This window comes from Asterias amurensis, chromosome 5 (assembly GCF_032118995.1).
Source record: "Asterias amurensis chromosome 5, ASM3211899v1".
NCBI classification, from domain to species: Eukaryota; Metazoa; Echinodermata; class Asteroidea; order Forcipulatida; family Asteriidae; genus Asterias; species Asterias amurensis.
The window spans coordinates 21,247,774-21,311,427 of record NC_092652.1 but is presented as its reverse complement, the minus strand read 5'-3'; the positions used below and the strand labels follow the sequence as shown (position 1 = coordinate 21,311,427).

Here is a 63,654-nt window from a genome sequence, read left to right as displayed (position 1 = left end):
CATGAGAACCACGCCCTCATCCTGCCCTAGGAAAAAAAAAAAAATGGAGGAAACACTATACATAGTCGTAGTGTGAAAAGTTTGACCATGAAGGAGACCTTATGACACAAGCACCCTGAATCCCCAAACGGGACTTGAAAACAGCTTTAAAGTCTCCCAAAGGAATGTCACTTGCCTCCAACCCCCTCAATCCTGAATACCGTGTTATTATATACTGCTTTAATTGCAATTAAACTCTCAAAGAAAAAAATCAAACAAAGTATAGAGCCTATAATAAAAACCACAACCTGAAAAGACCACTGTTTGTCGTCTGTATAGAATCAATGCACAAATATTACCCCTTAACTTGCCAATGATAATATTGAACAAATCTCAGGCCTCGTTAGAGTTTGTTCTCCACACAAACTGAGTGGCGACATCCTGAGGCGGCCATTATGCATTGTTAGAGCCTGGACAATCGAGGCTGTCGAACAAAATACAATATTACGAAAACACCCCCAGCTTTGAAGAAAGAGGGGGACAGACAGAGAACAAAATCGCCCCAAAAGTTGACCCGTTGTTTGGTTGGTCAAACAAAAAGTAACTCCTTTTTTGGCCTGAGTACAAGAGATAAGGTTCGCTGTCCTCTAGTTCGTTTTCTTGCCGTCCGTCCGGGTCAAGAAATTCTGAAGATACGAAACACATAAATTTGTCTTTTCATTTATTGTACTGAATTTGAATCTGAATCTGAATTATAGTCGGCACACAGCCTTCTAAGAGAACCATCACACCAACTTTTTTTTTGAGAAAGAAGACATTTTAGTTTTAGACGTGGGAGGAAAACCCCGGGGAAAATAGTCCAGCATAGAGCAAAGACCTTGCTCTTATGGTCACAGCTAGGTATAGGGACTGAAAACCCCAATCCACAAGCAAGGCTCCGGCCCAGGCTCGAACCGGGGTCCATATAGAGGTGAAAGGCAGTGGCAGAAACCACCGAGCCAAACTAGGCTGTACTTATTGAGCCGATTCAGGGTACGTCACACGGAGGGCCCCAGACCCCCGGATCTGGGTCAAGCTGACACTGATACGATCAAACTGGTTAAAATTATAGGATTGTGAGTTTACCTTTTTTCGAAGATGTAGATATTTACATATGTTTAGCCTTCGAAAAAGACTATGCTAATAAAGGGTTGAAACGTCAGGCCATTAACTTAAAATAAAAAAAAAATAAAAAAAAGGGAGTTCTTTAAAAAAAAATCAGGAAAGGTTCTTGAGGATGGATACAGAATACAAATTGCTTCCGGGTTTACTTCTGCTCCTTGAGTTTTTACAGTGCGAGATAAGCGTACACAAATAACAACTTAGACATATACAACTTATGATGTTATCGCCATTCTTCAGTGAATAAATACCATTATCAATGCTGTACCATGCCCTTTCAGAACGAACAATAACTCTTTCAGGATTTTGGGTCACTCAAACACTGTCGCCACTTGGTGCAGTATTGATTATCGCATTCCAGTTCGATCCCTTCAATTATTCCAACTTCCTGCAATCGAAGAGGTTTAACAAACAAACAAGCTTTACGCGAGAGGAATGTAAGAAGCTTTGCTGCGCAGAGGGATTGGAGGGATATAGTTTTGAGAGGCCAACAAAAGTTGACTTACGAAAACGCCTACACATTTTAGTCATAACGGTACTCTTCCCAAATCTCTTCAATTCGAGTGGATTGCCCCTATTAAGCCTTTGCCCCCGCTTGCACCCCCACATGGTATGACCACACTAATCATACACATATTCCTCTAACAGGGGAAACATAACTGTGCTTAAAGGAACACGTTGTCTTGGATCGGACGAGTTGGTCAAAACAAAAGCGTTTGTAACCGTTTTTTATAAAATGCATATGGTTGGAAAGATGTTATAAAAGCAGAATACAATGATCCACACAAGTTTGCCTCGAAATTGCGTGGTTTTCCTTCTACTGTGCGAACTAACATGGCCGGCCATTTATGGGAGTCAAAATTTTGACTCCCATAAATGGCCGACGTGTTAGTCGACGAGGTAAAAGGAAAACCACGCAATTTCGAGGCATGTTTGTGTGGATCATTGTATTCTACTTTTACAACATCTTTCTACCCATATGCATTTTATAAAAAAACGGTTACAAACGCTTTTCAAAGACCAACTCGACCGATCCAAGGCAACGTGTTCCTTTAAGAACACCACAGCTGAATTGGTATTTGCTCACAAAACAGTTGCTGGCAGTGTCAGCACTTATCACTTATGGCAGTAATCGACCATTATACACAAAAACTGAAAAACCTTTAAAAGTTTGAGATCGATCACACATTTTAAGGTTACGAGAAATTTTTTTTTTTAAACGATCACACATTTTGCGTGACATCGATTTTTCCAAACGGAAAATAATTGTGTTTCCTTTTCTTTCTCATCAAATGACATTTCAGACATAAATATGTCAGGGATGTTTTCCTGTCATTATCGTAAGACCGTGCAAGTTTTATGCAAATCTGTGATCTTAAACGAGTTTTTTTTCTTGCAAATTCAGTATTGTTCCTTTAATGAATTTTCAATACGAGAAGAGTTTCTGGTGAATGAACGGCCGGTCGCCGAACTTCCCTGAAAATCCAGCTCCCGGCCCGGCCACGAGACGAAGACCGAGGCCCGATTACGGGCCTGTCTGCTTGCCGGCCTGCAGCTCGCTGCGATATGCATTAGCTCGAGACATTTTAATTTCATGTCCCGTCGCCTATCCGTTGGAAACTTTTAATCAGCCAAAACACATCAAAATATTATTATGAAGATGATGTTATGATTGGTTCCACCTGTAAGATTGAAACTGCGGGTTCAACAATCATCGAAGTAAACAGCACTATTGAACTTATACAACATGTATTTTATTATTTATATTGTATACTAGGCCCTATGCTCATCGTTTGATTTGGGTGATCTCTGGATTCAAACCTTTTACTCGGGCACTTTTATCGGTTTCAATCAACTGAGTCACTACAGACGAAATAAGTGTACTGGCCGCTTTCCTACCATTTTGAATTGTTATGTATCATTAGGCCGTACGGAAGCGTATTGCCGCCACATGAATAATTGTTTTCTTCTCCCTTATTGTGTACGTACACAATAACTTATTATGTACGTACACGATAACTCCAAACTTATCATGTACGTACACGAATAAGTCTAAAAACTTATCGTGTACATACACACAAAAACAAAGTGTACGTTCACGATAATCTATTATGTACGTACATGATACATACAAACTTATGTATTTACAAGATAACTTACCGTGTACATACACGTTAAATTTGGATTTATTTTGTACGTACACGATAAGTTTTTTCCGTATTATGTACGTACACGACAAATTTGGATTTATCGTGTACGTACACGATAAGTTGGTTTTTACCATGTATGTACATGATAAGTTATCGTGTACGTACATGATAACAGAGGGGAAAAATATGTATGTGCCGTCGGTTTAACCAAACTCTAACTTAGGATTAATTATATATAATATGACTTAGAACAAATTGAGTTCCTTTATAAATCATAGACGTTTGGGACGCATTGAATGGACCCATCCCAAACTCGAGATCATGATCCTGGCATTCGAGAAATCAGCTGATGGGTGTACGTTTTTGCGTCTGTAACCAATAACTGTTTCGGTCAATGGTCAACCAATGGCAAGTTCAACTTGCGAAAACGCACCCATGTAACTTGCGACAAAACGGCGCCAGAGAAGTGTTGTATCAATGAGGGAAATTTTTTGTCTGGTTATCCATTATAAGCTCTCATGACCATGATGAAAAGTCTATCTCTAAAGACGTCCTTCGCAGTGTCCTTATCATTTTGAAAACTCTTAATCGATCTTCCAATACTCTCCCACGGACTTTCCATGAATGACATGATAATGATGATATAACCGTGTCATAATAATCCCGTCACTCAAAACACTCAAAACGCATGTGACCTGGTACCCAGACTGTTCCCAAATGTTTCACAACGTTCTTTTAGTTCAGATATTTAATTAAGTTGTTACGTCTCCACACTAGTGCATGTGTAAAGCACGTGGGGGGCTCACGCGCCTGCTGCCCATCAAAACACATACGCGCATGTGTTATGCAGTGGCTTGCGTGCCCTAGCCCTGCGGACCGACATACACACAGTACACTGACTGTAGTGTCTCAAAACCGAGAGTGAGTCTTTCCGTGTCGGAATAAAGCTGTCCTTCTTGGATTGTGAAGATGATGATGTTCATTTGCCTCCAGTAAAAATCAAATTGAGCACAATCGTAAGTAGCAATTAATACTTATCATTAACACTAACAGTTATTGGGTCAGGAAAGATTATGTTCGAAAGTTTTTGACAGCTCCGACGACTCATGCAAATTAGGTGCACGGACTTCCCGTACGTAGAAACTATTGTATTGTTGTTGTTGTTGTTCGGTCTGTTGATTTGGCTCACAATGTGTGGTTTTGTGTACCCAGGGGGCCATCGTATTAATTTGTACATGTAGCATTGGCACTGCATTCCATTAAATTCCACCACCGAGTCTGACAGTGTTCGTGAAAATATAGGCTTGGTCATAATGACTTTTGAGTTTCTTACACGCCGCGTACGTGTAATAACGCAGGACAAACTTTTAGTTGTCAGTGCAGGTAAACTTTATTCAGCATGTTTGTTTACATCCGTTGCGTCAGCAGTCTACACTAGCTTGCCTAATTCCTAGATTTCTAGATTTTGTTTGTAAAACTTTGCTTAACAAAATGTTCCCAGAAACTAAACTGGAGTGTATTTCTCAGTTGGAATTTAAATGTCGGTCAGTTGGCTAGCAACACTATATCAAGCATGCATGCCCGCCGTCAAGGGCATCCGGGCTAGTATAAAAAAAAATCGGTAAATCTTTGCAACTTGTGCTTCCATTGGAAAACCGTTAAGTCCCATGGGAACCCTTGATGGGACACCAAGACAAGACCGGGGCAAACAAGGCCATGGCTGGTGTATTTCAAGACCTGATGTCGGCAAGACAGCAAACTGCCCCCCACACCAGACTCAGGAAATCCCACTGGACAAATTTGTTTTCTTGATCACTCTTCCTATAGACGGCTTCACATTCATTGTCTACGTATCAAGAGCCGAAAGGAAACAGGAGCTATAAATTGTTACTCTAAAATCCATATTAATTGTTTATTTATTGTATTAATGTTTTTGTAGCAAAGACGAACTGTTAAAACAGAAAGAAAAAATTCCTAACCGATTTGTGTTTTTTTTTCTTGTTTTTTCCCCTATTTTCTATCCTCTATCCGCATGACGTTATTAGTGCCATATCCAAAAATTGTGTTACGACCCTTTTGTTCGCACTTATTTAGATAATAAATAAATAAATAAATAAATAAATAAATAAATAAATAAATAAATAAATAAATAAATAAATAAATAAATAAATAAAAAAATAAATAAATAAATAAATAAATAAATAAATAAATAAATAAATAAATAAATAAATAAATAAATAAATAAATAAATAAATAAACAAATAAACAAATAAACAAATAAAGAAATAAATAAATGCTACAGATTCTTCTGTGCCTCATGGTTTGTATTTAGTTATATCTTCCTTTGTTGCAGTTATTTATTTTCGCAGTTTCTTTATAATAATAATTTGTACAGTGGTTGTCCTTTTGAAAGCTCCCTATTATTATACTACGCGTCAATAAGATCGTACATTTTCCTCTTTTTTTCTTCTGGCGGTTCTCTGACGGCAAACAGCCGACCGAACGCAGACAGTAACCCACACGAATGCTGCTACAACCAGCCCATGGCCCAGAACCCCGACCACCGGGGAAATTGATCACTAATGTCAGAGAAAAGGAAGAGCAAAAATCTCAAGAATATCCGGATAAAAGGCAATACGTGCACAAAGTTCAAACCCCAAAGAGGTGACGTCTTTGGTACAATAATGCGTGGGGTTCAGGTCACTTGCCCTTTTATCGATTCAAAATGTCAAGAATGTCTTTGGACAGAACAGACACAAAAAAGACAAGACGGTGTCCGTAATTGACGGCTACGGCTTGGGCTTCAGCTAGGGTTCCGCGTCATCATGCGTTGAGGTAATAGGACGTCCCGCAACACCCTTAGCAACAGCCGTAGCCACAAACGCGAATTCTGACATGGCTTAAGTCACGTAATTGATGAGCAGAATTAACACTTCACGGACGTGCATACTGTACTACATTAAACATATATATAAAACAGTATAACCGGTCGTGAATCAAACCAACAGTCTGAAGAACGAAGGGAACAAATCACATGAAGAAAAAGAAAAAAAAACTTCACCCCGGGCAATGGTTTTGCACAAAGCACAAAGTAGGTTGGTTTTGTATGCGTTTCTATGTTTTTCTTGAACATCAAGCAAGGCCAACGAACTCCAGCACCACCAACGAATAAAAAACCCTGCCCGGATTTGCGAGCCAGCGGTGTATAAATTAGCTGGCCGGGAACAGGGACTGATCATTTTCCTCAGGTGCAAATTTGTGGGACTACGGTAGAAATCATTTCCTCGCAGCCAGACCGAGAGTAACTCAGCATCCACACGAATAAGGTGGGCAGATATATTACAATTTTGTTTTGGTGAGTCCCTATTTACGTTTCCCCTGCGCAAATTTTGTTTCTTCTTCTGTCATTAGAATTGCCTTCCTAAAAAAAAATCCAGATTTTGTTTTTAAGGGTTCCCTTTTTTGAAGGGATTCAGAAAAACAAAAATCCACATTGGTAAGCACAAAGACGACAGTGGCAATTTTGGTGTACAAAAAATAAAATTGCTTCCCGTCTACATGTGGAAATTTTAACGGCCAGCTAGAAGGACCTGTTACAGCAGTTACCTGAGACCCTTTTTAATAAAGATCTTCCTTAAAAAGTGTTGATGGTAACTACATTTTTTATTTTTTATTATTTACAATTTTTCCTTGCAGATTTGCTTGAAGAACTCAAGATGGACACCAACCATATCTCGACCCAACGCAGCCCGGTGCCGTCTTCGCGACAGCCCGTCCGCGTGATATTGTGGGCCGTCCCTCGCTCACTATCAACGGCATTCCTGAGAAGCATTGATAACATGTCATGTCCAGTGGAGATCTTCCACGAGCCGTACTCCGCGGCGTATTACTTCGGCCCGGAGAGGCGTGCCCCGTCCGGACCGGCCATCCCACAGGAAAACCAGTACACGTACGACTGGGTTCGGAAACAGCTGGAGGCGGACTACAGCGGGTGCGAGACGATCTTCTGCAAGGACATGGCGTTCGCCGTGGACGGCCGCTACGATGCCATTCCAGACGGGTTCAGGCACACCTTCATCATCCGCAAGCCTACCAAAGCCATCATGTCCTTCCATAAAGTGGTCAACGGCTACCCGGGATACACCGATGAAGTATCAGTCAAAAACGGCCTTCCGAAAGGGTATGCCTTCAAGGAATCGTACGATCTGTACAACCACATCTGCCGGACTTACAGAGAGAAACCGATCATTATTGATGCCGATGATCTGTGCCGATCACCCGAGGCCATCCTGAAGAAGTACTGCGAGACTTTGGGATTACCGTTCTCCGAGGCCATGCTGTCATGGAAATCGAATGACAGCATCAGTTCCAGGTGGCACTGCGCACCGTCGCTGAGCATGCTCAACTCGTACATGGGGACCTATGACCGTGCCCTGAGGAGCACCCACTTCATCTCCAAGTGCGAGACCAACTGTGAAACTGTCTCAAATACCGAACTGCCCAATGATGTGATTGAGTGCTGTGAACACAGTGAACCTTACTACCAGAGCTTGTACGAACTCAGACTGAAACCTTGAAAAAAAACTTGAATATTTTCCATTTTCAATTCTGTGGAGAAACAACTTTTCGAATATTTTCGTGGTCAGTCAACTCGTAAAACACCCTACCACAGGTAACTAAATTGCAAAGATATAATCGTTGATTCAAAGTTGTGGTCTGTGAAACATTTTGAGGCTCGAGAGTGCCGCAACCTAGTGGCCTAAAGTGCACCGGACTCAAACTCTGGTGGACGAGTCATCATAGTGTGGGTTCGACTGCGGAAGAACGTGTGTTATTGGAACTTTTTGTTCAAGGACACACGTTACCAGGGATTATACAAACGATTATTTGATACTCAATAAAATTACTAAAATGTTTGGTCCTTGACACAGAAAATAATTACAAAACGATGATCGTCATTCAATCAGAAAAGAAAGACAAACTTTGATGACGAGTAAAGTAGTAAGCAAATGAGTTTGCACACTTGCCCATTGTACACATTGTGCGGACACCATCGGTCTACATCGAGACGGTCAGCAACATTGGGGAAAAATGATTTGTAAATAATGTAACTTTTGTAAGAAAGTCGTTATACGTATATATTAGAATTCTTAACATTTCATATGGAATAAAAATTTCTTTGTCGGTTCAGGAAAATGAATTTGATGATCATCTGATGAGATCGTAGTATAATTTATCCAATCAAATAATGGTTGTGTATATTACTGTAATAATCTTATCGATGTTCGAGTGTCCATTTAATTTCTAAATAAACGTTAGTGTAAATGTTAGTGTACATTACAATGTTGTTGCTTTTATGTCTAAAAAGAAAAGGGTGGACAGTTCAGCATAGAGTAACCGCGGCATGGCTTTACCAGACATTTTTAGTTATAAACATAATGATTCGCATCAATTTAAGAACGCATTGACCAAACGTTGCTTTAATTTTCATTTAAAGTCCAACACTTGAAATTTTTAAACCTTCAGATTCATCTTAAGATAAGTTGTTAATTTTAGTACCAAATAGATGGTTTTTTTTATTGTCGTGAAATCACATTTTAAAGACAGTGGACACTATTCGTAATTGTCAAAGACTAGCCTTCACAGTTGGTGTATCTCAACATATGCATAAAATAACAAACCTGTGAAAATTTGAGCTCAATCGGTCATCAAACATGCGAGATAATAATGAAAGAAAAAATACCCTTGTCACGCGAAGTTGTGTGCGTTTAGATAGTTGATTTCGAGACCTCAAGTTCTAAACTTGAGGTCTCGAAATCATAATATTCGTGGAAAATTACTTCTTTCTCGAAAACTATGGCACTTCAGAGGGAGCCGTTTCTCACAATGTATTATACCATCAACATCTCCCCATTACTGTTATGCTAATAATTATTTTGAGTAATTACCAATAGTGTCCACTGCCTTTAAGACTGGTTTATACGGGCACGACAAACTGATCCTTAAGACAAAGTATGATATAGTATTTCGTGTTTCGAGCCGTTCGGCTGTTTTTTTAATCCTATATAAATGTAGATAATATTTTATATCAATAAAACTAATCTGTGAAAATCTCATTTCAAAAGGTGGCAGTCCTAGTGGTTTTGAAATATTCTGGAGTGGATGTCCACGCAAGAAGACTAGAATCCGTTATTGCAATAAAACAATCTGACATAGTTTCACGCATGGAAACTTGTTTTCTTTTTCTAGTCAGATTGAATTGTTCTTTGAGTGGATAAAATCCACTGATTATAGGAAATAGTTGTAATAATAGAATTGAAATGTCTACAAGCCTTCTAGATCCAATTTCACTATAGACCTTTATCATGGTGCAGCCATCTTGAATTTTCCCCTTTGATATCAATGTAACCCAAACCGAGGCTGCATGGAAGAACAAAATAGTCTGGTTCCTTTTTGCAAAACGATTGCTAGCATTGATGATTGTTATCCGATATACAAGGAACATGACCAAGATGGAGGCAGCATGATAAAGGTATATTGGCCCTGCTAACTGCGAAATTTGGAGTTCACCGAGCTCAACATGCAAAGCTCATAACTGGATGTGACGTAAGCGCACAACCCCACGTTAAGCAGAGCCATGAAATTGGACCCATGTTGTGTGGAAAACCCTTATGAAGGACGCATGGTTTCAAATAGCATTTTCAGAACGGAAACAATTTCAAGAATGTTTGGTTTCCCCCCAAAAATGTAATTGCGTCACGTCAGCCATGACTCCAGGAAGGAAGGAAAAGGAGGGACGCTCGTTTTTGTTTTTAATAAAATGTAACAATAAGTGTTCCTGGTACAATCAATCACTGTAATTGGACCCGTCAAGTTGGGGATATGACCGGCAAAAGAGAAAGTTTTCGTTGGGTTTTTTATTTCGTTGAAACAGCTGCACCGTCTCAGAATTTGAATGAGTTAGAACTACTATGCAAACTGCTTACCAACTAAAATGACCAATGGTATAACTTCCAAAAATAATTGGTGGCATGATGCTTCAACCCTGACAGAGTCTTTCCTGAAGGTTTAAAGGAGCCTTCCAGAAAGACTCTGCTAGGGTCGAAACATCAGGGCCCAATTTCATAGAGCTGCTTAATTGCTTAAGCGAACAAATCTTTGCTTTGTAAAATCAGATTACCGGCTAAGACTCCACTCAATTGTTATGCTAAGTAAACAACAGCTAAATGTAAGTCACAAGCAATGTACATGGCATGAGATTTTTGCCAGTAACATGTGTAAAATAAGCGAGCTATTTTCGTGCTTAAGCAAAGTTTTTGCTTAAGCAGCTCTATGAAATTGGGCCCAGGCCACCAACTGTGCATAATATAAAATACACTTGCTTTTGTTAAATTGGCGAAATTCTGGCCATGCAACTTTAAAGAAGGGCTCTAAGATCAAATTTATTTTTGTGATCCACTCATTGTCCAAATTTATGATAATGGATGAAAACTATAGTGACTTTTTATTTTTCCTCTCGTTAAAGGTAGTGTACACTATTGGTAATAACTCAAAATAATTATTAGCATAAAACCTTTCTTGGTGACCTGTAATGGGGAGAGGTTGATGGTATAAAACATAGTGAGAAACGGCTCCCTCTGAAGTGCCATAGTTTTCGAGAAAGAAGTAATTTTCCACGAATTTGATTTCGAGACCTCAGATTTAGAATTAATTTAAGGTCTCGAAATCAACCATCTAAACGCACACAACTTCGTGTGACAAGGGTGTTTTTTCTTTCATTATTATCTCGCAAGTTCGATGACCGATTGAGCTCAAATTTTCTCAGGTTTGTTTTTGTATGCATATGTTGAGATACACCAACTGTGAAGGCTAGTCTTTGACAATATGCCAATAGTGTGCATTGTCTTTAAGATTGTGTAAAATGTCACTGTGATTGGTTTAGTCTGGAAGATAAAACAATGGTAGCTTTTAAAACTAATTAGTTAATCAAAAAGGAACGTGGGCTTTTTGAGAGCAACAACTAAAAATCGTTTGTATTAGCTTATACAATACTGCTTTAGAGAGACGTGTGACTGCCAATCATTAATTTGGTGACGTGACTGGCTTGACGAAATAAATAGTATTTTTAAATTGATATAAATGATAAAATGTGTACTAAATATCTGACTGGTTTTTGTTTATTTGTTTCTTATTATTTTGTTTGTGTGTACAATAAAACAACAAAATCGTGTTCATTTCTTAAAGCTTACGATAATGGTCCAATTTCATAAAGCTGTTAAACAGAAAATACTGCTCAGCAAATTTCTTTCCTAAGCATGGCAACCAGTTTCTGTTTAGCAATTTTTCTGTGCTAAGCAAGTTTTATGTTAACAGGCTTTATAAATTTGGCCCAGTGTCTAATTCAATAGAACCATCATATTATTTTGTTCTCGATCTCATAAACGGAGGGGGGGGGGGCACACTGGCTTTAAGCTAACTCGGATACAAACAGACTTGACATAGCAATAAGCGGTATGAGCAATATTAATCGTTGGTTCATCAAATTACAATTTTCAGTATATGAATGATGAACCAACTCCTACCGTAACCTTATAAGTTAGAATGAAAGTTGATCCAAGTTCCCGTTTAGAAGTCTGCACTTACGGCGGTTTATAGGCCTAATGTACTTTTTTTTTCAACCGCACATGTACAGGAAATCCTCTCACCTCCGCGTATAAAACAGGCTAGGCTCTATAGTACCAACTGCTGTGGTTACTTGTCGTTCAATACGATTTCTCTCGACCACTTTCTCTCATTTTATTAACCGTCCACTATAATTAAAAGATCAACTTCCATAGGCTCTTTATGCCGGCCTCCGGTAGGAACACATTACAAATAGGCTTCATTTTTATAATAACGATCGAGCTAAACAAAATCGGAACCAGTAGTGCAGGGTCGCCAAAATGACGATGATCCCCAAAAAGTACAACTTTTACGAATACGCCACTATTTTTCCCACACCTCACAAATTGAGACACTTTGATGACACTTTTGACAGCCGGCGTCATAGGGAAATCTGTCCCCATGGGAATAACGATGATTCAAAAGAGGGCGCTATCAAAAGAAGTTTGCACACAGTTCTTCGCTGGGGGACAGAAACTCTGGGGACAGAACTTTTGATTTTCCGAAGTGACGTGTATAAGACATCAAGAGACTTATTTCGCTTTTGTCACCAATAGGTGGCGCACTTTACACACTTTCATAACTCATCAAAATGGCGACCAACAGTGGAGGACCGGTTTCTGAAAAACCACCCGAAGTTATGAAGCGAGTTGACCTGAAACAAGACACTCTAAGCGCCAAAGATCGGGCATACATGGAGAAGATGTCAAAGGCTCATATGGAAAGCTTCCAGAAGGTTTCAAGGGCTAGTTATCTGAGGAGGAATATATTCGTTGCCCTGTGTCTCGGAGCTGGTACGCTCGGCGTGTGTATCTTTTTTTGAGATGTTAATTTTTGTTAAAAATGTTATGTAATTAATTATGAAGGCACCTGGGCTAGTAAGTAGTAGCCTGGAAGTGGAATTTTATGAAGGGAAAAGTTTCCGTATGGCGCCACCACTTTTTCATTCGATATGAAATATTCTATCTAATTTACCCCAATGAGATATTCCTGTTTGTAAAAATTAGTGAAAAAGTGGTGGCGCCATACAGAAAGTTATCCGATTTTTCACTGGAAGTCGATCGAGGATGTGCCTGTTTATTTGGAAAATGAAATGGCCTTGCCCCCCTCTCAACCTGCCTGCTCAATAATCGATCAAGTCAAAGATGAAACTTCCAGCACTGTGAAGGGAAACTGACTGGGTAAATTTGAAATAATTTGGGGTTTAACAAGAAACATTAACTAATAATAATCTTTCATTCTTAAACAAAAATAATAATAATAATATCATTATCAACAGTCGCCATTCTAAAAACTTTTGCACTTAAGTTGTCAGTACAGTCAAGTCTCATATTAGTCATATTATTGTGGGTCTCTCAAATTTTAATTTTTGTCGTACCAGATAAGTACTTCAAAGTTCAATTTTGTACAAATATCCAGATATAATATATAATTTAGCGGGTAGACTGCTGCTTGAACAATTCCAAACTGGAATCGTTCTCCATTGGCAGAGTTTACAATAGTTGCGATAACGTAACCCTCCTCCTGACGGCGGAGAGGAGGGTTACATCATGCAACTAAGTTTACAACTGACTCAGGTCAGAGGTGGAAAAAAAGTAAGTCTACATCATTTTCCTCATTACAAAACAAATACTAAATAGAACATGCAGAACTAGGACTTGGAAGATTGAAAAAATTATAATGAATCAGATGAAAAATAAAGCATAACATGCATAAATGAAGCACAACTTTTGAACCCCAAGTAACAGAAAAATCGAAAGCTCCTTAACTAACTACCCTCAGATGGTTACTCTATCTATGCCGTCTCCCAAGAAGCTTTTCTTGAAGACTTTGACGACCCCAACAAGCCGAAAGAGTTGTGATAGATAACAACGAGCCAGGTCCAGGGTCATCATTGAAAAAAGCGAAATGCCAACGCAACTGCTGACCTTATGCCATGGATTTACTATTAAGAACTTCTGCATTGTGACGCACATCAAGCCCAACGCTGCCCTCTTGTGATGGGATAACTTTCCACGTCTTGAAAAATGTACCGGAAAGAAAAATTGTGTGACTTTGTATAAATCCATCCACCTGATGAGTACATGGACTCTAATTAATGATTTCTTAAGTTTATATTTTAGGGCCTCAAGCTAAAATTAATGTGCTGGCGAGTGGTGATTTAACTGCTAAAATGTTGGCCTCTGCAGTTAAGGGTTGTATAGATGAAGTAGATTGTCACCAACAGTTCGTTGGGAACGGTTGCTGTTTGGTGTGCACAGGGTTTGGAGTTTTAATCCACTTCTCTCAAAAATTATGAAGAATCGTTGATATTGTCACAGTGTGTCAAATGGTTCACTCCCACCTAATGATACCGGTACACTTCCAGGGCCCAATTTCATAGAGCTGCTTTTAAGGCACCAAATTTTGCTTAAGCAAAAAAATCCTTGCTTAGTAAAATCAGATTACCGGCCAAGACTCCACTCATTGTTATGCTAAGTAAACAACGGCTAAATACCAGTCACAAGTAGCAATGTATATGGCATGAAATTTGGGCAAGAATTTGTGTAAAATAAGCGAGTTTTTTTCGTGCTTAAAGGAACACGTTGCCTTGGATTGGACGAGTTGGTCAAAACAAAAGCGTTTGTAACCGTTTTTTATATAATGCATATGGTTGGAAAGATGTTTTAAAAGTAGCATACAATGATCCACACAAGTTTGCCTCGAAATTGCGTGGTTTTCCTTCTACTGTGCGAACTATCACCGTCGGCCATTTATGGGAGTCAAAATTTTGACCCCCATAAATGGCCGACGTGTTAGTCGACGAGATTAAAGGAAAACCACGCAATTTTGAGGCATGTTTGTGTGGATCATTGTATTCTACTTTTACAACATCTTTCTACCCATATGCATTTTATAAAAAACGGTTACAAACGTTTTTCAAAGACCAACTCGACCGATCCAAGGCAACGTGTTCCTTTAAGCAAATTTTAAGCAGCTGTGTGAAATTGGCCCATGGCCTTGAATTTAATTCTTGAAGCGTCACAGCAATTTTTTATTTGTAAGAGGCACTTCTACAGGGTGTCTCCAAAAAAACTATACACTTACTTTTGAAATGGCTACCGAAAAAAAAATATATGAATCTGGGGGGGAAAGGGTTCACTTTTGTAACGGGTGTGAACAAATTACAAATCCACTCCAAGATATCGGCTATTTATTCTTCAGTGAGCAGTGCTCATCCAAGCATGAACTATTTTCTGACTTTTTGGTTTCAATTTCATATGAAAGTAGTTGAATCCATAATCCATACATCTAAACCTTTCCCTCCTTAATCATATTATTTTCTATTCAGCATCCATTGCAAAAGTGTATATTTTCTTTTGCAGCAATCGCTGTGATGGATTATTTCGAGGCCTGCTATTCATGCTTCAATGCTGAGTGGATTTTAAGTTTTCTAGTAATGTATGACCAGGACCATACAGCATTGGCTTTAGTATTATATACATGTAGTTATTTTGGTTCACTATTTACCCAGTTAAGTACAATTGTCCACTGATAATGGAAGCATTAAAATGCTCAATTCTGACTGTCCCCCAAATAAATTAATTCAATTTTTGTTTATATACAAGTGTTTACTTTTTCTTAAAGCCAGTGGACACTATTGGTAACTGTCAAAGACATATGCATAAAATAACAAACCTGTGAAAATTTTAGCTCGATTGGTCGTCGGAGTTGCGAGATAACTATGAAAGAAAAAAACACCCTTGTCACACGAAGTTGGGTGCTTTCAGATGCTTGATTTCGAGACCTCAAATTCTTAACTTGAGGTCTCAAAATCAAATTCGTGGAAAATTACTTCTTTCTCGAAAACTACGTCACTTCAGAGGGAGCCGTACCCCATTACCAAGTGAGGTTTTATGCTGATTATTTTGAGTAATTACCAATAGTGTCCACTGCCTTCAATTATAATGGGACACAGAAGGCATTTTAAAACGTCTTGTAGTTTGTGAGCCTTTTTGATGAGGGATTTTTGACATAAACATAGTATTTCAAAAATATTCACATTAATGCAGAGTTAATAGACAGAGACTAAAAGTGCAGTTTTATTAGAACTTTGCTGGAATTAAAATGTCTAAATTTTGCTTACACTTGGATTTCGTGGTCTGTATAATGTGTTTATGTTCTTTTGGTTTAAGTTATTTTATTAGCATGGATATCAAAGCCAATATTTACTCATTATCATTGGCTACGCTAAAAAACATATGGACAGGGCAGCAGGGCAAAACCTCTCAGCGCTTTACATAATTGTTTGCATTCAAATTTGTTCAAATCCTTAGGAGTAATTCAACACCTAAAACGGAAGACAAAGATGGCATCAGGCCTCATGGCTTCGCGACACAAGTGTGCATTTGGACTCCTCTTCCCAACACTTCATGGCTACAGACTTGTCTAAGCCACTAAGGGTTGTATAGCAATAAATTTCTGTAAATTGGGCAACAGTACCCACTTAACGCAACATCCTCTGAATACACATGTTAAATCTAAATGGTTTGCCGATTCTGCATCAGATCAAGGAGCAAGTCCTACATCACTAAGGATGGTAATTCCTCAGGAAATTAAAAGACCCAGGGAGATCATTGAACAATGCTGAATCTGTAAAAAAAAAAAAAAAAAATTCACAGGCTTCATTTAACTATCAACTTGATTAAACAAGGCAAAAACTAGTGAGACCATTGTCTGAAGTCTCTCATACTGCCCGCAACAAATAAATCATACTTTTGTGTATATTTTTACTCTAATTTGTAGACTTAAAGGTATTTCAGGTACAAATAAAACAAACAATGAACAGAAACCCAGGAATTATATTCTCTTGTTTATTTGTTATCAAAACAGTATCCAAAGTGAACTTATATATACATGTAACAAGTACGAGTGTATAAGATTTAGATTTCTCATTAAAACATGCCTCCTGTTCACCCTATTACTTCAGTTATGAAAATCTCCTTGATCACTGTAACCCGATTTCATGTAGCTGCTTATAAGCCCGACAATAAGCCAAGCACAAAACACTATTGCTTACTCGAAAAACTGTTTGCAACTGGTCTCCTACTTAATTTTTCACAGCAGGAAATCATTAAGCATTACAATCATTCAGAACATCTATCAACACTAAGAAGCTCCATGAAATTTAGCTGTTGTGTTTTCGGTTATTATTTACAAGTATGAAAAGTATCAATTATGCCAATTTCCGACATTATTTAAACTGCCTTACCCTTTAAGTATTTCAGCCATTAAACTTTTTACAAAGGCTGTTGTGAATCCCACAAATATTTGTTTCTATAACTTTTCTTAAAAGTTGCAGCTATGCCCCAACCTTTGCAACAAAACATGTACAACGATGACAATAAACTTTGCAAGTGTCTTTTACGAATGAGCTTCCCTACAAGGGAACTCGGCAAACTCCCACAAAGGGATATAAACACCGAGCTGGCATTAGCCAATCTCTCTCATGCAAACATTGGTTTAACTTCTTTTATTTCATATTACACAAATCAAGAAATTGTGTTTCAGTAACTAGACGACAATATTTGTTCTAGTCATTGTGAAATCAGTGTTTAGCTGGGTGATTCGAACCCACAACCTTGAGATTGCAAGTCCTGCAGTCTAACCACTTGGCAGAAGTGACAATGCTCAAGGACACAGTGCCACACCCGAGCTCAAACCCCTCACTATGTACCAAGACCATTGGTGTTGCGCGGTCACACAACAACCAAAGTTCCGATCTTTCCGTGGCAAAAACTGTTCACGCTTGTAATGAACGAACGTAGAGGGCATCTTTATTTATGATTTCCGGTGGGATCCGGAAGTCAGAAGTACAATGGTCATGGAACCAAGACTACACACTATGATGACTTGAGCACCAGAACTTAAGTTCACGCTTTTAATGAACGAACGTAGAGGGCGCTCTGTTTTTATGATTTCCGGTGGGATCCGGAAGTCAGAAGTACAATGGTCATGGAACCAAGACTACACACTATGATGACTTGAGCACCAGAACTTAAGTTCTGTGCGCCAGACCACTCAGGCCATGATACACTGGGGGAGACCATGTACATGTACATCTACAGTGTACATTTGTTGTCATTATTTAACACTAGTGGAAAAATATATTCAATTGTCCCCTAAATATCTTCATCTTATCTTGGATAATATTTTCTCGTTTTTAGTTTGAGACAAACTCAAACAGCTCCTCTCACACAATACAATTAAACTGTATTTTGAAATTCAATTTAATCTGACAATTCTGTATATTAAAAAAAAAAGCTTTTCAGTATATCAAACGGGGCAAAGTTTGATTGATAAATCGCTTAAGCTTAAAACCCCACTCTTCGAGTGAATACACTGTATTTTGGAAACTGTGTTGTGATCCATAAACACAAAGGACAACAAATAGTTAGTGGCCTGATGTTTCGACCCTCTGAGATTCTTTCTTTTGGTTGGTAAGCAGTTTGGAACAGCTTATTATATTTTTCCATGAACCAACACCAACAGACTTTTTTTTATATATCTTGAATTCATCTCAAGTTTTTGAAGACGCTTTTACAAGACTCTCTTCTCAGAGCCTCAGTCCTCCATCGTGAAGTTGGGGTGTACGACAAGGAGGGGGTCCTTCTCATCAACGACGCCCTCCGATTCAGAGTCTGCTTTGCGCTCCTTCAGCCCGGTCACAGAGAGCTCTATCAAGACGTGATCCTAAAAACATTCAGAACAAAAATCATTGGTGGTTTAGTATACACATTCAAACGGGGAACGCATAACAAAAGAGTACTATAGGCTCCCCAGTTGGGTGGAGGTCCCCAGTAGGTACAAAACCAACGAGAGCCATTGCAAGAAAGTTAGTACAATCAAGTACAATATTAAGCAGATATTTTTAAATTTAAGTATAACATTTATTCATGGTTTATTGAAAGAAAGAAAATAAATCAGTGAATCTTACAGAAATTTACATTACAAATATCACAATAAGTTAGATTTCTGCAACAAAATACACTCAAAATTAATATTTAAAAGCGTGCACATTCAGCTAGACTTGTTAACAATTTTAACAGTCCATCACAGTAATTTGGAGTGGTGTTTGCACCCTTGGCTATTATATTGCTAAATAAAAGAACCAACCTTCTTGATCAATCTATTAATGATCTTCTCCACCTTGGTCTTGCATTCTATGAGCTCGGCTTCTGTCTCAATCTGAGACTCCATCTCCTTCAGGTACCAGTTAACCAACTCGCTCCGACGGATACCTTCAAATCCTTCCTCTGTCAAGAGTAATAAAAAATACAGAAAGGTTATTGCAACCATTATCTTGGTGATGCACATAATTTTTCATTTATATTTAACAGGAAGGCAACTGCAACTTCACCAAAAAAAGAGGAAATTACAAAATTACAATGATTTTGGTTAGTATTTTTCAATTTTCAATGGTAAAACTGAGATTAAAAACGAGGAAAACAGCTGATCCAAGGAAAAGTTGCATGCCTGATTTAAGTTAAGGAGGAATGCACAACTAAACAGGTGGTAACTCGAGGGTAGCCTCACGGTTTATCCAATTATGCAATGCGCTGCTATACAATGCATTGTAAAGAATGCTACAAAATTTAAAGTTTATGGGTGAGGAGAGAACAGATGAGTTAGTAATTTAAAATCAAAAGTCTGGAGTGAGTTGATGTTGTGAATGTGATTTGGTAGGGAGTTCCAGCATCGAGGACCAGCAACTGAGAAGGACAGGTCCCTCGCCCTTTTGTGAGTGCAAGGAATTATCAGATTTTGGCTGCAGCAGAGGCCACCCCGCCCAGGTTTATTGAGATCTAGAGACTCTGTACTGTGGAAGTTTGTTTGAGAGTGATTTGTGCATGTTCACTGATGCGCTGTCTAACAGGTAATCAGTGTAACTGAGAAAATGATACGTGCTGCATAGGTTCTAGCAATTTATTACTGACCTTCTTTTTCTTCTTGCTTCCTGACATACATGGCCAGAAACTTGGATGTTGTGTGGTACTCGTTGAGGGACATCTGCATGCCCTTCTTCTTGGCTTGCTCTGGGTCTTCGACGGGCGTGGCCGGGATGTCGGTCTCCATGGGGGTGGTGTCTTTGTCCTCCGGCTCCAATTCTAAGAACAGAAACAATGCGTGCTTTAGTCAATGAATTTGTGTCTTGATAGGCCCTCCAAAATAAGCAAAAGGAATTTAGCAAACCCATACAAATTGCAATAATTACCCCATAGTTATAAGAAGATTATTTGCAGATTTTAAAGAGCCAAATCCTCCACTGTGGTTTCTAAAAACGGCCTAAGCAAAACAGCTTCATGACATTAAGCCTTCATGACACAGAGCCGCTAAGCAGACAAATTTTGCTTAGCAAGTTTATCTTCTCGTACCTTCTTGTCCATCTTCTTCCTCATCCTCGAAGTTGATGGTGGGTTGCTCCACCCTTATGATGGACTTATTGAGGAGACGGAATGCTTCCTTGACGTGTTTTGGTTGGACCTGAAGAAATAAGAAAATACGCAACTCAATACTTGCACTTTCTGCCGAAATTATTAAAACTTGGGATTTGTTGAAAATATTGCAAAAAAACTTAAAGCAGCTCTATGAAATTGGGCCTAGGTGAGCGTACGTACCTCGTCCTGGCAGTGCAGTCTGGCCATGGCCTCGGACAGTCGGATCATGCTCTCTAGTTGTCTGACTGTGATCCTCCATGATGACATTGTACCACCGGACGTATCTCGCTGGCGAAGACGCTTGTACTCGTCAACCATGAACTCTTGGGACTCCTTCGTGATCTGCATACCCAAAACAAAGATCCATTAACACCATAAGCTTTTAAGAATTTTTCGATTAGGGTTTTCTTTAAAAGGCAAGTTCATGCTTTGGTGACAACCTGGGATTTTTTTTTTAAAAGTCTATCCAAAAGCCTCCTTGTTATAAAGACCTTAATGGCAGTAAGCATCCTGCAAAATCGTTTCATCTGAAATGCCTATACTTGCTTTAAAGAAATAATAAAAGTACGTCAACATTTTGAACCTCCAAAACTTAAATCAAGGTGAATTTTTTGAGATTCAAATTTCCTTGGTATCCGTTTGCAACTGCTGTGGCCAGAGATGCAGTTGGTATCCATGCATCACCTTGTTAAACATGGATGGGTTCGACGTTCGTAATGAAATTTCCTTGACAGCTTTTTGTTGTGTCCTCAACAAATAGACACTTCAGTTGAAACTTTACAGGTGACATACTGCATCTTCTTTGCTACAACTTCTACAGGTTATTTACTAAACAATCTTAGTGATTTCTTGAAGGCAAACAAAATCAGAAATCAGATAACAATAGTAAGAACACCAGACCCGACGATTCTTACCTTTGGTTTGAACTGTCTGGCAAACATCAGGTATCTCTGCATATCCTCCACCGAGTACACCCTCTCCACAGACTCATTATTCCTGGAATGGAGGTCCACAATACGACGAGCGATGGCGTAGTCGGTCACCTGTCCAAATAACAACAACATTTAGAAACGTGCCGTCTATCTAGCAAATCCGAGGCAGACAAAGCGGATGATTAAAATTAAGCAATTTGTAAAATTATGCATTTCATGCAGATTTTTTTTTGCATCAGAAATGTTGTTGTAGAAACTGGAGTAGTGTTCATTTTGCACAGTACTTCTATTAAGGGTGGAGTCCGAGCCAAGGTTAAGAAAAAGTCCAAGGATAACCTCACTAATACTAGGGGACGATATCCGATCAGGGAATAGGTTCAAAACAACATACAAATCAGGGGGTAGTTGGGGAGGTAGTGCTTTCTGCTCTACCAGCCAGGCGATAATCCTGTTTCGGCCCACTTGGAAAAAAAGTCTTTTGTAGTTCACACCTTGAAGTGGCCTTCACGCCTTGTGTGTCTGTCAACTTGCATAAAAAAGCCATGTTGTTATTCTTCTATTCAAATCCAAATTACCTAAACTGAGGGTGGAGGGGAAAAAAAAATTTGGCCCCCTTTCTTGTACAATGAAAATCAGTATTCTAGTTTGGTACAGCGTACACAGGGAACAAGACCCAAATATTCCATCAACTCTTCACTGACCTCATTACATTCGTCCACCAGGATGAAAAACAGATCAAATCTCGACATGATTGGAGCGGTTAGGTTGATGTTCTGCTTCAACGGTTTTGTTCGATCGTAACGGCCACCGATTGGATTGGCTGCAGCCAGGATTGATGTTCGCGCATTCAGTGTTGCCTATAGAGAAAAGAATAGAATGAAACAATGCATTTGTTTTGCTATCAAGTTTATGCTGTGACAGCCAAGTATTTGTTTTGAACATGGGTATTGAAGGAATGATCAAACGGGGTTAAAACTTTACACTTGACCACCAGCCCAAGGGAAGTGATTTCAGTATTGGGCCAGTCAACTCAAATCAGGTCTGGCCTCTTTTTTCTCAATTCAACATCTCAAAAGAATGATGTCCAAATGTTGAGTTTGTGTTTTACAAATATCTTTAAAACCTTAGTATAACCCATAAAACAGAAGAGTTAAATCCTCTCTTAGTGTTTTGTTCAAATAAAACAGTTTAGATCGTAAAACTATGCTCTCATTTTGATTCCTGTCTGTTGAATAAAATCCCGGTCGAGTAAAGATTCTGTAAAATCCTGCGATCTTCTGGATTTTCCCCCTTGATAACCTACCCTGATGCCAGCCTTGGTGATGGAGATCGTCTGCTGTTCCATGGCTTCATGGATAGCCACTTGATCCTTAAGGTCCATCTTGTCAAACTCATCAATGCAACACACACCCTACAAAACAAACCCAGGATACAGATTATTGTCTTATTGTGGAGCGCCCATTTTGCTTTCAGTAAATTCTCATCAATGTTACCATACTGAGGGCAGTATGGAGAAGACAGTTTTTTTGGGGGGAAAGATATGATAACTTTGAATTATCAATGTTTAAATACTACTGCTATTAAAAACAATGATATAACTTAAAGGCAGTGGACACTATTGGTAATGAAAGAGAGAAAAAAAGTAATTTTCCACAAATTTGATTTCGAGACCTCAAGTTCTAAACTTGAGGTCTCGAAATCAAGCATCGGAAAGCACACAACTTCGTGTGACAAGGGTGTTTTTTTTCTTTCATAGTTATCTCGCAACTCCGACAACCGATTGAGCTCAAATTTTCACAGTTTGTTATTTTATGCATATGTTCAGATACCCCAAGTGAGAAGACTGGTCTTTGACAATTACCAATAGTGTCCACTGCCTTTAGACAATCTGATAAATCTATGTAAACTTCTAGGCATACTTTTTTTTCAAGGCATACTGAAAATAAAATATTGTTTGTTGGTAAATAGGTTGTAAACAGCTAATTCTATCTTCTCTCTTACGCTTTTCTTCTGTACTTTTAGGTGTTTTCAAGTGTTTATTATAGTTTTAGGCCTATTTCTTCCTGTGTAACTTTCACTTGAATGTTAACGTAATGATCTGTTAAATAGGCCGGGCGTGGAGAATGCAAAACATAAATTAAATAATTGTTTGTATGAAATAATACACAATTTTAATGGAAAAGAAATGCAATCATCACTGTTAAAATTAAAATCAGAGACTGCAATTAATAATAATGCAACTAAAAGCACACAACTTTATAATATATACACAACAATTATAAGAAACATGAAAGCATCAATGCATGTTAATCAATACAACAAAATAATATGAAACAAATAAGCTCAACACATTTCAAGGCTCCGCTTACCACAGAATTCTGCGCTTAAGATACCCTGTAAAGCGTGTGATTCTTTGAGCCTAAAGCGCAGAATTCCGTGGTAGGCAGAGCCGTGAACTTGGGCCAAGGTGAAACTCAACATATTAAATACACAGCAATTATAAGAAACATGAAAGCATCAATGCATGTTAATCAATACAACAAAATAATATGACACAAATAAGCACACCACAGTTTCATGGCTCGGCTTTCAAGAAAAGTAAAAGAAGCACAACAAATAGCTCAAAATATTTCAACAACACATTAAAAATCCAAATCAGAATCAAAAATCAAAATGATAACAACAATTATACTCAGTTCTCAAATAGTCAAATTTGTTTCTGGGGATCTCGTGGCATGTACACCTTGCCATTACATAGTGAATAAAATAACACTACATGATACACACAACTTTATGCACACATGCGCTGAATGCAGACAGTCAGAATTGCAAAGTGACATTACATAACCTCGGACCAATCATAACACAGAATTGTACCCAATGAAATCAATGGGCTTGTAAGACCAGGGCCCAATTTCAAAGCACTGCTAAAGCAGACAATATTGCTTAATAAATGTTTGCTTAGCAGAAAATGAGCAGGATACCAGTCACAAATTGTATATGAGACAATGAATGGTGGCTGGTAACCTTATTCTAGTAAACACAATTTTGTTGTGCTTAGCTACTTTTTGTGCTTAAGCAGCTTTATGAATTTGGGCCCAGTGCCTGTGGATATCCTTGCAGATAAAGACAGGGGACCAGTCTATATGTAGCCAATCACGCCAGAATCAGACTTACATTATCTGCCAGCATGAGGGCGCCGGCTTCAATGACAAACTCATGCGATTCTTCGTCTTTGACAACAGCTGCAGTGAGACCGGCTGCCGTACTGGCCTTGCCGCTGGTGTAAACAGCACGTGGACTGAATTCTTCTACAGCTCTAAGAAAGAAAAAAAAAGGAACAAAAATAAGCATATATTGAAAATTAATTCAGACAATCAACAATTTGAAATGCAAGTATTGTTTGAAGCTTTGCATGGTTTGAATAAATAGGAAAAAACTATATACAAGTAGTCAACTTGCGGGTACAACCATGTGTAAATCTTTTTTGTGGGAGCTTGACGTTTCAAACAGTATACTCTAGACAAGCAGAGTAAACCGTTTGAAACGTCGAGACCACACCGTGCCTTTCGGAGCCAACACTCCCACAAAAGAAATTTACACATGGTTGTACCCGCAAGTTGACTATTGATTTATAGTTTCTTCCTAAATTTGAAATGTACATCTTCAAACAGTGTACTCCATAAACTCATATTGAACTCTCACATCTGAGATTCTGGAAAATTTGGGAACATTAAGAAAATATCTTCTTAGTTACTACAAAGTACTATATTTCTGAACTTCTTCAAGTTAACACTCCATCAAGAAATCTTTGATCAAGTTCCATGCTTCTTCTCATTGAACCCAAGTCTCGACACTCATGGGGAGACAGGTCTTTTTCTTCAGCTGCGCCACGCATCTGGAACTCTCTACCACTTAATCTTAGATCTTGTCTTTGTACCACAACATTCAAATCTCTTCTCAAAACTTATCTTATGTCAAAGGTTTTCAAGGACTAATTTTGTTGTGTCTGTTTTTCTTTGTTTTGCTTTATTTTTCTTTGTTGGTTGTTAGTTTTTACTGCGCCTTGAACACCCAGCAGGGTGAGTACGTGCACATTGCAAGTCTTATTATTATTACAAAGTACTTAGTTGAAAGATGACCTAAAGGAACAACAGGTGAACATTTTGAATATGACATACTTTTTGAAGTTTTGGAAAACGTCAAGGTACTTTTTGGAATCCTACTCACTTCAGAAACTGACTCTTGGCAGTACTGGGGTCTCCAACAATGCAAAGATTGATGTCTCCACGCAGACTGGTGCCTTCCATGGTAGTCTTGGGAACTCCACCAAACAACATCAACAAAATACCTCGCTTGATCTCGTCACTACCTGAAAAATAAAAAAAGTCAGAAAAAAAGTAAATCTTATAAAAACGCAATATGCGGAGTTGGAACACACAATACACAGGGTGTGATATAGGCTGTGCGATATACAACTTAAAATCACACTCCTTGTTGCTATGGATCCACCAATCAGAATAGAATATGATAACAATACTTATCACCGTACCATGTATTGTCGGAAAGAGACTGGTGATGACGTTATGATACAGGTTCTTGTCTTGGCTCATCTCGTAGACTTTCTGCCATTCCTGGTCGGTCATCTGTTTCTTGATGGCCTCGGCTGTCATCTCATCACCACGCATGTCCTTACCGCCAAACTAGAAAAGACGAGTAGCCAAAGCATGAAATAAAAAATGTGCACATAAACGGATACAAATATTTGACTCCACAAAATGGTGGACCGTGTTAGTTCACAAAGTGAAAGGAAAACCACACCAGCGAACGCTTATCACACTCATTTAGTCAATTGAGTAGAACAATAAATGACCCCCATTTCAGTTTTATGCAATTGTATGCAGACAATAGGAGGACTCTGCAACACACTTTGACCTCAATATCTTTTGTGAAAAACAACTTTTAACAAATATATGGTGCTAAAAAGAAGAACTACAAAAATAGGAAATCAGCTGAGAAGTACCATATAGAAATCAGTTTCATGAAAATGGTCTCAATTCCAACGAGGTAGCATGAACAAAAAATCAATATTTGAACTCACTCTTGGGTTTGATGGAGTGACGTTACAGGCTAGGAAGGCAAGTCTGTAGGACAGGTCCCTTACGCCCAGCGCCTTGAGCCCTCTCACACCCTCATGGTCGTAGCCTTCACCTCCTTTACTCCGGGTGGAAGTTTCCTGTTGGGCACCTTGAATGAAGGGGGTAAAAAAGAAAAAAACGTTTTGTTACTTCTTTCTCAAACTTTCCTGTATACAAAAACAGAGTAATTTTTTATGAATAATAACATTATTTTTGTTACACAGCTATTCAGGACATAAAGTGACAAGATCAAAAACAACATACAAAATGTTTTATCATTTTAAACATTTTGGTATGAAACAACCAATAAGATTGGCAACTTTGTAAAACAAAACTTCAAATACTTCAGGAAATCAAAATCTGCTGTTATTTTTAGAAAGCCAAAAAAAGTCATACAATGCAAAAGAAATAGCAGGGAACCAATTACAAGTAATTAACATTGGTCTAGCTAGTAACCATTCCTGCTAAGTTGAAAATTCCAGTGCTAAATAATTTTTTGGGGTTAACATTTTACCCTAGCCTTTTCTACGTCATACCTGGTACTGAAAGTTGAGCTACATCGGGCACCACTATGAGGGTACCAGTGAAGTCACATTTGTCTCCAGCCTGTGGAAGCTCAACCGCCTCGGCACGCAAAACCACCTCCACACTGCGGGATTAGAGAGAAGACACCTTTAGAGCAATGCTTGGTGACTGCAAAGCTAACGCTAGGGTAAATTTTAAAAAAGCACTATGCTTCAAATTTTCCCTGCATGTTGGTAATAACTTAACGGAGTATCTTTAGCCATGTTATAATTATGTCTCAATTCTGTAGACTGTATAATGCTTGTATTACATTTGATGCTTTTGTTGTTGTTGCCAATATTGGAATAAATGTCTAAACACTAACCTCCAGTGTACAGCATGAACTCTTAAGGATCTAGCTAAGCTTGGGCGATATCACGATATTATCGAATATCACGATATTAATTTGGAAACTATTTCGATATCGGATGGATTTGATTTTAATCGAAATATCGATATATCGCGATATATCGCGATAATCGCGATATAACGCAATATTGATTAAATATCGCGATGTATTTGCTAGCTGAGACATCTTGCACCCCATAGAATTGGAGTAAAACCAGAAGAATAGGTCATTAGAACACCTCTCTTATGCTATGACTGTCTCTTCTACAACTTTCACTTGGAGTTTGAAGACTGATGATGTCAAATTTAAATAATCGCGATTATATCGAATATCGCGATATATTGTCAGCGATATATCGTGAATAAAATAAATCGATATCGCCCAAGCTTAGATCTAGCAATGACTTATAACCACTCTCAATACCTTGGACTGCTCGAACAATTCACAAGACCAAATAATTGTGCCGAAGTATGGTGGTAGGAGTCCTATATTAGTAATGGGCATTAGAATTTGGAACATTCCAATTGAACCCATTTTGTTGTTCAGTAGAACAGCCCATATACTCACTTGCCTACTTGTCCAATCAAATTAGAATATTCCTAACATTCTGGGGGTCTTTTGGATGCATCCTGTTTTAAATTTGGACACCCTGTTTTTTCTGTTACAATGTATTGTAAATGAGCAATTTGGAAACCCATTTTTTAATTTCATGCAAATTTGTACACCCTTCTACCAAGTCCTCACTAAACCTCGTTCTGAGACACTCCCTTTAAAGGAACACGTTGCCTTGGATCGGACGAGTTCGTCTATAAAAAGTGTTTGTAATAGTTTTTTATACAATGCATATGGGTGGAAAGATGTTTTTAAAAGTAGAATACAATGATCCACACAAATATGCTTCAAAATTGTGTGGTTTTCCCTTTGCTTTGCGAACTAACACGGTCGGCCATTTATGGCAGTCAAAAATTTTATGGGAGTTGACTCCCATAAATGGCCGACCGTGTTGTCAACGAGGTAAAAAGAAAACCACGCAATTTCGAGGCGAATATTGTGTGGATTATTGTATTCTACTTCTAAAACATCTTTCCAACCATGCTCTTTATAACACACGGTTAAAAATGCTTTTCAAAGACCAACTCGACCGGTCCAAGGCAACGTGTTCCTTTAAACCCTCGTTAACCCCTTCCAAAAAACTTCAGTCTTAGGTACCTTCTTGGGATGCTTCCCCTGGGGAGCTCTGCCTGAGTCTCCTGGATGCGAACCTTCTGGAAATCCACAAAGCGTGACTTGTTCGTGTCCAGCATGAAACGGTTGCGATTGTTGCAGACAGGATTGCGGCAAATGGTTGGCTGTAACACAAAGGGGTAATGACAGCAGGGTTAAGTGCCTCAACATCAGACATTTTATTTGGTTCTTAGAAATATTTTATCAATAACAAGGCCTGACAGGGGCCCAGTTTCATAACAAAAAATACTGCTAAGCAAATTTCTATGCTACGCAAAATGCTACTGGGTACCAGTCACTTGATAAAAACTATATGGACTTTTGGATGGCAGCCAGTTTCTGCTAAGCAATATTTGTCTGTGCTTGGTAAGTTTTCGTGCTTACAGGCTTTATGAAATTGGGCCCTGCATTTACGCTTGTGTAGGCTCTAGTAGACTTTTCAGACCTCACAACGATTTAACGATTTATATGGTTGTTTGACAAAAATAATGAATCATTTAAGAACTGGGCCCAGTTTCATGGCACTGCTTACCAGAGAATTTTATATAGTTTATAGCACACTGAAAAATACGCGATTCTTTTGGCAGCAAGCATAAATTCTGTGATAAGCAGAACCATTACATTGCGCTCAGGAGATTTAATTCCAGAAGTCGACATCTTCAATTGAACCAACCTGTGTATACTTGAACTGTTGCTCCACATCTTTAATGACTGTCTGACAGTCTAAGCAAACAAACGTCCCGCTGACCAGCTCCGGATGGACGGGATGTGTTCGCACGACCTGACCGCTGATGCGCACTATGGTGCCAATCTTAGCTGTACTCAACTCGCGCACTCTGAGAATTAAAAAGGAGAATAAAACATCAGGATTTTGCTAGGTTTTTTCAGTAACAATAATAACAAGATGAGGGTTTTTTTTTTTGGGGGGGAGGACTCTAGATAGCATCAAACTGACCAGGTAAATCCATTGTTATTGCAAATGTGAGCATGCTAAAAACTATGTTAACAAAGCAATTATTGTAAAGTGTCGAGACCCTTTGATCAGAGACACTAGAGGTCGAGCCCAATGCTCTTGACCGCTCAGCCATGACATGCCTCAAGTTTTAAGAAATACAATTTGATGGCCAAAGTATTTTTGGTTGATTAAGCTGTATCATGGAATACTTATTAATTCACTTCATAAGCAGGTATGATGTTTGGTCCTCAGCAGGAACATTACAGGCCCGAGACTTCACGGAGGCAACGAAGGCAATTGCCTCCAGGCACCTGGTCATTGCCTCGGTGCCCTTGAAATGCTATAGTAAATTGCCCTGTACCAAGGAGAATCAGCCTCGGTGCCCTTGCCCTTTCAAAAACGAAGCATACAGACCTGCTTTTCATTGGGTACAAGGGCTGTCCTACATGTACACATGGTGTGGGCTCTTGATAGACTCCCAGGTCTAATAAAAACTGTTTTTCTGAATTTTTCCCAAGGGCAAACAAATTTGAATTCAGACTACAGTAGGACGAATATCATGCCTGCATAAATCATCTCTGATCAAATCATTTGCTTTCTTACTTGTGTCTCGTTGGAACGTCTTCAAAGGCAACGTAGAACTCTTTGGAAGGTGGAATCTGGCTACGATCTCTGGCAAAATTTCTGACGGCTGTGCAGAGGAAAGGGTAGACTCTGACATGGGACAAAAGAAACAAATTGTATAATTATTGATTTTTCTTTTGACAAGTTACTTTTGTTGGTTTATCTTTATACAGACGGTTTGTTGTTGTTTACATTTTGAGTTGAGCAATTTATTAGCTCCAATTACTTTTAAATATCATCTTTAATTGGTTGGTGACCACAAACTTTGATTCATAAAAATCTAACAAGAGCAATGTAGCTCTTATCATCTTCTTTCTCCTGAAAATGATCGGCGCATACTCATAAAAATGTTGATACCGGTTCTTTTCAGAATCAACACTACTCAATAGAGATGTACACATGGTGCTACAGCAAACCTCGCCTGATATACCATGCTAAGTTTCAAATCCTACACTAAGACTTCTAAAAAATCAACCCATTTCAATTGTTGATAATGTGACAATAGAAAAACCTGTCAGTTAGTTACCTGTAGTATTCTTCTTGGATTGTTGTAGCCAGTTGTTGATTGTATTGCTGAATATACTCAAAGCTGACAGTCAGCGTATTCCTCTCTGGTCTGATCAACTCTTCAACTCCTTGTTGATATTTCAACTCGCCATCAACTGTGAATCTGAATGACAAGGGGGAAAAACAGCAATTCAACATTACTTTTTATATAAGTACAGCTTAACCCTACTAATTTTGGTACGTATCTTAAACAAGTTGATACACCGAATGCCTTTGACAGGGGGGACTCGGTCTGGGGCGACTTTAGTGAGGGGCGACTTTGAAGTGAGGGGCAACTTTGTAAGTGAGGGGTAACTTTGCTAGGGGGCGACTTTGTAGTGGGCGACTTTGCTGGGGGGGGGGGGAGTTGCTTGGTTTCCGACATACACCATTTGAAACCATTGTGGTTTTGGTGTAAAAATTCCATTGGCGTGAATTTGGTTTTACCGAGTTGTCACTCAAGTATTACTATTTCATTTATTCAAAAAGACAATCCGACGATACCGAGCAAGAGCTGAAGGATAATTTTCCGTATGGTGCCACCACTTTTTAACTCCTTTTTACAAAAAGGTATAACTCATTGAGGTAAATTAGATACCATATTATTTCACATCGACTGAAAAGTGGTGACGCAATACAGAAAACTTTTGCGTACTGAAATAGAACTTAATTATTAGAAGTCAAAATGCCTGAATGCTGCGATGAAGACGCAATGTTTGCCATACTCCTATTGTAGAAGTAAATCAGTGCAACATTTATCCACAAAGCAACACATTATAACAAATAATACTGTAACATTACTGTAATTACTAATTCATAAATAGGTCAGAATGTATTTTGTATTATTGTATTTTTTGTGTTTTTGTAGTGAAGCAAAAAGCAAAAGGTATCTTGAAATGGACAGAAAACAAACAAAAAGAACACACAAGGGACAGTTTGACACTGAGTATTACTGAATCAATAAATGTTACCTTTACAAAAATAGTAATCTAATAGTAATACTTTATAAACAAACGACATGCAAAAGTGACAAGTGAGACCTGACACCAGTGTGACAAAGAAGCTAACATTTAACTTGCGCAAAGGCAAGGGCAAGAAAGTTTTTACTAAAACTTAGAAACTTACTCCTCCAAAAAGTCCTGGAACAACTTCTGGCACTTTTCTGCGACGGCATCCTTAACTTGTGTCACACCAGTTCTCTGATCTGCAACATCCATTTCGGCAAATTCTGTCGAATTCTGATCACAAAATCAAAATTTTTCTTGCCGTTTTTGTTTCGCACAGTTAGAAACGGTGACCTCGACAACTGGTGCACTGACTTTCGCGCCACATGGCCATGTGATGTTTATCACAAGTGGGTATTTAAACCGCTTACCCTCTGTAAAAATGTTTGTAAACTCAGTTTGCTGATCATTAATAAGTACAACTGATTTAAAAAAAACTTAGAAACAATTAAAAAAAAAAAATTCTATTTATGATAGTAATATAATTAATAATTTGCAAGCAACACAAATTTTGAAGTGTGTTTTTAAAGTATTATTGAACAGTAAGCTCAATCAAAGTAATGGCAAAGCGCGGTAAATTCATTTCCCGTTGTTGACGTTGATGGCGCCCTATATAAACAGCGGTGAATTATTCCATTGTTGACGTTGGTGGCGCCCTATGTAAACAGCTGTAAATTTGGCCATGTGCGGTTTGTTGACGATTGATTTTCAACATGGACACTGGATTTGAGGTGGATCTTGTGACAGCTTTGAAGGAAGTTATTAATAACAGCAGATGGAAGAACCTAGGTCCCACTGGACATTTTAAGACAAAGACGTGCACCAGGTTTGAAAAAGAGTTTTATTTTGCTTTGGGAACTTTAAATTAAATATTCCTTTTCTGGGCCTATAAATAATTAATATTTAGCCCCACTTGTGTGGCCAAAGCTAGACTTGATGACAAGTCGTTAGGCGCTGCCTATTTGTCTGCCTTTCATGCAACAGTCACAGTGCGATGTTACACATGCAACAGTCGTAGGTAGCGCGAGGCAGCTCTAACAATTGCGACTGACTCACACACACATACTGGGATCGAGGGTGTGTGTATCGTCCCCGCAGCTACGCCGCGCTGTAACTACACACCGCGCTTAACAATTACCGTCTTGACTTCAAGACTAGGCCAAAGCTAGCTCAACCTGGGCTAAGCTCAGCTAGCCTTGGCCACACAAGTGGGGCTGGACCTATATCTGTATATAAAAATATAATATAATATATTTTAACAATTACTATTCTATCGAGGCATATGTGACTATGTCATCAATGTCATGTGAACAATCAGGAGCTAAGTGGTGGGATGAAGCCTTAAGGGGTGGGTGGAGCCTGGAAGGATGTGATTGGCAGTGGCAGTATGAGTATGTAACCATTTAATTAACTTGGGCGCTAACTCCTTTTAAACATTTTTTTAACATCTTGCAGCCACAGATGTTTTTCAAAAAGTAGAACAGTTACTGGGTCTAACAGCTCAACAAGGTGGCCTACCCATCCCCTCAGTTACTGAACCTCGAATAAACCCAGACAACTGGGATGCTGTACTCCTTTAACAAAAATTTACATCTGCGGTTCGCAGCGCCCCAGTTACTTAGTCTAGCTAGGTCTAGCCAACTATAACAATGTATAACTATTGTGCAAAGCCTCACACTATTATTTCACCAATTTGCATATTTTTCAGGTTGTATTCTGTAGGAGGTGATGAGGATGTTGTCATAGTTCATCGTGTTGACACATTTTATGCTCTTGGTGCGGACTGCCCTCATGAAGGTAGCCTATGGCATCTTTGACTGCTATCGATAAAGTGGATGGAAGTCTATTATCCTCAAAACTTTAGTTTTCTTTCTCCGATATTATCTTCTTTCTATTTTGATAACAACTTTTCAATTTTCCAATCATTAGGTGAGGTTTGAGGAAGTACAATGTACCGACACTACTCAAACGAGATTAACACATTGTGTACATCTCGTTTGAGTAGTGTTGGTTCTGAAAAGAACAGGTGATCTAATAAGAAACCTGTGAACATTTTAGTTGCGATAACGTAATCCTCCTCCCGACGGCCGCCAGGCCGGAGGGTTACGAGATTCTTTTGATCGGCAAATGACAATCTGGTCCAACACGTATAATTTCGACAGCTAGTCACCAGATTTGCCCCATTTTTACCACTTTCAAAAATCATGACACAAATTCTGAGGGCACGAACTTAATCCTCAATGTCTACTGAACACTCAAAACACCATTGAAAAAATATTAATTGGTCATCGAAGTTGCAAGAAAATAGTGAAAGGAAAAAACACCCTTGTTACACATATTTGTGTGCTTTCAGATGCCTGAGAAAAGTTTCAGCCCTGAAATTATCTCTTTCTCAAAAACTTTGATACTTCAGAGGGAGCCGTTTCTCACAATATTTTATACTATCAACAGCTCTCCACTGCTCATCAGCAAGTAATTTTTTCATGCCAATATATGTTTTTAGTATTTACCAAATATGCCTTTAAATCAATTGTTCATTTTTGATCCACTTTGCAGGAGGCCCACTGGATCTCGGCGACATTGAGGATATAGATGGACACGAGTGTCTGGTCTGTCCCTGGCATGAATATGACTTCAGGTTAGATAATGGAGACTCTACATCCGGGCTCAAGGTAATTCTTAAAACTTCCTCCAACCCCGGCAGAGAAGGCAAAAGCTACTCTTAAAGGTGCACTGTTTTCCCTGGGGAATAAGTTGATGTATTTCATCCTCAGTTTGAAAGTTTGCCTGGGGACAAAAATGTTTGTTCAATGATAGAGGGCACAAATGCCCAATAAAGATTCAAAACATGCATGTAGTTAATGATTAAAACTTTTACATTGTTTCATTTTCTGTTACTTTTCAGCAACAAACATTTGAAGTCAGGGTAGTCGATGACCATCTGTACATAGACAAAGAGACAGAGCTGTCTCTTACAAGAGACTCCGATTCAGAACTTGGCAGTCAGAGTCAGTCGACATCTGGTAATGGTTTAAGATATTGTGGAATAGCATCGGGGTTTTGATCCAAGGCTAAGTTGAAATTGGCAGCTGTTGCTATGGTTGTGGCTGCGGCTTTGTCTGAGACTATGCTGCAGCTGTTACTAAGGGTGCTGCTATGGACCTCCTATGCTTCAACACATGTTCATCTGGCGATCAATCTGCAGCCGCAGCCAATGCTGACACAGCCTTTTAGTTCTGCCAGGCAGACAGTGGTGCTTTATACAATCAGTTTTCAAAAACCAGCTTTAAAGCCATTGGACCCTTTCGGTACAGAACAAAAAAAAAAAGTTCACAGATTTACACATAATTTACAGGGTTTACAGAAGGTAATGGTGAAAGACTTCTCTTGAAATATTAGTCCATGAAATGCTTTGCTTTTTGAGAAAACGGTAAAACAATATAAATTTTCGTTAACGAGAATTACGGATTTGTTATAAACACATGTCATGACACGGCGAAACGCGCGAAAACAGGAGTGGGTTTTCCCGTTATTTTCTCCCGACTCCGATGTCCGATTGAGCCTAAATTTCCACAGGATTGTTTTTTTATATATAAGTTGTGATACACGAAGTGTGGGACTTGGACAATACTGTTTACCGAAAGTGTATAATGGCTTTAAAGGGAGGGTACACGTTTGGTAATTGTCAAAGACCAGTCTTCTCACTTGGTATATCCCAACTTAAGCATAAAATAACAAGCCTGTGGAAATTTGGGCTCAATTGGTCATCAAAGTTGTGAGAAAATGATGAAAGAAAAAACACCCTTGTTTGATGAGTTTGTGTGCTTTCAGATAAGAATAAAAGACTTCTAGCTAGAAGTCTTTTATTATTTTAGTGAGAAATTACCTTTCTCAAAAACTATGTTACTTCAGAGGGCGTCGTTTCACACAATCAACAGCTCTCCAATGCTCGTTAACAAGTCAGTTTTTAAGTTAATACTTGTTTTGAGTAATTACCAAACGTGTACCTTCCCTTATAATGAGTAACACAAAAAAGTGCTGTAAAGTTTTTGATTCAATCAGGGGAACATGGTAGCAGAGGAATCAACTGAAACTTTTTATTTCAAATAAAGCAAGAAACAATCATCCTAAGCAACAATATCCACTTGTTTTTACAGCTAAAGGGGCGGATGCAATTCAGTCAGGTCCTGCATCAGATGAGGAAAATGAAGACACGCTCTGTCATTGGGCAGTCAGGGTACTACGAACAGCAGATCCAGCTGAAAAGGTTTGAGGAACGCAATGATGTTTTAATGCTACATAGGAAGTGTTGAACTTTAGAACAAAAGAAGTCTACATCATGAAGGGACTTAAAGACACTGGACACTATTGGTAATTGTCAAAGACCAGACTTCTCACTTGGTGTATCCCAACATATGCATAAAATAACAAACCTGTGAAAATTTGAGCTCAATCGGTCGTCGGAAGTTGCAAGATAATAACAAACAAAAAAACACCCTCGTCATATGAAGTTGTGTTCTTGCAGATGCTTGATTTTGAGACCTCAAATTTTAAATCTGAGGTCTCAAAATCAAATTTGTGGAAAATTACTTCTTTCTCGAAAGCTACTCCACTTTAGAGGGAGCGGTTTCTCACATTGTTTTATACTACCAACCTCTCCCCATTACACGTTACTAAGTAAGGTTTTGTGCTAATAATTATTTTGAGTAATTAGTGTTGAAGAATAGGATTTTCCTTAACTGTACAGAACAAAGGAATGTAACGCTACATACAAAGTTTGGACCTAGGAACAAAAGAGGTCCACATAATGTTAGGACTTGAAACACTATGTGGACTTACACATGCCCACACAGTGTTATGTACAGTGTTGAAGAAAATGACTTTTATTTAGAACAAAGGAATTTCCACACATTGAGCGCAACACAGAGCTGTGTATGTGTATGTTGGGGGGCGGGGAGGGTTGGATTGTGTATTGTATTATATTGTAATACACTTGCAGCCGATTTCCCGAAACACTAGGAATAATCCTATCTCGAGTTAGGACGAGTAACTCATCCTAACTTGTAACTCATCCTAACTTAGGATGTGCCCAAATGTCTATGGATACAGAGCTGAACTTGTCCCAAGTCCTAAGATCCAAAGTTAGGAAGAGTTTGGTGAAATGGACGGCTGGTCCCCCCAAACCAGCTCCTCAAAACGACCGATTTTCCAGATCCACCAACCTTTATAACCAGAATTAGACAAATGCTTTTTTTTTCAAAATATTTTCAATTTGAAGGTCAGACTAACCCATGAGGTGCAGGAGAGATGGAGAAGGGGAGATCTTAGAGAGATTGGGAGATGCAGTCCACCAGACGAGCCCAAGAGGGAGGAAACACTCAGTGTGGTAGCTCCAGGGAAAATCAAGAGGGGCAAAGGAGGCACTCTGGTATTTCAAATAATAAACAACAAGTTTCATCCCCTTAAAGTGATCCCCTGGTTGCCGCTTCCCAGGTTATATCGTAATTTGGGAGTGACCCCTGGCTACACAGCAGTTTACAGCTGTATGGCTTCTGACTGGCACCCCCGCACAAAGATGTATTGACAAAATAGGGAGACTGCCAACATATGGCTATATAGCTCAGTTGGTGGAGCGCCAGCACGTTAATCCAGGTCAATGGTTCGAGTCTTACTCTAGTAAAACAAATTTTGTTTATCCCAAAATTAATTAAAAAACTATTACTTTCACAGTGAGGTCGTCTTCGTGATCAGTGAGAAAAAGTAGGAGGAAGAAAAAAGAGCAAAATGCTGTTTTGACCAAATTTTGTAAAAAAAGACGTTCAAAGGTGCTGGCTCAAAGGGAAAGTCATCTTTGTTTTTTGGGAGTTTTTTTGGGGCGGGGGGGAGAGAAGTTGATTGAAGGGAGAGTATACATTTGGTAATCGCTCATAAAATTAATATAAATATTGGTTGGAAGGCTACGGCAGCTTTTAATTTTTACCGAAAACTTGGTGTACTCATTCAAAAGTGTGACAAATTGTTTCATGGAATTTCTTCATGCAGGGAAACCGTATAGCATCACTGCACTCTCTGGCCAATATAGAGCAGTGGGCAGTCGACTTGTCGTGGGACATTATCGCTAGATTTGCTGGGACCGCTTTGGGAGATGGAAGTCAACTACCCAGAGACTCGAGTTCAAACAAAAATCTCAAGAAATATCAGACTTTTGCAAATGTACCCAGTCAACACTGACAAAAAGTCTTTAGAAGTCCCTTCTTTATCGTTTGAAACCATAAAATCAACGAAAAAATAATCACCCCAAATCTGAAAATTTGATCCATGCTGGCGTCACATATTTTGTTTTTTTTTGTTCAGCATTTCAAGATCTTGAATGACAGACTGCATGAGTTGGGCAGCCATTTTGGAGCACTTCCTGTTCACAATGGTAAGTCAAATCTGATAACAGCACTTTCTGTCATTAAATCTTTGGGCGGTCTTCTTTGTTGATGGTTACAATTTTTCTACATGTATCTCGAGAATTTGAGAGAATTTCTTGTTGCTTTGTGTTTGTAAAGCACTATTGATTTTACCAATGGGGTTCTTCCTCCATGCTGTAATGCGGTGGTGTGAATCACTGTAAAGGCCTACTTGGTACTTCCCCCCCCCAAGAGAATTGCGCGACGAGAAATCGCCATTGATTCATAAATTTCTTTACAGGTCTGTGGCAGTCTGCAACGGAGACGAAAGATAACCTTTTAGCCAGACTGGCAGTAGTCCACATGGTACATGAGGCAAGGTAAAACATTAAGCAAGACACTTGACTTTTATTGTTACGGATGGGATCAGTGGGGTGTCGTGGCTGAGCGGTTAAGAGCGCCGGATTCAAGCTCTTTTATTTGATCAGCAGAGTGTGGGTTTGAATCCCGGTCATGACACTTGTGTCCTTTAGATCAAGACACTTAACCATAAGCTTCTCTCCACCCAGGGGTAAATGGGTACCTGTGAGGGGAGAGATGGTTCTTGTGATTGATTTTGCTGAGTAGCGCATTTGTTGCACAAGGCTGTATACTCCCCAGGGAACTGAGGTGGTTTAAGGGATGATTTAAGGCCCAGAGACCAGGGGGTAGTAATGTGAAGCGCTTTGGGACGCCCTCAGGGTGTGAAAAGCGCTATATAAAAACTAACTCTTATTATTATTGATTTTGGGTTGAACAAAGAAAAATTTACTAGAGCGGGATTTGAACCAACGACCTCCGGTTTAACATGCCGGCGCTCTACCAACTGAGCTATCTAGCCCTATGTTGACGGTCTCCCTATTTAATCAATATCTTTGTTCAGGGGGTGCCTTTTAGAAGCCATTCAACCGCAAACTGCCGTGTAGCCAGGGATCACACCCAGGTAACGATACAACCTGGGAAGCGGCAAACAGGGGATCACCTTAAGGGGATGCGACTTTTTATATCAGATATCAAATAGTCAACCACAAGGGAAACTGACTGGGTACATTTTATAAATTATTATTATCACACCTAATTTACGAAACAATCTAGGAAGCAGCAGCCAGGGGATCACATATTTTTAATGTTAACATATGGGTGTGACTTATATATGAATTTCTTTTTTTAATACTTTGATTTCTCCTCAGAGGGCTTGATGTCCACCCAAAGACTCAACAGCGTTTTGCCAAGCAGCAAGACGCTGCATCCGTCTCCATCTTGGAGGTGATCTACACAGATGAGATCACCCAAGTAGCCGCAGGTTTGAAGTGGTTTACCTATGTTTGCCGCCGTGCCATCCCACCTCTGGAATGCATCTCAGAGTTCCACAAGCTCGTCAGAAAACATTTCAGGTACAAGACATTGTGCTGTATTAATCTTGTATATTATTTTAAACAAAATTATTAATTATTGTGGCTTCCTTAAAGAATACTGCTTAAATCTGTCACACAGTGACGGTCATTTTGCTTGAACGTTTTGATCTTGGTTTTAATAAGTGGGCCATTTATTTCATTTCTTAAACCATCTCAGCTACCTGGGCAGTATACAGCCTGTGCTGCCACGTATGTACATTGTAGCAAACCAAGCTAATAGACTGATCCAGTAGGCTCCGCCCACAACGCACGTGTGAGCTCTCCGATGCCTTTCTGCACAACTCTGCCGCGCGCCAAGATACCCCCATGCATGTCGGACCTTATTTGTCGGACCTTCGTTGCGTTGTGATTGGTCAATACGCAATGGGGCGGAGCTTGATGGATCGGTCTATTCAGTCCCATGAACCCTATCTGCCCTCACAATTACCAATTCACCCTGGGTGAAAAAAAGTTATTATAGTGACGTTTCTTGCTCAATGACACAAGTTTGACGACTGGGATCCAAACTCATGTGCATTAGGGATATACAATGGGCTTTTGTACACTTAAAAAATGCAAGTATCAAAATCTGTAAACACTGGCTCTGACTGAATTTGATTTATTATGCGGGAAAAAAAAGAACAATTATTTTGAGACTTGGAACCGAGTTCTGCCATTATCTCATTTTTTTTAATATAAATACACTACAGGGGTTTATTGAAAGCGCCCATCAACGAAGAGGGGAGGACTATTGCAGGAATGAGCAAGGAGGTAAGGCAGCTATTATTATTTTGTCAAAGAAAAAAGAAAAAAATCAAACTTTATTTTTTAGTGGATTTTGTTCAATATTGGGCGAGCAAAGAAAAAAACAACTTTAGCAGGATATGAACCTGCGACCATAGGCTCAAGTTCATAGAGCTGTTTAAGCAGATTTTGCATAAAAATTCTGTGCTAAGCAAAAGTTAGCAGGATACCAGTCAAAGGTTGCGCATGTGGTATGGTAGTTTGGCTGGTAACCTTATTCTTGTAAGCATAATTTTGTTTGCTAAGCTACTTTCTGTGCCTAAGCACCTCTCTAAAGTTGGGCCCCTGTTACATGCTCTCTTACTGAGCTATCTATACCTAGCCTTATGGTGGTAACCTCCCTATTTGTCTATATCTTTTTGTTTGCTTAAAGTTGACTCTAGCTTCACACTTTATTTACAGTGGTATGTCCCGTTGATGCAACCAGCCAATCGGAGTGCAGATAATAAGGACTCTTCCATTGCAACAGGGGTAACAAGTTGAAACCAGATCAGTCATCACTGCAGTACATTCTCGCAAAGAAAAATAAATTTATAATTTTATTGGTAAATGACATTATTTTTATAAATTTAATTGGCGAGGGGAACTCATACAGCGTTTCAATTTAATTAATTGTTAATGCTAAAAATATTAAGAATTAAAAATATTCAATTCATACAAAAGAATTGCAAATTGCTATGTAATGTAATGATATAAGAGATGTTAAATTTGCATCGGGGATAAAGATTACTAATTTTGTTTTTTTTATCCATACACTGATGTGTGTTACCACTGTATACTCGGTACTTTCCCCGAGTCCTGTGAAAAAAATATCACAGGCATGTTACTCGGGTGGGATTCGAACCCACGACCCTTGCAATTCTAGAGCAGTGTCTTACCAACTAGACTACCGAGGTTGCCCGGTAGCTAGAGGCAGTTCGAATCCTATGTTTAGGCAGCGGGTACCGCAACGATATAAGAGATGTTAAATTTGCATCGGGGATAAAGAATACTAATTTTTTTGTTTTTACCCATACACCGATGTGTGGAATGGTTTGTAAACTCAGTATCTTTCTACAAGAAAAAACTCCAAATGTGCGTCATATTCTTCAACACTTTAAAAAACAGTGTGGTTGTGTGCAAAGGGTATAGAGTGGTTGATGCACAAGATAAGGAACTGGAGCTCTATCTATTGCTTGACTGTGAAGTACGCATTGGCGCCATTTCAGCAAGCAAATGTTTTGTCACTGACAGCAATGGTCATTGGCTGCGCTGATCTACTGTTACATCAACAAAGTTGCTTGCTGAAATGGCGTCCAGTGTACATTTCCCTTTTCAGCAGGAGTTCCTCATCTTGCACATTCAGCACTCTATAATCTTTGGACATCCGTACACATGTACAATGGGTGTGTTCGTTTAGCTTCCGTGGGTCTACCCCGCAGTGCTCACTGGGGTGAGCCCCTGACAAGAGCTAAACGACCGACCACTCACCGCTCTCGTAGTGACGTCATTTACCCGAGGCCAGCACCCAAGTGACCCACTCCACAAGCAGGGCACTGGGGGCTGACCTGGGTGTGAGCTATTCGAACGCACCAGGCTGACCAGGGATGACCAAGGGAAGCTAAACGAACGCACACATAGAGTGTTTAAAGTCCCTACAAAATGTAGTTTTCCCAAATGACGTATGGGACATTTCCATATTACATGTATACAATAAGCCATTGTGAGATATGGTAGACTCGAACAAGTATTACAACATTATAGGTTTGGGTTAGTTAATTTGTCTGTTTATACCCAAACCAAACTTGTACATTAGACATGATAGAGTTATATATATCTCAAACTGGTTTTAGGGGGATTAACATTGTGAGATAACAATAAAGAAATATTTATGTGTACCAGAAGTTTAGCACATGAGGACTACAGACAGTATCCCCATTAGTTTATGTATACCTGTACATAAAATGCATTTCACATAAGTTTTAAAATAAAAATATTTATGTCATCAACTGATATTTTGTAGTTCATCTGTGTTTAATTAAATTATTTTCCAACAAATTCTTTCATAGTCATTACTGCGGGTCAGTGCTTGGACTTTTTCTTCTTCGATTTTTTGGATGTTTTTATATCTGTACATTCATGATCGAGACTGCCGTTCTGCAAAACCTCTTCCTTCCTTCTCTTCTTGCTTTTCTTTCCTAAATCATCGCCACCATTTTTGGTATCAAGATCGCAATCATTGTCACCAGTCCTCATGTCTCCCTCGGGTACAGTACAACAAATCAGTTCACTAGATTCATTATTCTCATTTTCACAGACATCAACCGATTCCATCTTTCTCTTTTTTTCCTTTTTCTTTTTGCGCTTTCTGTCCTGATCATCTCCATTTTCTTCTAAAGTCAACTCGACAACGTCATTCACAAAAGGTCCGTTTGAATCATCTCCACAGCTAGCACCATCCTGTCTGTTCTTCAATTTCAGTTCCTTTCTTGCTTTTCTCGCCTGTTTTCTCTCATCTGCTTCATTGATAGTAATGACCATAGTATCATCCAAGTCTACTGTGTCCTCATGACAGCCATTGGCAGATTTAGCCTCTTTTCTTTTGCGTTTCCTGTCTTTCTTTCGCTGTTTTTCCTCCCGTTGTCTCTCACTTTCATCATCCTCGCAACATCCACTGGCGTCCTGCTCAGTTGTATGTTTCTCTTCTTCAGTTGCACTTCCCGATTCTTGAAGTACATTTTCCCCATCTTGTTCATCTCCAGCGTCATCACATCGCCCATTCTCAATGGCGGCTTTCATCCTCCGTTTCTTCTCTTTCTTTTGTCGTTTCCTCTCCTGCTTCTCTTCGTCTCCTGCATCTCTCACCTTCTCCCGATCATTATCATCATCCTCTGTTGTTTGACTTTGATCTTTATCAAGGCTAGGGGGAGAGGGTTTAGTGGACTGAGCCTGGTCTTTCTGACGATTTAGGTAACCCTCCAGCTCCTCTTGTTCCTGAATTCGCTTCAGTTTCCCGGAGAGTTTCAAGCCGTGCCTAGCGCCCCTATAAACATCAAGGAACAAAAATTTACACTTCAAAAACTGACAAAACGTGCCAGACATAAAAAATGTACGATGTGATTAAGCTAAAAAAGCTAAAATGTCAGTATGGAGAAACAAGCGAAGTCAGGCCAACAGGGATGATATTTTCCACAAACAAATTTTGTTAATTTAAATGCCAAACTATATTTTATTTTATTTTGGCAACTTCCCTCCTGATAAATAACATCTAAAATGGGTCAAAATTAGCATTCATAAATACCTCGGACAGTTTTGCTATTCCTATTGGTGGAGAGCGCGTCACGTGGGTGTGTATAAACCTTTGTTTTCGACCGGTAAAAAGTGTTGAAACATGGGCGTGACACGCGAGCTTGCACCTGTTCTTATAAGACAGTTTCTTCATTCCTATTGGTCGAGAGCAACGGCCCGGACAGTTGTGCCACATCACGCGATACTACTTTCACAACTTTGAACCAAAGTGGTATCAACATGGGGGGTTTAACAGTATTAAAGCATAGATTGTACTCTTTACAAATGTATAAAAATGACCTGGGTTGACAAATGACTCATTTTGCTTGATCACATCTTGATAGATTCAAAAGAATAAGGTGTTACTAACTTATGAGCTGTTCGTCCACCACAAGCCTTGAAGAACTTCTCATCAATATTCATCTCCTCCTTGTTACTCTCTTCCTCCTCAGATGAAGAACTGTCTTGGTCGTCACGTTTCAAGCCCTCCGCTGTTAAAGTGGCACTCCGGACAAAGTTGCCATACAGCAGAGGCTTCTTGCCTACATTCTTGGGCTGTTTTTTGTTACTTATTGGTCCGTGGCTTTTCTCTTTACTTGTCATTTTCACACCTTCCTATTGACATGAAGAAAAAAAAACACATTAAGGACTGGTCTTCATCAAAACGGAGAAAATCCCTTAGCTGTAATGTATTTAGAATGAAAAAGATGGAGGTGTCTTTTCAATTCAATATACATTTATTTCCACAAAACATTTCCACAATATTATAGTAATACATACAGGTATATATAAATGATAGAAAAAAATAATAATAAATTGGCGGAAAGCGCAAGGAGGCAAGGCCCAAAATAAGCCAGGTAGCTTGTAGCGGCTTGCCTTTACAAAACAAAATAGATAAGCTAAAGGTAAATGCTTAGGACAAAACACAGACGAAACAGACAGACAGACCGTCTGACAAACAGACAGACAGACGGACAGCCATACATACATACGAACGAACTCCTGGATAAAATGACAATGACAAAGTAAGCAAAAACTACAACTTTTGGCACAATTTATACAACACGCATGACAAACCTGGTTATTTTCCACCACTATGTTGTTTGCAGCCTTGTTGAAAACATGGTCCCACCAGTGGTACGTAAACTGCTGACCAAGATCATGCCCCACCTACACATACAGATAATACATTTATTTCAACATTGTTATGACTAAGTACATGTACATCGACAGTGTTGTGGCTAGACCAATTTTAGTGGTGGGCTCAAAATCCAATTTAGTCCATCAAGGGCGAACGATTCAACAAAACTACATGTATTCATGTCAAGATATGGGAACATCATTGCTGATGTGCAATCTGGGGGAAATCTGTACTGGGCAGCACAGTGTATCTTGCTCAGAGTGCTGGGTGAAATTTGTTAGTCCCGGGCAGTTCCGCCAAGCACCGCCCACTGTGGCTACAACACTGTACATCGACATAGTGTAAAGTGAAGGTATAATGGCGAACCAAAGTAGAAATAATACTAACATTACAAGGAATATCAATTTTGGTTTTTACCCATACACCGATGTGCGTTAGCACTGTATACTCGGTACTTTCCCCGAGTCCTGTAAAAAAAATATCACAGGCATGATACTCGGGTGGGATTCGAACCCACGACCCTTGTGATATTTTTTCACAGGACTCGGGAAAGTACTGAGTATACAGTGCTAACACACATCGGTGTATGGGTAAAAACCAAAATTGATATTCTTTATCCCCGATGCAAATTTAACATCTATTACAAGGAAGTTAGATAAATAATCACAAAACATGACAACATTTAGGCCTATCACAAACAAGCACACCAACAAACTAACTAACTCTGACTAACATCATCTAGAAAATTATGTCAAAACCTTTCTTTCATTACTAAGAATTATGTAACTGAGCTTTACATGTTTTTATAAAAAGGGGGCAAAGTAACCACGCTTTTTCTGGAATCACTGACACTACTCTAATAAGCAACACCTTGGACAAGACTTGTTCTAAATACTGAAGCTCTGTTGAAAGGGACATAAAGGCTTTTCTACCAGGAACTTCAAGTTAAGGTAAATTAAAGAAAGGGTTAACAAAAGAAGATAAAGATGCATAATGTTTGCATCTTGAAATAAAAGTTTACCTAAATTAAGGTAAACAAAAACACATTGAATTTTAGAAGTTCAAAAAGTGGAGCTGAATGATCAAAATAACCAGCATTAGAAATAATCTAATCAGCCCACTGTTGTAAAGTAAATAGTCTATTTCACTGTGAGAACCACACCATATGAGAATGCACAAGTTTTACAGTATACTTTAAAAGCAGAGAAGTAATTTTACAAGACTCAACTGTCCCAAAGTTTGGTGTTTTTTTTGCTTAAAGCCATTGGACACTTTTGGTAAACAGTATTGTCCAAAAGCCCACACTTCCTGTATCACAACTTATATATAAAATAACAAACAAAAATTTAGGCTCAATCGGTCATCGGAGTCGAGAGAAAATAACGGGAAAACCCACCCTTGTTTCCGCACGTTTTGCCGAGTCATGACATGTGTTTAAAACAAATCTGTAATTCTCGATATCGAGAATTGATAATTGTTTTAATGTTTTAATGTTTTCTCAAAAAGTAAAGCATTTCATGGAATAATATTTACCTTCTGTAAACCCTGTAAGTTATTTGTAAATCTGTGAACTTGTTTTTCTTCTTTTCTGTTCCGAAAGTGTATAATGGCTTTAACAGACATAGTCATCAAACAGACTAAAAAATGTGTGTACATTTCCTTCCTATGGCATTAGTAGTTTTATAAAAATGCTTATGTGAAAGTTATTGGGTTGGCTGAAGGAGGGAGAGGTTTGAGAAGGAGAAGGGGGAACTTACTCCAGCAGTGTCATGCTTTATCTTCACTTTGATGGCCTCACTGATGCCAGACTCTGTCCTGCCGAGTCCTTGCCCTGCAAATGAGAGAGGTACAAATCGATTGTAAGTTTATCTGAATGGCTGTGGTCTACAGCTGACAAATACATTTTTTTTTCAAATACTTTGACATAAGGTATACAGAATGGATCCAGTCAAAAAGTTGAGAGCTGTCAATATGGAATTATCCCAATCGTGCCAATCAAATCAGGAGGTCATCGACCGGCTGGGTTGAGGGGGAGCGAGAACATAAAGCAACCATCCATGGCACCCTTGCGCCGCCAATAGCCTGGCCAGTCGATGACGTCGTTATTTGACAGGCATGACTGGTATCATTCCAAAATGGCTGCGCTCAGTACACATCGAGAAAAGTAATTCTGGGGAAGTAAACACATTTAATGTAGCTGGTTTAAACTACAGCCATGACAACCCGCTCGTAGAGAAACGGCCTTCAACTTTTGATCACAACTATGCTTAGAAAAAATCGGGGCCAAACTTATGGCTAAGTAAGGATTCAGACCTTGAATTGAACACACACACAAGTGGGGCTACAGCTCCGGGGTGTTTTATGGCATGCAGTCAAAAAATTTAATACAGTGAGATTAGTACGTAGTAGTACAGACTGGTAAAAACCTGAATTTTAAACAAAATTTTGCCAAAATTGTTCCACTTCTTTTCTTCATGAAATTTGGTGGTGAGGCCCTAAATGTACGATGAGAATCTCTAAGCCAACAGTAACAATATGGGACAACCTCATCGGCAGCCTTCTTGGCGTTTACTGGTTGAAGCAATACATTTACATAAAACACGAGTTGACACAGAGCATAGCAGCATAGCCATAACGCATGAACGTCTCCTCAACGACACACACCCAACAGCACACACAGTCATGGTACAGTCATTTGACCAGTTCGGGATCATTGACCAGTTCGGGATCACTTCAACTTTGCAATAACCAAATAGTTATATCACTTCTCATTATTACCAATTTCTGTTGATAAATGTGAAGATTAACACCCATTAAACCAACAAACCCAAAATAAGGTGCCAAACATCATCAGCAAATAAATTATGGCTGTTTTCCTGAAGGTTGTCTGCGAAATTTATCATTTTTTTGTTTAAAAATGTTGGTTGAAAAACACTGTTAAAACTTCTTACCTTTAGAATTGGAGTGCCGGGGCAAAAAATATTTATGTAAAATGATAAAAATGTGTAAAAAAACATTCCTGTAAATACTGTGCAGACATCTTGTTTTGAGGAGACGAAGTTACCAAAATCTTCTTTAGGGGGGCAACTTACCCTTGACCAGTTCGGGATCACTCAACATCTCATTGCGTCAAATGGTGCCGCACTAACTTACTAAGTATGGTAAAATCATACTACTGCAGTAGAAAGTTTATTCAGATGATTTTGAGAAACATTACTTCAACAAATTCTTTTAGATTTTTTTTTTTTTGAGAAATTTAAACTTGGAGGGGTCGATAATGCTTTTTAGGTTCGCTTCACTTTTTCATTTGCCTTTGCTGTTGTTTTGTGGTTTTGTCGCTGGGTTTTTGCGCTGCTATTGAAGACACTTGCATGACATTCACTAAACAAATGAAGTCCAAGTCCATGCCAACACACCTCTGAAGTTTTGTGTCCTTGAGAGACAGTTTTATGAATGGGAGTATGGGTTTGCAATAAAGGGCACTCTACTGATTCAGAATAGATTCAACTGATCCTGAACTGGTCAAACAGGTGACAATACTTTTCTTAAAGCCTCTTCAAAAGAACTAATCTTTTTGTGTCAGTGAATACTTGGTGAGCTTTATGTCATGTTTAGGTAAACTGATAAACTTTTTTGTTTAAAATATCAAAGAGATTGCAACAAAAAACAATGTGAATTCAAAAAGTGATCCAGAACTGGTCAAACGACTGTATTGTGCAATCAATGGCACAAACATTTTTATGACAAGGACGGACCCGTCAACTCAGTCCAATTCAAAGACGGCAAACATTCTCCACAATTAGATAAATATACAAATGTACTTTGTAAGATATTTCAAACTACACATGATTTATGAAACAACTGATAAACAGCGATACAAACCTGCTTGCCATCCATGTTTTTCGAGCTGAGTCTGAGCAAACGACGAGCACCTATGGCCGGCCATTATTGATGAAATTCACCACGTGGATAGGGCGCCCTCACGTGGTGACTTCTCGATATTACTTAAAGGGACTTTCTGTGCATCAATTAATCTGAGCGATGTATTTGTGTTTTTGTATTTTTAGGGAAGATTATGTTATGCTCTACAAACTGGCAATCATATATAACTGTTAACCTATACTATAGAGTGGGGACCAGTTTGATTTAAAACAACAAATTTGTTCTTGGCTTGTACTTGGATCCCATATGTTGGTACAAAGGGTAATACTCTTGTATTATACTGCATAGCAGTATCTGTGTACAGCACAGAGGAAGAGTCCTATATATAGGGCAGTCCTAGTCCTATATAGGGCAGTCATTTCATCAATATTGGCCAGTGTTTTATTACATACAAAACCCCACCCAACATTAATAGCTTCCAAACACAACCCCAGGATGATGAATATGGTGAACGTTCTCGTGCTACAGCTAAGCTATAAGTACTTGCTTAACAAAATCAGGTTGCCAGCCAAAATAACACAACAGATGAGTATCAATAGTAACTGCTAATTTCTGCTTAGTGAGCAACTTTTGTTAAGCAAAATTTTCTTCCCCCAACCTAGAGTTCAATTTGATCAACGTTGACTGCAGCAGTTTTTCTGCCAGCTAATATTTTGTAACTTAATTACATTTTTCAAGACCCGATCCAATTTATCTCATCATCTAACCTTCAACTTTACGAAAACAAACAAACAAACAAACAAACAAACAAACAAACAAACAAACAAACAAACAAACAAACAAACAAACAAACAAACACCACCACAAAAACAAGAAAAAACACATAGCACAAGTGTTTATGTTCCCAAGAAAAGCTGTATAAAATTAATGTTTATTTTTATACAAGAACATGATGAAACAAGATAGAAATAAGGCAAAAATTATTGAAATGAAATGTTTTTCATAAAAATGTGTCGCAATGATTAGAAAGGACAATTCTTAAAATATAATATTTTGCACATTTGTCACAGGAGAATTAAAAATTTTCACAAAGATTTTTCACGAGTATTTTGAAACTGTCAAAATGATTTGTGGAATTTCTAAAATGATTTCTATAAATAACTACATGTATTATTTAATTAACACCCTTTTGGGGGTGACTTGCCAAAAAAAACCACAAAAACAAAATTAATATCAGAAACCATTTTGAAATAAAAACTATATCTTTAAATTACATTATTTACATGGGTAGAATAAAATTAAAATAAAAAAAGGAAATAATAAACAATACAAATTTTAAAACAAACAAATCTTGCCGATATCTTTTTCTCAATGATTATATTGGACGGTCATTAATTAGTCTCTTTCTGAATCAAGTCCAATTTCAAAGAGCAGCTAAAAAACAATTAACCACAGGGAACAAACAATTTACAAACAATTGCAACATTACATAGTATTTTGACTGGTACCCTGAGCAAGAATTTATGATCAGCAGCTCTTTGAAATTGGTATAAGATTAAAGCCATTGGACACTTTTGGTAAACAGTATTGTCAAAAGGCCCACACTTCATGTATCACAACTGATAAAAATAAAAAAACAACCTGTGAAAATTTAGGCTCAATCGGGTCATCAGAGTCGGGAGAAAATAACGGGAAAACCCACCCTTGTTTCTGCACGTTTCGCCGTGTCATGACATGTGTTTAAAATAAATCCGTAATTCTCGACAACGAGAATTGATAATTGTTTTAATGTTTTCTCGAAAAGTAAAGCATTTCATGGAATAATATTTCAAGAGAAGTCTTTCACCATTACCTTCTGTAAACCCTGTAAGTTATTTGTAAATCTGTGAACTTTTATTTTTTTTCTGTGCCGAAAGTGTCCAATGGCTTTAAAACGATAAATTTTAGAAAGTTGAGGGGAACAAAAAATTTAACAGGTTTTGCAAAAGAACCAAGGTCTTCGCTTTGTAGGGTGGAGTAAAAGTGAACTGTCTGCAGTTAACAGACACACAACCACATGATGTGTTGCAACTCAATGCCTCCATCACACAAAACCCTATAAGTGGTAGCAAAGGATCAAATAAAAGATGTCTAAATTCGTTCCCCTTTAGAAACAAAAATCCAAGTTGTTTTACTGATGAATACTTAATTGAATAATTTACCCTGACAACTCAAACCTTTATCAAAAAAATTAATTAAAAACAGAACAGATTTAAGGTTGTTTTTGAGTTGAAGAATTTTAGCACCATCAAATTTGGTACTTGTCAACATAAAACACAATAAATAACCTATAACAATGTTATACAAAGAAACTGCACATTATTGGATTTGAGTTCCTGGTTGAATCACTTAAATTCTGAAGTAAGCATGGGATTCCCTGCTTATGGTAAGCAGAGCCATTAAGTTGGGCACTGATCATGAGCAGACACTGTAGTGGCATGTGAGGTAGTAGACTTGTGGACAAGTCGTAAATGGTCCCACGCGGTGAGATAGTCGAGTTGTGGCGGTGCTCACTGCTCTCGCGCGAACTGCTGGTTTCCCCGACTTCTACTCCCAGTTAAATGGGACCGTAGTCGTGAGAGCAGTAGCCTCGGGGGCCAGAATACCGCATGAAATGCGAGGAGAGTCGGAACGCTATCAACGCACATACATTTAACGACTTGTCCACAAGTCTAGTGAGGTAGGGGTTCTATAGACACCTTAGGTTGCCAGCATCTTTGTCATGTTTAGACACATTTTGACACATTGTAGACTGTTCCTTTCTCCCTTTTGGTGACTGCATTACTTCCGAGAAAGGTGCTAGCCGATTCAAAGAAAGTCCCGAAATCAGAATAAAATGGTGAGGAACCCAATGCCTGTTTTTAACCAAAAAGTTGTTCGGATAGCTTGGAGCTGTTGTTACCCAGAGGGACCATGTCAAAAGACACAGTTGTTAGAAGGGCTGTAAAAGCTCTAGAAGTGTTTTTACTTCATGACTGTGAATGTTCCAAAAATATCGTTTTATTTCCATCATTTATCTGTTCGAAAACTATTGAGCTTCCCCTTGCAATGTTCACCCTAGCACATTGTGAAAACTTAAATACAAACAAAAAAATAACAAAATAATGACAAACAAGCTGATCTCAAATACAACATGTTATATTTTTTTTTTTCAAAAACAAGAAAGTTTTATAAATAGGTATAAACAATATTAAATGAGCAATTTGTACATTTTTACAGTAATTATATCATTAATATGCACAAGAAAAAAACAAACAAAAACACAGCAGTTTGTAAAACAAACATAATGCTTAACATAAACTAGGTCAAACCAAAAGCCAGTTTCACAGAACTCTGACATTTCGTTTTGCCTTTTGGTAACCCCTTGAGTTATCCCAAAGACTCAGCACATGTCCTCGAGAAGCAAATCAGAGCAGTTTTATTTTTAAAACAACAGACATTTTTTCCACCACGCAGACATAAAATGTCTGAATTTAGATAAATGTCTGAGAAGTCACATCCCTGGTAGACACATATTTCTCACATATAAAACCATTTCATGATTACTCTTTGCGCTGAGGACCTCCTTATTGGTTCATTAAGCAACAATTTATTCTTAGCACCTCCATATGGAATCGGATGGTGGTTATGGTTTGTAAAACGCAAAACTGTCGCAACGTTGGGATTGGTTGCTTGAATCGAACTGAAGAAGTTTAGACAAAAGAACAAATGGAAAGCAGAGAATTGTAAATTTTGTCCTTTTATTTTTTTTTTAAATGCCATGATTGCTACAAAAACAAATTCTGAAAATTTCTGGAATCTGGGAAAGTTGTCCCTCACTGGATCAAAGTTGCCAGCTTGTTACATTTTATGCAAACGCTTTGTTTTGTAGTTGGTCAGCATTTTTTGAAAATGTTGACACTTAGTGCAAGTTAAAAGAAACTTTGGCTCTTGAGGATGTTAACTTTTAGAGAGTAGCCTCCCCGAGTTTTAAGTCTTTGCAACTATTTTGAGCGAGTGACTTTCAAATGTCTAAATAAAGTTATAGCGCTTAAGTTGATGTTCGGAAAGAGAAAAATACCATATGATGTAACAATCTGTGCACCTCATTAACAAGAATTAGACCATCTCTTGATTGAATCTTCTCATTTGAAAAAGGTTGACAATTTCAAATAATTTATGAGTGTCTTTCGTAAGATCTTGACAACACGGCCAAGAACAAACGTACACTTTGCAGAAATAACGAAAATTACTGACAACAGCAAGAATCACCTGGCAAAAAAAGAAAGAGTATCATTCTCAAATTTGTTAAATATTTAAAAATGTTAATACCACATTTTGTAGATGGTTGAGATGAGATACATGCAGTATGTACAGTCACAAGCAGATGTCTAACACTGAGAATGTCATCATTCTTTGGGCACTGAGGTGCGTTTTGGCAAACGTAACAAATAACTGTTTTTTATTATTATTACTGGTTTATTGTAAAAACATCTGCTTGTCGCAGTCCAGAGACTGAATTAAAATACAGATTTACTTTTTTTGTCATTGGTCCGTGATTAACTAATGGCCAATTCAATCGGAACAGTTATTGGTTACGACCGCAAAAACCGCACCCTCAGTACATAGACAAATCTGAACACTGTCAAGTTTTTCAGAATTTCTGAGATGGCATGTGCCAAAATGAACAATCTTAAGAACTCTTTTCTTGACTGAAATCATCAGATGTGAACTCTGCATGGTTGTTGGAAAATAACGTTACACAAAATGTTACCCAAAAACTTTATATCCATATTTAAGAAAAGTTCTTTGAGTTGGTTATACGTTTTTAAATAGATTACTGAAACTCTTAAAGCTTTTTTATGAGCACAAAAATGTTTTGAAATCACTCAAAAACAATTTGGCCCGTGTTCTGATCCAAACTTTATATCTACAAAGATTTACTTTTAGATTTGATTGTGTATTGCTAATGGTCGTCTCCACTCGAAAAAGCACACAGTCATGCATATTGGTTAAATTCTACTTCACCAATCATACATTAAATATCTGTGACGGCAGATCATTCCTTCACGTAGCTTGTTGAAAACTGCTGCATTTTTCAGTCGATTTCCCCCCCTTTCAAAAGTCCGATAACATCTGTATAAACCTGTACAGGGCCCTTTTATTTACATGCATAACAAGTTTCCATTTCCGACATACATACATAGCAAGCATTCCTCTGCAGTACCACATTGAACAGCTCCGACTCTGACAAGGCAAGAGTTTCTCCAGACTTTTTTCTTTCTTTTTTACAACTATCGTCAAAAGTTTTACTTCTGTTTTACTTCAGAGGAGTTCTGAATTTCCATCACCAACTTTAAAGTTCATTATCTTGTAAGCCATTCTCCAATCTCCAGAGATTTTCATCTTTGTCAGGTTTTCACTTCTAGTAATCCTGCTTTGAGAGAGTTTCACTTTAGTAATCCTGATTTGCGAGAGTTCCACTTCAGGCAATCCTGCTCTGCCAGATTTTCACTTCTAGTAATTCTTCTTTGCGAGATTTTCAGTTCAGGTAATCCAGTTCTGCAAGATTTTTACTTCTAGTTATCCAGTTCTGCGAGAATATCACTTTTAGTAATTCTTCTTTACAAGATTTTCACTTCAAGTAATCCAGTTCTGCGGGATTTTTACTTCTAGTAATTCTGCTTTGCGAGATTTTCAGTTCAGGTAATCCAGTTCTGCGAGAGTTTCACTTCTAGTATTCTTGCTTTGCGAGATTTTCATCTTAACCAGATTTTCACTTCTAGTATTCCTGCTTTGCAAGATTTTCACTTCGAGTAATCCAGCTGTGCAAGATTTACATATTTGAGAGTCCTTCCTCCATAATCAAGTTTGTTTTAAAAAGAAAATCACAGTTTTTTCTTGCATCACTGAAGACAATGTTTATCTTTGTCTTGAAAGGAGCACCATTCTTTGAAGAGAGGAGGCACACATTTTTTTACAACGACATCAATCCATGGTCATGGGTTCACATCTAGTCGAAGGCAGGAAGAACATCTTAGGTATTTGGCAGTGATAAGGGATCCGAGAGGTCACGGATAGGGAGGGGGAGAAAGGGAGGTGGAGGAAGGGAGGTTGGGGGAGGGGGGGGGTATCTATAAGGAGGTTTCATTGTGTGGGGGTCTGCTGGCCTGGTTCTCTTCCTCCAGTAATGCTATTCTTTGCTTCAGCATTCGGACCTGAGCAGAAAGAGAATGATAAACCAATAGATAATTATTCTTGCATTGCAGTTAATATTCTCTAAGGACGGGGTTCCAGGAACCCTCAGCGTGGAACCCTTCTTCCCCCCAATAAATATTTCAGTTCATCTGCACTTATGCTTCAAGGGTTGTCTGCACTGATGCAAGGAAATCCACTTCACTGTGACGGCCTTTCAGTGGATTTAATAGTCACATTTGTCAACAGGATAGATAGACAAATACATGTGGAAATCTCACCTGTGTGTCATGTCTCTCCACCATGGCCATCATCTGAGCTTCAAGTTTCTTAAGTCTGTTCTGATGTTTCTTTTTGGCTTTGTCGTAGGCAGTTACAAGGGCACTGAAACAACAACATGATAAAACATTACAATGCCATTTACAGATAATGTGGAGAATTGACATTGTTATTATCGTGCAACTCACAAGATCGACACAGAACAACTTCCACCAGGGGCAAGCTGCAACCTACTTCTGGAGCTGAAACAGTTTTACCCCCTTCACAGCCTGTAAGGATGTAGGCATGGGTATCATCCACTAGGAGCCTGCCGTCGATTTCACAAAACTCTTCCTAACTTAGGATTAATCTTATGACTTAGGACATGTCCCAACCCTGCACTGTAGCATGCAGACCTTAAGATTAATCCTAAGTTAGGACGAGTAACTCGTCCTAACTCGAGATAAGACTAGTCCTAACTCTTTGTGAAATCGATGGCTGGCTGGTAGAGCAGAATGTACTACCTTCCCACCTCTTTTGCCCAATCGAGATACAACATTTCTACACTGACACCAACATTTGTCCCTCAATAATTATTACCTATTGGCTCTCTTCAGGTCGGTGATGAACTCCGCTGACTGCTGGTGTCTCATCTCGGAGCTCTTCTGTAGCTTCTCAATGGTGGCCATCAGCTCGTGGATCTTAGATCTCAGCTTCTTCTCTCGTCTCAGCATCTCGGCCGTGTCTAGTGAGATGCTGGGATCGTCCAGCTGGCTCAGCTCAGCTAGCGTGATCATCGGCGTAGAGTTGGCCGATTGCTGTAGAGAAAGTGGTACATATCGTGAATAAGCATCAAAAATTGCATTGAAAGCTACTCTTCTGAAAATTTTACTTGGGATACATTTGGTACTTGCGCAACTACCTATCATTCTGAAAAATATTGTTATGCCCCATGGCCAAAGCAGTCACTTCTCAAGTGAGCCCTGCTGATTTCCACATTGCGCATATGTCTGTAAAGCTATAATTCTTGTGGGAAACAAATCACAAGTTTCTCTTCCATACAAAGACAAGAGGAATAAGCAAACCATTTTATAGAAACATTACAAAAAGTGTCAAAATTTGAACAACTTTTTCTGAAAATGAAGTTTCACAGGGATGGGATTGTAGGAAAATGAACAATTTAAAAAAATGTAACTACAACTTCCTCTTGGTATGGAAATGAAGCTTCCTAAATGTACAGAATGGAACATTTAAGAGGTTTACAGAATCTCTACCTCATTTCAAATAGATATCTGAAGGTCTCTGGCCATAACAAGAGCCAAGTCTTTTCATCTCTGTGAGGACAAGTTTACCTCTTTCAAGAAAATCTTAAGGCAGTGGAAAAAAATCCTGAAATCAGGAAAATCCTAACAAGTCGTATGTCTGGTTTCAAGATGGAAAACTATACGTCCGAATGAGTGTACTAAAGTAGGGGACAAAATAACAGTTTCAATAGAAATCATTGGTAATTTTAAAACCAAAACTAAGAGTAGTTTATGATATTGTTGCTGCTTTAATTTCTACAGTTCATGTATGTTTTTCTGCTATTTTTAATAACTGTGCAAATCGAGAAAGTAATTTTCATGCTAGGCATGATGAATTGAATTAAATTAAATTACTTGAAAAGGCAAACCAGGGCCCAATATAATAAAGTCTGTAAGCATAGAAACTTGCTAAGCACATAAAAACTGGTTACCAGCCAACATTCCATGAAGTTTACATTGTTGCAAATGGTGCCCCACTAATTGTTTTGCTCAGCAAATACATTTTCTAAGCAGTATTTTCTGCTTTAATAGCTTCATAAAACTGTGCCCTGATCTACAAAATTTCGCATCAGCGTCATACCTTCTGGCCCTTTGGTATCACCTTCTTATCCAGCACCTCCGACTTGAGATGATCAATCTGGGCCAGGTAAGCCATCTCCCTCGCATCCCTTGAGCTCATCTTCAGCTCAGCTGCTTTCTTCTCTTTCTCCAGGAGGTAGTACTGCGCCTTGAGCTCCGCCTTCTCCTCCTGGTAACAAGAAACAAAAAAAGGAGGATTGTTTTTTCAGGCGGTCAGGTTGCCGTATTGGTATCTTTTCTTCACCTTCCATATCTGGAACCCCGGTTTAAATCCCACTGGGGATACTGTGTCCCCATTTTCTGCTGAATTGCTCTTCAGCTTTAAGCTTAATAAGCAGCTCGATAAATGTGGCCCTCTAGAAAAAGACTAAATGGGCTCCTTAAAAATCAATTTGTAAACAATATGAGGCTGGAATGAGAAAATGGCCCGGTCCCCTTTTCATGGAAAGGCAATCCAAACTACAAGTGCATATAGTCATACAGGGAACCTGACAATAATGCATGATGCAGGTCTTTGCTATGTACATGTTGTACAATCAAAACTTTGGTTAAAAATTCTCAAACCGGAGTGCTCCTTTAAGCTGACCCCAATCACTCAGCGTAGAGCAGTCTCATGTTTCAACACACACACATGTGGCTCATACTAGGGCAGCTGCTTTCCAAATTGACTGTCTCTTTTTCGGTAATCTTTATTATTATTTTTTTTTTTCCAGGCTTAAGGAAATTCTGTATCGATTGACCACAAGCCGACTGACTGACTGACTGCACGTGAAATAACTGAGGGTCTTTGGAATCCGATGTGGCCAAGATTACCGGTCAGTTTGCCTCATTAGCAGTAAGTCGGGCATACTTGGAATTTTGAACACTAACTATTTTCCCTGGTAACGGGCACTTCTATGAGGAAAATGTTAGCTGTATTTGAACCTTGCAAAGGCCACAACAGCAAATGCGCAGGGCACCACGGCAATTGCTATGGGTGTTGTAATTACTCGAAATAATTGTTAGCACAAAAACTTACTTGGTAACGAGCTGTTGATAATATAAAACATTGTGAGAAACGGCTCCCTCTGAACTAACATAGTTTTTGAGAAAGAAGTAATTTCTCACTAAAATATTTGAAAGAAGTAATTTCTCACAAAAATATTTTAATTGTTTGTTTGTTTGTTTGTTTGTTTGTTTGTTTAGATGATCTTCCCATCAAGGGAACTCGGCAAACTCCCACAAGGGGATATAAACACCAAGCTGGCAACAACCAATCTCTCTCATACAAACATTGGTTTAACGTCTATGATTAGGAAATGCACAAATCAAGAAACTGTGATTCAGTTATTTATTCTAGTCATTGTGAAAATCAGAGGTTAGGTAGGGGATTCGAACTCACAACCTTGTGATTTCTGAGCAGAGGTCTCGCAACTTCAACGACCAATTGAGCTCAAATTTTCACAGGTTTGTTATTTTATGCATATGTTGAGATACACCAAGTGAGAAGACTGGTCTTTGACCAAAGGTGTCCAGTGCCTTTAATTCGAGGCCTGAAATATGTGTATGGAAATTTTTTGTGAGTTGGGCGGTACCTCAAACTCTTATATAAAAAAAAAATATAAAAAAATAAAAACTTACCTTGAGAGCGGCAATCTCCTGCATGAGTACAGCATTCTCCAGGTCCAGCCTCTGGCTATCCACACTGGACATGACCTCCTGGGACATCGGATCAATGTACACGCTCTCCAGCTCCATGACGGTCAACCGCACGGCTGACTTATCGTTCTTCAGCTGCTGGATGTAATCTTTCAGTCGTTGCTCGTCCTCCTTGCTGAACTCTGTGTCGCAGCTGCTCGCTGTTGAACTTGTCGTGCTGTTTAGGGCAGAAGGGGGAGGAGGGCGAAAAAGGTGTTTAACCAAACAGCGGAATGAAAGGTATCAAACAGTTACAGCAACATGCTCGCAACATATGCATAAAAACATCCAGACTATTCAAGTCAGCATTTTTAAATGTAAGGGCCTTGTCCAATTGCAGTGCATGCTTTTAGGATCAATTTCGGTAGCTCATGACTTATTTTTAAAACAGTGCCTTACAATTTCCAAGAAAAATATGTGAACATTCACAATCCGAATGCCTTTCCTCCAGTGAGATTGTCTGAAACTGGTTGAAAATTGTAAAATGCAAGGGGAATTTTATTGGCAACTAGTTGCAGCTGGCAAAACAGAAAAGAAAAAACATTCATGTTTAAATTTGTCTGTTTCTTTCCTTTGGTAGAGTTCTAGGATCTTACACTTGAGACGCTTTACAGACTCTCTGAATCACCATTGGATAACTGTGAGTGTTGTGCCAATATGGTTCCAAATTCATGTATCTCTTGAAAATTTACAGACAAAATGAAATCTATGGGGAAAAAAATCATGACAAACCACACATCTGCAACTTAAGGTTTTTAATCCATACCTAGTATGACTGTGAGAAGACACATCCTCCCAGGGTTGTAGCGTACACCCTGGTACATGACACACCATCGTACCACAGCTTCTATCCAGCCTCTGCAGCAGGGCCTTGGCCATGTTCTCAGCTGACTTCCGGTTCTCATGGACCCTTTTTAATACCATCGTCGTCTCTTCCGTGTCTTCACCTGAACCTTCTGAACTCTCTCCTGGAGGTAAAACAACAAGTAAAAAACAAAAGTGTTGTATTTAATTGTACGGTGTTTGTGCAATTTCAAAATTACTTTTGAGTAGAAATGACTGCTTACGACTTTAGCCTTTTTCACACCACTCCAGGACCCGGGTTGCCCTGGTGAATACCGGCCAGCCTTTTCACACTATGATCACTTAACCACTGGTCTGCCCCTAGTCCGCCCGGCAAGGGCATACTTCGGGGAATAGCCACCCCTACTCTGAAATAGGGGTAAGCGGTAAAACATTTGAGAATTCTTGAAATGTGTCGCTGGAACCCCCTGGAATAGGGACCTAGGCAGGGAAAAGTGTGCTGGGGTAACCGTGGGATAAAACAAACTCCTGGGTCCTCCCCTGGGCTGCATTCACCGGGGATAAGAAATAAAGTGTGAAAAGGGTTTTCTTGTGCTAGCAAAAATATCAAAACTCTTCTTCTTACCAGTCCCGATTCCTCCCACGCCTGCCGCCCTGCAGTTGGCCAGCACCACCTGCTGTTCTGTCTCGCACAGCATCAGCAGCACCTCGTACGCCTCCACCGTCTGGTCGCAGTAGTTGACCGCCAGCTGCAACGCCGTGTTGTTGCTCTCATACTTTCCAACGAGCATTGTAAGCCGGTCAGCGCTGCACTTGCTCTCCTCCAACGACAGCTGCAGGAGGTCGTTCTGCGACCTGAGGTGCTCGATCTTGCTGTTGAGACGTTCCATCTCCACCTCGATGTCCCGGGCTTTGTTCTCCGGGATGGACAGACCGTGGGAGCTCATGGCCTGTAGGATCTCCTGCACGCTGGAGCATTCTTGTAATGACTGGGCGAGGTGCTCGGCGACTTTGGGACTGGCTACCTGTGGACGAAAATAAGAACTGTTTGTAAAACTTTTATTTTTACAAATTTCAATCTTGGGTGGCTTGCCATCATGAAAATTATCTCATAGGCACTAAAAAGAACAAGTCGTCGGCTCAGTTCTTCAAGGTCATTATGGCAATTTCCTACTCGTAAATTCAGTGTCTTGCTATTAGACACACATTTCAAGACTGGGACTCGAACCCATACTCTGCTGGTCAGAAACAGCAACAACTCACGACACTTTAGTCAAAGCTGCGCAGTTAGACGCAGACCATTAAATCTTTACATGTATTTTGACTCCCAAAATGGCAGATCATGGGCAGACTATGGCTGCAAGATGATATTGCAATGGGTCAATGGGGGCATTATACATTGCTAGGCGGCAGCAGACTTGCTAGTCAAATCTGTAGTTCTCGTTAATGTGAGCATGCCTTGAAGGACGTAAATGATGGAAATCTACCTGTTCAGTCTGATGCCACCTAACATTTCAAAATCTCTTATTTGTCAGATGAAGTGATTTTGCGACTTTTCAATTTTTCTACTTTTACATCCAAAACCAAAAACACTCACCCCTATACTACTGAGGTCCGACGCCGTCAGCCCCCTCTCGGATCCTGACCTGGATGAATTGTCCGACGACCTGGAAGGCTTTAACCTCACCCGCTCGGCGACCTTCGCCACCGGCATGCCCCCTCTCCTCTCACTCCCATACACACTCAGTTCCCCCGTGCTCGGGTTGATGCCGTTGGGTACGACTGTGGATGGGGTAGGGGTGGCGCGGTAACCCGGGGAGCTGAGCTGTTCGGACGATGACGACATGTAACCTTGCTGGTGCTGTTGCTGTTTGAGATTGCTGGCAGCAGCTCCTGAGAGTTGTTGTTGTTGACTGCTGCGGGACTGGTAGTCTCTTACCTTTGGGTTATTAAGGAAAGACAGGTAGTTATTGTAAAGCTAATCAACTTGGTGTTTTTTTTATGTCAGAGCTACTAATACTTGCATCTTGCAAACAGGGAAATTTTGTGCACAAGAATCAGGGAGATATTTAGGATTACATTCAACATAACAAGGGAAAAGTTTCCATACTCTTTGCATATACTTTGAAATTTGTTAATCAGAACATGGAAAGATTGTTATATTCTCAGGGACCTTTCTGCAGAACCAGGGAAAGTGGCAGCTTTGTGATGTCACAGACACAACACGGCTGAATTCACAAACACTAATATCCATCTTAAGATGAGTTATCAATAGTGCCAAAGTGATTTTATATTGTGACATCACAATCTGCCCAGCAATTGAGACAGATTCAAATCTTAAGATAAATCTTAGCTCATTAGTGAAGTCAAGTCTAGGGGCCAGTTTCTCAGAGCTGCTTGAGTAGCGAATATTGCTTAATAGAAATTGTGAGCTAAACAGCTCTACGAAATTGTGCCCAGGTCTCTCCAACAAGACTGCTCACCCTTTTCCTCAGTTTATCCCTCTCGTCTCTGATGGCAATAAGATTGGCTTTAATCTTCTGCAGCTCGTCATCCTTCATGGACAGCGTCGTGTTGAGATTCTCGTTCTCGTCCTGTAGGACACCGATCTCCTGCTCCAGGCTGCTGCGCCGCCTGGTGTCGTGGCTACGGTTTTGGAAGCCATTCGGGGTGGAGTGGTCGGTGGACGTCGTCGAGTCAAAATGCAAGCCTTCAACCTCTTTGACGACCTTTAAGATTAGATGAATTAAAGGCGGTTGAAACTTGAAGTAAGTATGTAGCGATTTAAGTTTCGTGGTTGGAAATTTGGTTTCCTTTGTTTCATCCTTGGTTTCATTATAACTGTTTCCCATTTAGAGACCATTCATTTCTGTATAATCGTCACAAAATGTCCAAACATTGATAATTTATTGCACTTTGCACTGTCGAAACACTAAAGGAATTAAAAGATACATCCTAAAAATAGAACAAAGACTGAGAAATTCAAAACAAATACAAGTTGTTCTTTTCTGTGATCAAATTTTGTCAGTAAAATTTCAACAGAAATAGCATGGAACAGAAATTAGGTTTTGTGTTTAGAAATTGGGATACTATGTAGAAAAACATGGCTACATTTCATATCCGGACCTTTACCTTGACCTCTTCAAGTTAATGGAAGTAGGTCAATGATGGGCATTAGAGTGTGTGCACCTATGCAGGTTGTCCCTCATGTGCTCTCCCAATTCACTTCTTTGTAAAGCGCTTAGAGAATTAAGTGTTAATTATTAGGCGCTATATAAATCGTAAGTTGTTATATTAAGTTATTATATTATTATAAACCTTGCGGTCGCTATGAACGGCCGCTATGGGCATTTTGGTAAAAGCTGCTTGTGTCCGCTATGGTCTGTGAATAGTAATAGTAAGGGGGAACCCTGCATTTACCTCCAGTGATCTCTGTTCCACTTGATGTGAGGCACTGGTCAGTTGCTGCACGGCGTGATCGGCCGAGTCGATGTGCTGTCTGTAGTTATCATTACCCTTCCTCTCCTCCACAGCACACTCTAGCTCCCCTACTACCCTGGACAGCTCCGCTGATAAATCATTGCACTGATCTGTAAGAAAAGAAAAATAGAAATGCCCAAATTAGTTAGTGGCCTGATGTTTTGACCCTTGCAGAGTCTTTCTTGAAAGCCAAGGGAAAATATAGTGTGTTTTTTTTTTGGTTTGGGTTTTTTTTTTTTTTTTTTTTTTTTTTTTAATTTAATTTAATCTAATTTATTCTGGTTGTTGGGGCAATAGCTCACAGGAAAGCGAACTTAATCACTGTACTAGTCAAGAAGCTGACGGAGAGAAGAAACCAAGGAAGGACATTTAAAGTTTTTTAGATGTGGGGAGGAAAATCCCAGAGAATTGTTCCTGGGAAAAACCCCCACTCATTCAGATGGAGACTGACACCCCAGTCCATGTAGTTGGGTAAAATATGAGAGTTAATAAATGACGCTAATGTCTAACTTAAGTACAACTCGAGAACCGTACAAGGGAATCATTACAGGTTATCCAAACTGCCGTTTTCAGAGTTAATTTGCTGCCATTAAATACGTTCAACAAATAAGCTTTGAAATGCTGTTTATTACCTTGGTGGGTAATTTTTCATT

General features: G+C 39.1%; 6 protein-coding genes across 12 annotated transcripts in view; 3 read left to right on the top strand and 3 right to left on the bottom strand.

Annotated features, from left to right (window-relative positions):
• The first annotated feature begins 4,191 nt into the window (after positions 1–4,191).
• On the top strand, positions 4,192–11,376 carry LOC139937020 (uncharacterized). 2 transcript variants are annotated; one of them, XM_071931961.1, is made up of 2 exons: positions 4,192–4,306; positions 6,987–11,376. In XM_071931961.1, the coding sequence occupies exon 2, from the start codon at positions 7,007–7,009 to the stop codon at positions 7,865–7,867; it is 861 nt and encodes a 286-aa protein (XP_071788062.1). In that variant the 5' UTR covers positions 4,192–4,306; positions 6,987–7,006; the 3' UTR covers positions 7,868–11,376. The 2 variants fall into 2 exon arrangements, with proteins under 2 accessions (XP_071788062.1, XP_071788063.1); XM_071931962.1 differs by lacking the exon at positions 4,192–4,306 and adding an exon at positions 6,526–6,645.
• Positions 11,377–12,463: 1,087 nt separating this feature from the next.
• On the top strand, positions 12,464–16,084 carry LOC139937022 (cytochrome c oxidase assembly factor 3, mitochondrial-like). Its single transcript, XM_071931963.1, has 2 exons — positions 12,464–12,760; positions 13,734–16,084. The coding sequence occupies exons 1-2, from the start codon at positions 12,544–12,546 to the stop codon at positions 13,811–13,813; spliced, it is 297 nt and encodes a 98-aa protein (XP_071788064.1). The 5' UTR covers positions 12,464–12,543; the 3' UTR covers positions 13,814–16,084.
• Positions 16,085–16,790: 706 nt separating this feature from the next.
• Positions 16,791–32,080, bottom strand: LOC139937019 (DNA replication licensing factor MCM6-like). The gene is given in 19 exon segments (XM_071931960.1): positions 16,791–18,581; positions 18,584–18,683; positions 19,107–19,246; positions 19,928–20,098; positions 20,366–20,474; positions 20,609–20,770; positions 21,343–21,471; positions 22,062–22,217; positions 22,664–22,771; positions 24,538–24,679; positions 25,591–25,732; positions 25,913–26,063; positions 26,462–26,607; positions 27,035–27,147; positions 28,621–28,760; positions 29,309–29,471; positions 30,194–30,304; positions 30,741–30,884; positions 31,886–32,080. Coding segments are annotated over 19 exon segments (2,454 nt in total). The 5' UTR covers positions 31,978–32,080; the 3' UTR covers positions 16,791–18,546.
• A 360-nt stretch (positions 32,081–32,440) lies between these two features.
• LOC139937644 (uncharacterized) lies at positions 32,441–40,930 on the top strand. Of its 2 annotated transcripts, none has more exons than XM_071932884.1 (11): positions 32,441–32,590; positions 33,473–33,561; positions 34,321–34,436; positions 34,670–34,772; positions 35,922–36,031; positions 37,043–37,192; positions 38,119–38,188; positions 38,461–38,539; positions 39,389–39,592; positions 40,303–40,363; positions 40,799–40,930. In XM_071932884.1, the coding sequence occupies exons 1-11, from the start codon at positions 32,478–32,480 to the stop codon at positions 40,877–40,879; spliced, it is 1,176 nt and encodes a 391-aa protein (XP_071788985.1). In that variant the 5' UTR covers positions 32,441–32,477; the 3' UTR covers positions 40,880–40,930. The 2 variants fall into 2 exon arrangements, with proteins under 2 accessions (XP_071788985.1, XP_071788984.1); XM_071932883.1 differs by having other exon boundaries at positions 34,670–34,787.
• A 7-nt stretch (positions 40,931–40,937) lies between these two features.
• Positions 40,938–48,756, bottom strand: LOC139937643 (uncharacterized). The gene is made up of 5 exons (XM_071932882.1): positions 48,687–48,756; positions 46,562–46,635; positions 44,741–44,833; positions 44,034–44,278; positions 40,938–43,418 (listed from the first exon to the last, which is right to left on the bottom strand). The coding sequence occupies exons 1-5, from the start codon at positions 48,748–48,750 to the stop codon at positions 42,458–42,460; spliced, it is 1,437 nt and encodes a 478-aa protein (XP_071788983.1). The 5' UTR covers positions 48,751–48,756; the 3' UTR covers positions 40,938–42,457.
• Positions 48,757–51,842: 3,086 nt separating this feature from the next.
• Positions 51,843–63,654, bottom strand: part of LOC139937043 (colorectal mutant cancer protein-like) — a 114,837-nt gene continuing 103,025 nt past the window's right edge. For all 5 annotated transcript variants that reach the window (XM_071932005.1, XM_071932009.1, XM_071932006.1 and 2 more), the window contains 10 exons: positions 62,942–63,111; positions 62,005–62,250; positions 61,119–61,460; positions 60,147–60,546; positions 59,484–59,685; positions 58,661–58,895; positions 57,042–57,209; positions 55,758–55,975; positions 55,181–55,283; positions 51,843–54,922 (listed from right to left, as the gene is read on the bottom strand). In XM_071932005.1, coding sequence (XP_071788106.1) covers positions 54,839–54,922; positions 55,181–55,283; positions 55,758–55,975; positions 57,042–57,209; positions 58,661–58,895; positions 59,484–59,685; positions 60,147–60,546; positions 61,119–61,460; positions 62,005–62,250; positions 62,942–63,111 — 2,168 coding nt within the window. In that variant the 3' untranslated portion in view covers positions 51,843–54,838. The remainder of the gene's footprint in view (positions 54,923–55,180; positions 55,284–55,757; positions 55,976–57,041; positions 57,210–58,660; positions 58,896–59,483; positions 59,686–60,146; positions 60,547–61,118; positions 61,461–62,004; positions 62,251–62,941; positions 63,112–63,654) is intronic.

Excerpts from the sequence above, each read along its gene's own strand:
- LOC139937020 (XM_071931961.1), top strand. The coding sequence starts at position 7,007 with ATGGACACCAACCATATCTCGACCCAACGCAGCCCGGTGCCGTCTTCG.
- LOC139937022 (XM_071931963.1), top strand. The coding sequence starts at position 12,544 with ATGGCGACCAACAGTGGAGGACCGGTTTCTGAAAAACCACCCGAAGTT. Across the intron at positions 12,761-13,733 it reads AGCTGGTACGCTCGGCGTGT|ATGGTTACTCTATCTATGCC; the intron begins GTATCTTTTTTT and ends AACTACCCTCAG.
- LOC139937644 (XM_071932883.1), top strand. The coding sequence starts at position 32,478 with ATGGACACTGGATTTGAGGTGGATCTTGTGACAGCTTTGAAGGAAGTT. Across the intron at positions 33,562-34,320 it reads TGCGGACTGCCCTCATGAAG|GAGGCCCACTGGATCTCGGC; the intron begins GTAGCCTATGGC and ends TCCACTTTGCAG. Across the intron at positions 37,193-38,118 it reads GGGGCAAAGGAGGCACTCTG|CATTTCAAGATCTTGAATGA; the intron begins GTATTTCAAATA and ends TTTTTTGTTCAG.
- LOC139937643 (XM_071932882.1), bottom strand. The coding sequence starts at position 48,750 with ATGGCCGGCCATAGGTGCTCGTCGTTTGCTCAGACTCAGCTCGAAAAA. Across the intron at positions 46,636-48,686 it reads AAAACATGGATGGCAAGCAG|GGCAAGGACTCGGCAGGACA; the intron begins GTTTGTATCGCT and ends TCTCATTTGCAG. Across the intron at positions 43,419-44,033 it reads GGTGGACGAACAGCTCATAA|GGGCGCTAGGCACGGCTTGA; the intron begins GTTAGTAACACC and ends TGATGTTTATAG.